General features: G+C 47.2%; 4 protein-coding genes across 5 annotated transcripts in view; 2 read left to right on the top strand and 2 right to left on the bottom strand.

Annotated features, from left to right (window-relative positions):
- LOC110291410 (glutathione S-transferase Mu 7) overlaps nt 1–3,956 on the top strand; it is a 5,438-nt gene extending 1,482 nt beyond the window's left edge. Inside the window, exons 5-8 of the mRNA XM_021158551.2 lie at nt 1–37; nt 1,155–1,250; nt 1,319–1,429; nt 3,322–3,956. The exon at nt 1–37 is cut by the window's left edge and continues 64 nt beyond it. Of these exons, the coding sequence (XP_021014210.1) occupies nt 1–37; nt 1,155–1,250; nt 1,319–1,429; nt 3,322–3,411 (334 nt within the window). The 3' untranslated portion in view covers nt 3,412–3,956. The remainder of the gene's footprint in view (nt 38–1,154; nt 1,251–1,318; nt 1,430–3,321) is intronic.
- A 13,792-nt stretch (nt 3,957–17,748) lies between these two features.
- Nucleotides 17,749–22,795, top strand: LOC110291409 (glutathione S-transferase Mu 2-like). Of its 2 annotated transcripts, none has more exons than XM_029475589.1 (8): nt 17,749–17,833; nt 18,085–18,195; nt 18,622–18,686; nt 18,973–19,054; nt 19,153–19,253; nt 20,083–20,178; nt 20,261–20,371; nt 22,186–22,795. In XM_029475589.1, exons 2-8 carry the CDS (start codon nt 18,186–18,188, stop codon nt 22,273–22,275), a joined length of 555 nt encoding a protein of 184 aa, XP_029331449.1. In that variant the 5' UTR covers nt 17,749–17,833; nt 18,085–18,185; the 3' UTR covers nt 22,276–22,795. The 2 variants fall into 2 exon arrangements, with proteins under 2 accessions (XP_029331449.1, XP_021014208.1); XM_021158549.2 differs by having other exon boundaries at nt 17,779–17,833; nt 18,120–18,195.
- A 6,247-nt stretch (nt 22,796–29,042) lies between these two features.
- Nucleotides 29,043–31,910, bottom strand: Gstm3 (glutathione S-transferase mu 3). Its single transcript, XM_021157282.2, has 8 exons — nt 31,724–31,910; nt 31,375–31,450; nt 31,050–31,114; nt 30,373–30,454; nt 30,180–30,280; nt 29,672–29,767; nt 29,454–29,564; nt 29,043–29,279 (listed from the first exon to the last, which is right to left on the bottom strand). The coding sequence occupies exons 1-8, from the start codon at nt 31,766–31,768 to the stop codon at nt 29,181–29,183; spliced, it is 675 nt and encodes a 224-aa protein (XP_021012941.1). The 5' UTR covers nt 31,769–31,910; the 3' UTR covers nt 29,043–29,180.
- Nucleotides 31,911–35,717: 3,807 nt separating this feature from the next.
- Eps8l3 (EPS8 like 3) lies at nt 35,718–51,147 on the bottom strand. The gene is made up of 19 exons (XM_021157281.1): nt 51,017–51,147; nt 49,012–49,066; nt 48,808–48,872; nt 47,308–47,466; nt 46,895–47,044; nt 45,853–45,908; nt 45,231–45,388; nt 45,023–45,141; nt 44,739–44,859; nt 44,592–44,653; nt 44,304–44,378; nt 43,860–44,008; nt 38,129–38,210; nt 37,880–37,914; nt 37,540–37,732; nt 37,229–37,357; nt 36,853–36,926; nt 36,253–36,385; nt 35,718–36,036 (listed from the first exon to the last, which is right to left on the bottom strand). The coding sequence occupies exons 2-19, from the start codon at nt 49,040–49,042 to the stop codon at nt 36,025–36,027; spliced, it is 1,803 nt and encodes a 600-aa protein (XP_021012940.1). The 5' UTR covers nt 49,043–49,066; nt 51,017–51,147; the 3' UTR covers nt 35,718–36,024.
- Between the last annotated feature and the right edge of the window lie 18,197 nt (nt 51,148–69,344).

Raw genomic sequence — 69,344 nt, 5'->3', positions numbered from 1 at the left:
CATGGTGCTGGCGAGGCTTTGCTACAACGCTGACTTTGTGAGTCCTGCTCTGGGCTGGATGAGGTGGGGGAACCAGAGCTTGTATCTTTGCCTTCTCATGTGCTCTGTGTGCTTAGCATCTAAACGTCTTAGCGCTGCTCACCTACAGATGATGCTCTGAACTGCTGGCGGAGTCATGGTGACACAGTGTGGAGACTGAGACAGAAGGACTAAGGTTAAGGTCTTCCTGGTTACACTGTCTCAAAATCAAAAGCACTAAAACAAAACCAAACCCTCCATGCACGTACACACACACACACACACACACACCCTGCCAACAGAGTGACCCTTAAACTCAGAGTCTTGTCAAATGGCACTTACAGTGAACTTCAGCAACTAGAACAAACACTCCACAGTCCAGCGTCGGTAGCTGGGTAGTAAAGACTGTGTTTAGAATCTCTCAGCTCTGAATCTCTCACCCATTTCTGGCCTGTGTTACGTCTTCTACTCGGTTATGTCTTACATCATCATTGCTTCTATAGTACACATTCCAACAATGAGAAAAAGTGGAGTAAGCTGGAAATGGATGGGAGCCATCACCTGGGGACTCTTCCCAACCAGATACCCAGAGCCATGCCTGGGATACTCACAGTAATAAGGAAGGGTTCCCAAAAGGCAGTCACAGCTGGCTAATAAGCCTCTTCTTGCCTCAATCTCCTTTCACCCCGTCACACTTCATCTTTCTGAAACTGCCCTGGAGTCCTACCGTTCTCTTTCCTGTCACTTTACTGTGCAGAACATCCAATTTCTCTTCCAGAGTGCTTTAGTTATTTGCTTCTCTGACTCACATAACATCTGAATGCGAGAGCCGGCTCACACAGTCCTGAATGTGACTCACAAGAGTTGTTCTGAGCACCTGTGGTGAGTCTCAGGGACAGCGTGCCCCTGTGTGGCTCCTCATCACCTCTGATATTGGATCTGGTGCCTGTAGGACTCTAATCAATAGACATAATGAATTAATAATAGTGACATCATAAATTAAAGCAGAATTAACCCAGGCCTAGTCTCGGGAAGGTGGCTACACCTCTGCCCAGATAGGGTCTTTGTTGTCCTGTTTGGGCAGCCTCTGCCCGGAATCTTGTGACTGAGGGTGATCACAGTGTGTTCTACTCTAGGAGAAGCTGAAGCCAGGGTACCTGGAGCAACTCCCTGGAATGATGAGGCTTTACTCTGAGTTCCTGGGCAAGCGGCCATGGTTCGCAGGGGACAAGGTAAAGGGAGGGCTGGGGAGGAGAGGCTGCCATCCTTCCCGGTTTACCTGACCCTCGGCTTCCTACAGATCACCTTTGTGGATTTCATTGCTTACGATGTGCTTGAGAGGAACCAAGTGTTTGAGGCCAAGTGCCTGGACGCGTTCCCAAACCTGAAGGACTTCATAGCGCGCTTTGAGGTGACGGACACTCTAAATCCTCGTTCTTCTTTGAGGTCCTCCCTTCCCCACTTTGCTTGCAAGGCTCCTAGCCCTGGAGCTGAGCTTAAAATCAGCAAAAGCCAGTAACATGTACTGAGTGCTTGCTTTCTGGCTCAGCATACATTATCTATTGGGTAAAATTTATCATTACAACCAACTTGTAGGACAGATTGAATTATGAGTCCCATTGGACAGATAAGGGAACAGACTATAGAGGCTAAGTCCCTTACTAGCAGAGGTTGTGCCTAGCTCCCTGGGGGTGTCTGGCCTCTAAGGCCAGCAGGGAGTAGACATTTCCTATTTTGTGTCAAAAGGAAGAGCTTTTGGTCCTTGTGCTGCCTAGGTTACTCAGTCCAGAATGCTAGGGAAAGGCAGAACATGGCAGGAGTGTGTAAGCCGCAGTTCAGACGTTCAGAGAGGGAGGCATGGTGGGATTTGTGTGAAATAGCCACGTGTAGACAATACTGGGTCTTCAGAAAGTTTCACTCGGGTCCATCCGGATCTGAGCACATGCCAAACCCCAGAGATGTTTTTGGTGCTAGATTTGAGAGTGTATGTGAGCCCTATTCAGGATTTTATCTTAAAGAGTTGTATGGCATAGGGCCTTTTGCCCTTTTCTTTTCCCCATGTCTCCATGAAGCCATTTCTACAATGTATTTATATACTTATTTTGACTCCTGTTCACTGGCCCCCTCCTCTGTATGAGGCTCAGTATCAGGCCCAGTGAGACATGGAAAGAACTCCATTCAGAGACCAAGTATAGCAGAGTGCAGTGAACATAACAGGCACAGAGTCACCCGGTGCTGCTAGTCACAGCTTGGCCCTCACTGCATAGCTAGTCATGGGTCCCCCAGAGTCTACTTAGCACCTACAGAATATGCTTTCAGAGATTTGGGAATGGCAGGCATTAGAACAACAGGCTTATAGTCTGGAATCTTGTCCCTATATCAAGTGATACATCTTCTCAGCTGGTTTACCAACTCTGGGTCTGGTCCTGACCCAGTGGCCTTGAAAGGGTACCAGAGCTGCTGTGGTCATGATAGGGAAGGATGGAAGAGCTGAGGGCTGCAGCCTGAGGCCTGCTGCACCTGGTTTCTTGATTGCAGTTAGCTCTAGGTCTCTGAATCCTGCAGAAATTATCTGAGCAGGTTCTCCTGGTAAGATGGAACAAACACTTCCAGTGTCTCTTTGCATGACCCCATGGAGCAGGGCTGGATATGAGGCATCTTTGGGACTCAGTGAGATTGGCCTGAGGCTCCACAGAGAGCAGGTTGGACCTCTACTTGCAGGAGAACACTTAGAGCTGGCTCAGCATCCTTAGCTGGCCCTCCTCCCCTTGTGCATTTGATCCTGGGTTTGCTGGGTCCCTGGCTCAGGTCTGGGCTCTCTGTCCTGCTGAACTGGCCTATCATGGACATCTTTGTCCTGCTACAGAAGGTTTCTGTGTAAACCAGCAAGGATGTTCCCTGTGAGAAAGGATCGTGTCTGTGAAGGCAAGGAGTGGCAGGGTTTCCTGTGGGAAGACAGGAAAGACCTGGGTAGAGAGGGAACAGAATGGGAGCTATAGAGCCAGCTTGACTCAGGTCCTGTCTCATGGACTAGCTGTGCCAGCAGGAGGAAGCCACATAACCTCTTTGCTGACATGTAGGCACAATGAGACTGATCTTGGAGGATGGAGTGGGTTTTCTGAGCGGAGGTCATAATCTATAATGGGCACAATCCCGATGCACAGGCATCTTCGCATAGGCCACCGAGGATTCCCCTTTCTAGAACTCAAATATTAGAGTCTACAGGGAAAGCTGTTTCTGGAGTGGGGCTGCTTATCCCAGTGGGGCCCCTGGCCTGACCTCCTGCTCTGTCCTCACACGCAGGGCCTGAAGAAGATCTCCGACTACATGAAGACCAGTCGCTTCCTCCCAAGACCCATGTTCACAAAGATGGCAACTTGGGGCAGCAATTAGGACCTTGACAGGGTGGGCTGTAGGATAAAGATACCAGATCTCCTGAGTTTGCCAGGAGCCCTGGGGTGCAGGCAGGATCCCTGCAGCCCCACAGCCAACTTTTCCTTCTTCTTTCCTTCTATCCTGTTCCAGATCCCAAGCCTCACCGACACTCTTTTTTGGTCATCCAATCCCTGCCCAACACAGTCTCTTAAAATCCCTAACAGTTCCTTTTCATTAGCAAAGTAGCCTTCTAAAGCTAAAGTCCCCCTGCCCCACCACCACCACTTAGAGACTCATGTGTTCAGATACGTGGTTCCCAGCTCATGGCTATTTTGGGCAGCTGTGCACTCTCCGGGAGGTGGGGTCCATATGGTGACTGTAGATTGCTAGGAGTGTTGACCATTGCAGCCAAAACACTCTTCTGCTTGCTCTGTTTTGAGCTAGGTGTGCTGTGACTTCAGCACTTGTCATTGCATCTGTGACCCTCTCCTACGACTCTTTCTCCCTGCTCTTGTGAGCTGTTCTTCCTGTACCATGAACCAGAATAAATCATTCTCCGCTTACATTGTTTTTCTTTGGTCGTTTATTACACCAACAGACAGCTGGTAAGGAGCTCGACTCCAATGGATTCAAAACTCCTTGTAGATAGATGATCTTCAGTATTGAAGGCTGTTGCTTTGGCCCTTCTGAAGTTTCTAGGTCAAAAGCCAGTAGGGAGACCTGCTTTGTGGTACCTCACACCCTTTTATGTACTTTGTTGGTGTATATAACCTTGTCTATTCAGACACCTCCTTCACCAGTTCTGCATTTGCTTCATGTATTCCTGAAGCAATTTAAAACAACACCGGCGAGCAAGCTCTAGGAGGTTCACTTTCTCAGTGATTCCCATTCATGGTTCCAGAAAGAGCTGGTTTATGGGTAGGCATTCAGGCCCATGCTTGGATGGGAGAACATGGCTACTCAACAAAGACCTCTTATTCAAAAGTAATATAACCAGTAAGATACCTTACAAAATGAGTCAACAGGTATTAAACAGCTATTTCCTAAAAGTGAATATCCAAGTAGCCTATTAGCCTGTAAAATGACAACAAGCACCATTAACTAGCAGAGTTAGTGTAAACACAGTAGTAGCCTAATGTAGGCCAAGTAGAATGGCTAAGATGCAACAGGCTGACAATGGCTGGTAATTTGTGAAGTAATGGAACTTGTGTAATGCTGGGAGTATAACCTCTTTGGGACATTGACAATGTCAACTAGTGTTGAGCAAGTAGTGACCTCTTACCTAGGACTGTCTCCCAACCAGAATGAAAGCTTTTGTCTCCCAAAAGCCATGAAAGACCGAGGTAAGAATGTGGGAAACTGCTTACTCTGCAATTTCATCAGCAGAAAATTAGTAAATCAGGTGTAGTTTATTCGTATAAAGCCATTATCATGTAATGAAGTAGCATAAGTTAAGATAAATGTAGTGATGATCTACACCACAGCATGTAGACATAATGTTGACTAATGTTGACAATGACATCACGTTGATCCAGATACGTGGAATGTGCATTCTTTATCATTGTCTATAGATGGGAAGTGTGATTGGGACAAATGCATGTTGACTTTGGCAGGGTCATTTGCTGACAGGAGCTTATGCAGTGCCGAGAATGTTCCTTATCTAGATCTAGATGGTAATCACACAAAGGATACAGATACGAAACTCACACAGACATACACTTAATAGCTACACATTTATTGCATGTGAGTTCCACCCATCAGTGGAAATATATAACCTTACTATTCACGTTTATTGTATGCTTCTTTCCATAGATGTTAATGACAAAAGGGCATGTATTTTAGTTTCTTCTTGTTCACTAGTGTTTTAAGTGTTTACCACCTGGGAAATGTCCTGAACATAGTAGGGGTTCAATAAATGCCTATTTAGTGACATTACTTCAGATTCTCTTGACTTTAAATAATGTCTGCTTTAATCAGGTAAGTCTTATGTTCACATATGCTCTTCCTGGGATCAGTGTGGTTTGGGATGGCAATGTCAGCAAGGGAATGAAGAAATGACAGACACACATACAGTGAAGCTGGGATTGGGTAGGGTTCTAACAACATTGTAACCTGGATCTTCAGTGTGATTATTAGAAAGAGTATAGGGGCTGGGGGTGAGCTAATCTAGGTAGGTCTCTGTAGTCAAGCAATCTCAGGCTGTGAACATCCTGGAGGAGGGAGCTGCAGTCACTGAACAATTGTTTAAGACTCACATTGAGACTCCCAAGAAAAGCTTTGCCGTTCCTCTTGGGACTGGGCCATATGAGTAATGGTTCTGCCAATAGTCCCATGAGGTCCTATAGTCCTCTATGTGGCTGTGCCCATGTCAAAATACACATTCACACAAGACTGCTCACTCAGCATTTCCTCTGCTCCTTAGAGGTTCTGCTCATTATTTCTTTAGCACGTTACTTAAAACATATTGGAGCTGGCTGTGTGGCTCGTTGGTAGAGTATTTGCCTAACATATGTAGAACTCTGGCTTGGATCTCTTGTATAAGAAAAAAAAAAAAGATAACACAAGACCATAAGTGTATGTGTTATGTGTTTTTGTGTGTGTGTGTTTCTGTGTGTGCATGATGTGTGTGTGCACACAAGTGTGTTTAGGTGCAGTTGTCTGTGTGTGAACACGTGGAGGTTAGAGGTAGACACTAGGTGCCTTTCTCTATTGTTCTCCACCTTAAGTTTTGAAATTGAATCATTAACTGAATCTACCGTGGCTTGTGAGTGAACTTCTAGGATCCTCTGTCTCCCAGACATGGGACTACAGGTGCCCAGCCAAGCCTAGCTTATATTAGGATCTGAACTCAGGACCTCATGTGAAACACTTTATCCAGTAAACCACTCTATCTCCCTGTGGTGTATATATATTTATTTAAAGTGGGACATACCATCATTCTGCTCCCATGTACATATATGAGACTTAGCCACCATCTATTATTCCTTCCTGTAAATAAAGTACAACTTTCCTAATCCTTTCTACACTACTGGCCACCTCTAAGCTTTTAGCGTTCATTACACCACTATGGTTACCTTTAAATATATTGTCTTCCTTTTTTTTTCTTTTTTGTTACTGTATTTTCAATGATCCCCAAAAGATACAGTCTGGGGCCCAGGGAATGACCAGCTGTGTGGTGTTATAAGATATTAAGTGCCTGTTCTATGAATACATTTATGGTGTCACCAGGAAGACATGTGGCCCCTTTCATGTGTCACCAAGACACTTGGAGTCCATTGTTCCACTTCACAGTACTTTTGAAGTTTATAATTATAATGATTCTTTGATGTTCCTCCTCTTTGTTCTTGACTAATTGTTACTGCTCGTTCTTGTTTCCACTTGGTGGATCAAGGCCTAGGACTTACTTTCTCTGGGTAAAACTGTTTATCCAACATTTCCCCAGGGCTTAGTCGATTTAAACGCCAAACATTAAACACACACACACACACACACAGAGACAGAGAGAGAGAGAGAGACAGAGAGAGAGAGAGAGACAGAGACAGAGACAGAGACAGAGAGACAGAGAGAGAGAGAGAGAGAGAGAGAGAGAGATCACTTCATTTTATGTCAATCGTTGAACAGACACTGATCATCTTGATTTAAATATCCGATTTCAAATCCATCACGTATTGAACACTTGTTTTATTATTTTACTGGGCTAAGGGAAACTGAGTGGTCATAGCTGGCATTCTGCAGACTAGCCACAGGGGTCAGATAGCCTGGGAAGTGCAAGTGGCTTGGCAGTGAACTGGCCAAGTTTCTCAGGTGAAATAAACTTCTCATATCATATTAATTTCTAGTACAATTCTTGTACTTGGTAAAAAATCATATTCCAAGGCACCGTTAATGTGTTGACTGAAGGAATGAATTAAGAGCTGCCAGGATCCAGCACTTAACAACAACCATGTTCTACAACTGGAGTGCAAAGCCTTTGATGCTTCTATAGTCTCTTCAACGATCTCTTCAAGGTGTCACACTCTGTACAGAGTCATCTTATTTGGAACTGGATCAAAAACTCCATTCCACTGGCTATTTTAATGGTCTGGACTTCAACCAGTATCAGAAATCCCAGGCCACCCTAGGGGTTAAAGGCACAGGACAACAGTCAACAATTCACTACCACAGCTACAGGAGAAATTTTCATCCAGTACAAAGTCCCTTTCCTGGCTGATGGTGTATGATGAGTGAAGAAAGAAGAACATTGGACACTATGTCCTCTATTGAGAGTGTGCCATGACCAGGCTGTTCAGCTAAAGGACCATATGGAGCCCCACAGACTCCCTCTCAGGCTTCTGGGGACTGAGGTGAACTGGTGTTATATAGACCAGAACCTACTCCTTGTGTGTCTATGAAATCAGTTGTTCCTTGGAATGCTGGTCCCATAAGGACAGAGCAAGCTAACAATGGAATCTTTAGGAATAGAATCTAATGGTTTAGCAAGGGAGAGGGCAGGGGAAGGGGAAAAACCTGTCAGAACCATGTTTGTCATGATTGGACCTGCTAGAGCACTGGACACAGACAATGCATCAATAGCAGACACCTTGACAGACACTGCTTAGATGATATCTTCCTGACCAGCCATTTCTCATTTCAGCCATTAATCTCATTTCAGGATCCCAAAGATGGACCAGAAGAAGTTTCTAGGTCTCTGTCCTTGTTTTTAATGTGGCTGCATTGAATTAATCCTTTTCTGCTCTTAACTATTCATCTGGTATGTCGGTCGACCCCTCAAGGATGGGTGGATGACTTTGGCTTTTGTGGGGTACAGACTGTGGCCCGGGTTTTTATAAGAGGTGCTGTAGAGAGAACATGTGCTCTTGGTCTGACGGTGCCATGAAACCTTCCAATGATTTGAAACATGCTCCTCGTGGATGCCCTTTGACCCTACTGTAAGTTTCTCTGTTAGCTTCTCTGTTGGTAAAATTCAGTAAATGTTACCTTTTCTACACCACCTCTAGATACACTGTGGTCTCTCAAAGCCCTATCCAGTGGCTGGGACTATGGGCCAACTGGTAATTAGCAACTGCTTTCCGAAGGTATTCTCTAATGAAAATGGTCTCCGCAGCTCATGCGTAGAATGAAGAGGCATCTATGTTCCTGCTCACCCTTGCTCATGCGCCAGGCCCGGGATGAATTTCACCTCACTGTTACTGGTGGTGACTCATGTGTTCTTGTTTTATCAAGGGGACCTGTGACCTTTCATGCAATTCAAAAGGGCAGAGGTCATCCAAAAAGGATTTAGCTCATATGGATTTGTGCTCATTAAAAACCCATGGTTTAATTTGTAGAATCAAACAGAGCAGACTCTTGGCATTAATTGCCAAGTAATTGATCCTGGCAGCAGGTTCCTCCCCACCCACCCCACCCCAATGTTCTGGGTTTCCAAAAGAAAGACACACTCACACAGCCTTTATATTTTGATATGACTTAATCAGCTCAATGACTGGAACGCTTCCTAACTGCCACGTGGCTAATTCACTTCCCTCCCCCTCCCCCGATATTCCCGAGTTACTACATACTAAAACCTATATTCCATCTTGGCTGCCCTGGACCCAGATGTGCAGCCCTCTTGGGCGGAGTTCCCCAAGCTCCTACAGGGCGGCTAAACTCTCTGTCCCTCTCAGGCGTGGCATCTCTCCTCTCCTTCCCACCCCTACCCCCACGCCCATCCCCAGCATGGCGGATCTCCTTCCTTCCTTCTTGGTACCTTGCCCTCATCCAGGAATACTAAAGTCCCTCTTCTGTCTGTCCTGCCCTACCCAGCCATTGGTCGTCAGCAAATTTATTTATTTATCAATTTATTTATCAATCAGAACCAAGTGGGAGCAGGGTCCCTCAATTGCCTTACATGAGGATGTGCAGATTCTCAACCAAACAATTTTGGAGAACCAAATTAACACAATATAAGCAGCATTAGGCCAGACCCACTACACATAACCTTTTCACTCTTCTCCCAGAGCATCAGCAGCGATGTCTGCAGCCATGCACATCTTATAGGAACTGCGAAGTTTGTGTTCATCATCCACTTCAGTCCGTTTCTGACAGCCAGTGTCTGGAAGGAGATGCTCAGCATCATCTTGGGTCAGATGACCTCCTAGAAGGTGCCAAGAACAAGATTGGCACTTAATTTCCAATTCCCCCAAGAACTGACATAACCTGAATCTCAAAAGGTAGATCTGACTACCTAATTGTATAGTTGATAATTCGTTCATTTGCATCAGTGCACAGATTTCTAGCTAAGGTGGTGCCTTGCTCAACTTTGTGTTATTGTAAAGCAATGCCTAAGATAATTAACTCAAAAAGATAAATTTTTAGTTCATAGTCATGGAGGTTCCAGTCCTTAACTGATTGGCCCCGTCATTTGGACCTGTTATGAGGAATACATCACACCAAGAATATATGGCAGAGAAAACCACTCAGTTTACACCAGGGAGCAAAGGAGGAAGAATGTGGGGTGCCACGTATCTTTCAAAGGTGTGCCTCCAAAGTCCCAAGGACCACCTGTAAAGTATCATCTCTCCAAGCTTCTATTACCATGCTATAATGCCAGGCCAACCACCTAGAGATTGTACCGCCAACAATGGGCGGCCCTTCTGTGCCAACCACAATCAAGGTTATGCCCCACAACTATGTCCGCAGGCCAACCTGATGGAGGCAATTCCTCAGCTAAGATTCTCTCCCTGCAGGTGGGTCAAACTGACAAGATTAGCATCATGACCTCTTTGGAAGGACATTTCTTATCCAGACCATAATAATCTCCCTCGGGCTCTACCTCTCACAGGTTTATCACCTCCCAATAGGACTTTCTGAGCGCCAAGCCTTTACTATGCAGACCTTGGGATATTCGGCATCCAAACTGCAACAAATGGAAATAAGAGTTCTCTGGCCAGGCATGGTGATGTACTTCCAGCACCGGGGAAGTGGAATCAGGAGACACAGGAACTCAGGGCCACCCTCTGCAGCATCACTGGTTCAAGGCCAGCTTGCGGGGTTGTGAGATCCCATTTCAACAAAACAAAAACTTTCTCTGCTTTGAATTTAGAGTGGTTCTTTAGTTTTGATCTGGAATGTTTTCCAAAGGCCCACATGTTAAGGGGATGGACCTTAGCTTGGTGTGACTGGGAACTGGTAGAAAAGTTAAGAGGTAGAATATAGTGGGAGCTTTTAGGGAATAGGAATACGGCCTTGAAAGGAATTGTGGGACTCTGATCTCTCTTCCTCTCTCAGTGTATCTCTCTGTGTGTAACTCTCTCTGTCTGTCTGTCTCTCTCTGTGTCTGTCTCTCTCTCTGACTCTGTCTCTGTCTCTCTCATTTTTAGCCATAAGGTGAAGGAGCTTCCTCGGGTACATGCTCCCAATGTGATGAACTGTCTTGCTGCAGGCTCCAAGGCAGTGGGCTGTGAACCATGCACTAAGACATCCCAAATGCAACCAAAATGCTCTTTTCATCTTTTTGGTTTTTTGTTTGTTTACTTATTTAATGTACATGCATGCTTTATCTGCATATGCATCTGTATGCCAGAAGAGGGCACCAGAACCTAGTAGAGATGTTTGTGAGCCACCACATGGTTACTGGGGATTGGACTCAGTACCTTTGAAAGAGCAGCAGACAGTGCTCTTAACCACTGAGCCATCTCTCCAGTCCCCCCCTTTCCTCTTTTTAAGTTGATTACCTCAGGTGTTTTGCTAAAGCACTGGAAGACAGACTACTACAAATGAACAAAGGGTTTGTCTTTTAAAATGTGTTGACAACTCTGTATGTGTATGTGTGTGTGTGTGTATATATATGTATGTGTATGTGTGTGTGCATGCACGAGCACAAGCATGCAGGTTGAACCCAGAACTCACACATGTAGGTATGTTCCGTATCATTTAGCTATATCCCCAGACCCTAAATTGTTTCTCACGTGAGTTTATAATTCGTTTCAGCTGGTGGGGGGGAGAATAAAGCAAAGTTGTTGTCATGCTCTACAAATGAAGCAGAATTTTAAACCAGAGGCATGCTTAAATAAGCAATGTAAACTATAACCATTATTTATGTGTGAGAGCCTAACAAATAATAATGAGAGGGTGTCGGAAATCTGTCTGGTAGTGTACATGTCTAGCATGTGCACAGCTCCTGCGTTTAAAACATTTTTTTAAAAAAGATTTATTTTAAAGGATCAAAAAAAAAAAAAATCAAGCTCTCCAACAAGGAAATAACGTTCTCTGTCAAAATTCAGAGGACTTCCAATACAAGGCAAAAGAAGAAAGGATTTCCTATCACTCACAGGAGTTGTTACCTACACTTATTGCCTAGCGGTCTTTTCAGGCCCCATTCTGATTGGCCCTCTGTACACAAAGGCTCAATATACTATGTGTTCCCCTCAGAGAAGGAACATCAACAGCAGCAAGACAAGCAGGAATTCAAAAGCTATCCATGGAAGAAGAAAACATCATGCCCCCAAATTCAAGAGCCGCACAATCAAAATAGTCGAAACAGCGCCCCCCTCTGGAGCCCACAGGGACTCATTAAGAAAGGAGTTTAAGATGCATTTTTTTATGAGGCAGAAACACTATCCCATATTAAGAGGCATCTTACGACGTGGGTTTTTTTGTTTTGTTTTTTTGTTTTTTTGTTTTTTTGGTTTTTGTTTTTGTTTTTTTTTTTTTTTTTTTTTTTTTGGTTTTTCGAGACAGGGTTTCTCTGTATAGCCTTTGTAGACCAGGCTGACCTCGAACTCAGAAATCTGCCTGCCTCGGCCTCCCGAGTGCTGGGATTAAAGGCGTGTGCCACCACGCCCGGCTACAACGTGTTTTTTAAAAAACATTTTAAAATCATGGTAAGATTTGTCTGAGAAAACCAGCCAGAGATCCTATCTGGCCACTTCTCAGTACAAAGGGCAGGGGCCAGCAGAGACAGCTCTTTGTATCAACCCTGTGCAATGTTTTGCTGATAAAATTTCATTACACTTGAAACATTTGCGGCCAGGAGAAATCATTAAACACAAAGGAAAACTGCCAATGTGGAACAGAATCCAAGATAAAGCTGGGAGAAACCAGGCTGCAGACAGGATTGTGTGTGCAGAAGCTGATTAGGAAGTCAGAGCTATTCTTAAACTAGGTACCTCGGAGTGTCAAAGCTAGGATCCAAATTCACTCTTGGGAACTGACTGAAACAATAAAAGACGCTTGTCGACACAGGAGATTAAAGGTGTTTGCCTGTATGAATGAGACCTCCAGTTCCCTACAGAAATCCAGTAGCTTCCAGCCACAGACAGTCCTGCTCATCTGAGACACTGGACGAGTGATGGTGGGAAGGGAGTTTGCCAGAACTGGCCAGGGAGTAGTGAGTGAGGAAACTCCTTTAGCCTAGACTCCTCAAGGCTGGCAGGCCACAGAATGTTGCTTAATAACTCAGGTCTCCCACATCTCAGGGGCTGCCAAGCCCTCGTGTGCTCTCAGAAAGCAGAATTTGGAGAAGGCGTTCTCTTCGCTCATAAAACCAAACTCTCAAACTCTTATGATGGAACTCAGGAGGGGAACCTCACCTTTTTGCTGTCGTTGTTTTGTTGGGGTTTTTTGTTTGTTTGTTTTTATTTTGTTTTCTTCTTGGGATCCACAGTAAACTTTTGTCTTAAAAAGAAAAGAAGAGAAAAGAAAAGAAATGCTGTTGTTATAACAGAAACCATAAACTGGCCAGTCTGCAGGCCAGTGCACACAGCAAACTTAGAAAGACCGCTACAGTTTATCTTTCCTGTAGCTGCACTGATTCTGAGAGGCAACACAGAAAGACCTGAAGGCAGCCTCATCTTTTGCTTGAGGCCCAGGATCTCAGCTGGAGCAGCCCCCTATGATGAGGTTAGGGGTGGGCAGAACCCTGCTTCAGTCAGCAAGGGCGAACCACACATTGGGTATCAAGTGGTTAGAGGATGATTCTCATTTGGGATTGCTGGTTGGATCTAGGAGCCCAAGAGAAAACCACAAACATTTCATAATCTATGTAGACATGGGAATCTTCACAAGACTGAAGTCTAAAGCAACGAGTAAAGTCTGATGCTTTTGTACCTTTCTACAGTGAACAGCAACTCTGTGAAGGAGTGGCCAGACAAATGAATCTCTAGACTAAGGTACTAAATTCTATGTTTGTTTGTTTTTTAAGTGAGTAAGTACACTGTGGCTGTCTTCAGACACAGCAGAAGAGGGCATCAGATTCCATTACAGATGGTTATGAGCCACCATGTGGTTGCTGGGAATTGAACTCAGGACCTCTGGAAGAATAGTCAGAGCTCTTATCCACTGAGCCATCTCTCCAGTCCTAAATTCTATGTTTTTAGAGTGATATACAGCTGGGCAGTGGTGGCACACATCTTTAATCCCAGCACTTGGGAAGCAGAGGCAGGCGGATTTCTGAGTTCAAGGCTAGCCTGGTCTACAGAATGAGTTCCAGGACAGCCAGGGCTATATAGAGAGACCCTATCTCGGGGAAAGAGAGAGAGAGAGAGAGAGACAGACAGACAGAGAGACAGAGACAGAGAGACTAAGGGTGTAACTTAAAAGTCACTTCACAGTTTATCTATTCAAGTTAGACTCTTAACTAGCTGCAGTTATTCTGTGGCCTTGGTATGTGAACGACATCTCCAAAAGAGTCCCCAGGGCTTGCTGCATATGGCCATGGGCAGGCCAGACAACCTTTCCTAAAGTTATGTGTTTAGCTTGGTGGACTAATATTTTCTCCATTTAGAATGTTTTTAGAAAACCAGCTATCCCATTAAAAAGCATATTGGCAAAAGTTTCCTGTTTTGTGGCCGGGGAGGTGATCCAGCCATTAAGAGCACTGGTTGTTCTTCTAGAAGAGCTGGTTTCAGGTCCCGGCATCCACTTAGTGGCTCATACCCATCTGCAACTTCAGTTCCAGAGGATTTGCTGACCTCTTCTGGCCTCTGAGGGCACTGTACACACGTGGTGCACAGACACACATGCAGGCAAAATGCCAATACACATAAAATAGAAATAAATAACAGCAAAAAGAATTCTAAGCTTCCCCATTTTTCTTCTTAGAAATGTTTTTTGTTTTCTGTAATTTCAGATCCTGTTGCTTTTCTGCTTTCTGAAAACCTTTATTTTTGCCATATTTTTAATATCTGAAGCATATGGGAAATTTTGTTTACCGAATTCTAGTTTGCCAGCACTGTACGAATGAGATTTTATTTTCTTCTCTTTAGATTCCGGATTTTCTAAGTTTGGATGAAGGAGTTTCCATAGGAGGCACCCCATGTTGTCAGCATTTATATCTAACCATTTGTATGTTAAAAATCTTACATTCCGACCTGATCTTATTTGAAATTTCTATGAATTAGCCTTGAGAATATTAGAATGTTAGCTACAGATCTAGAAGGAGCTAGGACACACAGTCCCAAGGGCACTCTCTAGGCCCTGGCCACATTTTACCCAGAACATTTTGCTGGTCCTGCAGAGTCCCTTTGAACAATTAGAACTGTCCACACTGTGCAGTTGGGACCAAGCACTCAGAGATCCAGAGGGTCTGGCAACTCTGGGGTGAGTCCTTGTGAGGTCACTACTCACCACTGTTTCAGACCTCTTCTCTGGTTCCTGGGGACACTGCAGGAGAACAGCTCTGCTCAAGGAAGGGGAGAATTGGGTCAGCAGGCTCTCAGAGCAGTGGCCATCATGGCTCCTCCTCTCCTGATGCCCCTGCCTTCCTCTCCAGTCTTTGGAGAATATAGAAACAGGACCATGTGGCCACTATTTCCTGAATCACTAGTCTACAGAAGGGCCGTGCTATGCAGAGGGTCCAGTCTGTAGGAAGATGTCAAATACTTTTTAAAAATATAGTCAGGAAGGGTCAGGTGGACATACACTAAAGTTCTAGTACTTGTTCAATATATTTTAAATTTGTTTTAAGAATGAGTGTTTTGCCTGTGGAGGTCAGAAGAGTGTTGCAGATCCTCTGGAACTGTAATTATCGACGGTTGGGAGCCTCCAGATGGACACTGAGAGTAAAACTCCCCATCCTCTGCAAGAGCAGCAAATACTCTTAACTACTGAGCCATCTCTCCAGACCCCATCCCATACTCTTAAGGTTATTATTTTAATTTGCATGAGTTTTTCTTAAAAATTACTTTCGCAATTATAGTCAGAAATTATATATCTTCCTGTTCATAGTTATGAAGACAATGATATGCCCTGTCTTACGTATTGCTTTGACAGAGCACTATAACTAAAAGCAACTCCAGGAAGAAAGGGTTTATTTCAGCTTACAGTTCTACATCACAGTCCGTCACTGAGAGAAGTCAGGGCAGGAATTTAAACAGGGCAGAGGCTGTGGAGGAATGCCGCTTACTAGTGTGCTCTTTATGGCTGGCTCACTGTGCTTTCTTATAGCACCCAAGACCAGGGGCCTCCCACACCATTAATTAATCATTAATCATCAAACAATCATTAATCATTAATGGTCTATGAGCCAATCTTATGGGGGCCCCCACAGCTGCAAATTCCCTCCTCTCAGATGACTCTAGCTTTTGTGGGGTGACATAAAGTTATCCAGCACGTATCCTTTTTATTTTTAAGATTTTTTAAAAAATATTTTATGTATGTGTGTACGCTGTAGCTGTACAGATGGTTGTGAACTTCATGGGGTTGTTGGGAATTGAATTTTAGGACCTCTGCTCACTCTGGTCAACCGGAGGGTGTCAGATCTCATTACGGATGGTTGTGAGCCACCATGTGGTTGCTGGGATTTGAACTCAGAACCTTCGGAAGAGCAGTCAGTGCTCTTACCTGCTGAGCCATCTCGCCAGCCCTCCAGCACGTATCCTTAACAATGATTCAGAGACCCATGCATGTGTGTGTACATGCACTTGTGCCTTGTGGCAGACTCTGGTCTGGGAAAAGCCCCGTGAGAATTTAATTTGGGGCATTAGGCTCCTTCTGTAGCTAAAGTGCAGTTTAGTGACTTGAGTTGAGAGGACTGGCCATGAATAAACACATAAGTAGCATTTGCCACAGCAAGTGGCATTCTGCTAGTGAATTCTGCTAGCCCCATGACATGGTTTCTGAGCTCTGGGCTTCATAAGGATTCAGAACATGTGGTTCCTCTGCCCTTGGTGCTGAGATAGCTTCAACCTGTTCCAGGCACACTTATACCGTACCCTCAAGTCCTAAGGGGTGTTAATTCTCCAAATACACTTTCTGTAGAGCCGCAGCCTTGCCCTTCCATGGGCAAGGGCTAGGCCATCTGTTTTTCACTGTTAATGTCGTCTTGTCATCTCCTTTAATCGCACACCTGTTGATTTTGAAATAATCTTGCCTTCAAGGAAGTAGGCTGGTAGGTGAGAGTGTTCTTGATAGGACATTGACCTTTTGGAGGTTGAGCACTCGGAAGGCAGAGGCAGGCGGATTTCTGAGTTCTAGGCCAGCCTGGTCTACAGAGTGAGTTCCAGGACAGCTAGAGCTATACAGAAAAACCAAATAACAAAAAAAAAAAAAAAAAAAAAAAAAAAAAAGACCCATTTTAAATGGCTTTGGATTCCCTGTGTCCTGTGCAGAGTTCTCCAAGGACTTGCTCTGGACAGCATCCTCTTGTCCCTTGAAAGCAGGAAAGGAGTCTGTCCACTTGAAACTCATACTTCCACACCCTAGCATACTCCAGCTGTGAGCTCTGTGCATCTGGCCTCTCCCTTTGGTGGTCAGGGTCAAGCAGTGGCAGCCTACTGCCCTCTGTGGCTGTGGGGGTCTCTTAGTTTCACAGTGCCCTCAGCATCCAGAGATGCAAACACAGCCAAGATTACAAACACCAAAACCTCTTGATATTTTGCCCGCCCTTTGTCCTTGGGTTGGTCCATTTTATTGTTTCTGTAAAGGAGATAACACCATTCCTTACTTGTTTGCTTTTCAAATTGGCTAGGGTCCTGCCCTTCCAGCAATAAGACTAAACTCTTCGTTTGGGGTGTCCTGTTTTGGACTAGCAGCAGGCTGAGTGATAAGAGGAGGGAAAGAAGGAGAGATCATTGCATTTCCTACATCTGACCTCTCCAAGGGTACTGACAGCTTGGGGCTTAGGGAGAGAAGGAGGCAGAGGTGGCTGGAACAGGCAGGGGCAGGGCCTGCTGAGCCACCCAAGGTTACTTTGGATTTGACCTTGCCTCGTTCCCAGGAGGAGTGGTTTAGGATTGGAAGGTGAGAGAAGACTTAGGTGAGAGTTTAGCCTAGCAGGGGGTGGGTAGGAGGGGGCGGGTGGAGAAGAAAGAGGCGTTGCCAAGGAGGGTGGGACTCACTACCAGTTTCAGGGCTTCTTTCCCCGTGCAGCAGGATATAGTTACAGTTAATTTACTTAGCTCCGCGGAAGCCAGACAGCACCAGCACCATGCCTATGACTCTGGGTTACTGGGACATCCGTGGGGTGAGAGAGGGGTCTGACATCCAAGAACGATGAGGAAGCTGGGCGGGATATACTGAGTAGTTGGGAGCAGTCTAGGAAATGGATCCTCCTTGTAAGGCACCTGATAGTTTCTTTCTCTCTCTCTCTCTCTCACTCTCTCTCTCTGTCTCTCTCTCTCTCTGTCTGTCTCTGTCTCTGTCTCTCTGTCTCTGTCTCTCTCTCTGTCTCTGTGTGTGTGTGTGCGCGCGCGCGCGCGCGCGCCGTTAAAACAGGATCCAGTGAATCTCTGATCAGCCATGTCTCCTAGTTGGGTCAAGCCATTCGCCTGCTCCTGGAATATACAGATTCAAGCTATGAGGAGAAGAGATACGCCATGGGAGATGGTAATGACCCCCTCTTAGTCAGACTCTTCCCTGACTTATGATTGGTGGTCCTCAGGGGCCCCTGTGCCTGGCCCCTTGTTGCCCAGATCTGTGGAGCTCCTCTAGCTAAAAGTAGCTACACCTTCAGGAAACCTCTGTGGAGGCAGTTTAGTTTTCCAATGCAGGGTTCCAGCTTTCCCTCTATTCATAATTTAGCATCTGCCTAAACTTTTTGTAAGCTTTACAAATGGAGGACCCACAGTCCCAAGCACTCTTCTTTCCTGCAACCTTGGGATATGAGACTCAGCTTCAGATTCCATGCTGCTGGGGTGGGATAGGAGGGGGTTGGGGATAGGGGATGGAATGGTTTTCTGACTCCTTGGTCTGGTCTCTGTAGGAAGGTGGAAACTAGAGTGATTTCTTTTCACATTCTCTTGTCCACCACAGCTCCTGACTATGACCGAAGCCAATGGCTGAATGAGAAATTCAAGCTAGGCCTGGACTTTCCCAATGTAGGTGCAAGGGAAGGGGAGGTTTGGGGAAGGCATGGTGTTTCCACCTCACCTCCTGGTCTGGCTGAGGGTTTGGGATCAGTGTTTCTGCTCCCTTGTTCCATCCCTGCTGGCTGCACAATGTTCTGTGATGGGCTCTGTCCCAGCTCTCCCATTCAGTGCACACTGCCCATGGAGGGCTTCCCATGGCAGGCACACTGAGTGTTGGGCCTCGAGTCTGTCCTCACCCAGGGAAGGGATGCTGAGACCCCATATCCCATCTGACCTTCCCTGCTTGTCCATCCAGCTGCCATATTTAATTGATGGATCACACAAGATCACCCAGAGCAATGCCATCCTGCGCTACCTTGGCCGGAAGCACCACATGTGTGAGTGGGGCTGGCCGCAGGGTGGGGGATGGTGGTCATTTCCCTGGGCTAATCTGGGGTGGGCTGCTGAGGGTGAGTCTGGGCTGTGTGTGCCGCAGGTGGAGAGACAGAGGAGGAGAGGATTCGTATGGACGTTTTGGAGAACCAGGCCGTGGACACTCGGAGGCAGCTTGCAATGGTCTGCTACAGCCCTGAGTTTGTGAGTGCCCCAGAGGATGGGGAAGACAGGGTTTGGAGTTAGAGTCTTATGTTCGTGTCTATATTGGTCAAGTTTAGCATTTGACTCCTATAGCTTGGATTCCACAAGCTAGAGATACAGTTTTTAAACATTAGATTACATATTCAGAGTCCTTTTCACCTCCGACCTTTAACCCTTATAGGCCTTTTGTTCCAGATGTTTACGTCATCAATAAGCTCTTGGAATATGGAGACTAAAACCATGAATTAAAATAAAGAAGTGGGAGAGGGGGTTACACACCATGGCCTCAGACATCTGCCCAGCTATTTCTCCCGAGCAATGCCCCTAGTAGGAGCAGGAGCCTGGACCACTTCCCTGTAGGCAGCTCAAGTTTGGCCACCAGGTCCCTGTCCCTCCTTCCTTTCAACATCAAACATGCCTTCACTTTATAACAAGTACTCAACTATCCACTATTCCGCCCTCTATTAGGAGGGGCTTTGAGCATCTTGCTTCTTTGATTGCACCAGCCATCTGAGTCCAGAGTGAGCCAGCTACACAGGCACCTCTTCATTTGGCCTCAGGATCTGATTTGGGCAATAAGTGGAGTTCAAAGGCAGAGTTGTACTTGGTTGGCTTCTCACTCACCTTTAACAAGTGGGACCTGGTGTCTGTAGGAGTCTAATCAATAGTGATGAATTAACTTAAAATCTGGAGACTATTCAGGCCCAGCCTTAAGAAGGCATACACTCTTCCTCCACATTCCTGTTAAAGTCAAACTCTTTGCTAGGGAGCCTGTGTCTGGGGGAGCCTGTATCTGAGGGTAGGGATTGCTTTTCCCCCCCTACCTCAGGAGAAACGGAAGCCAGAGTACTTAGAGGGTCTCCCTGACAAGATGAAGCTCTACTCTGAGTTCCTGGGCAAGCAGCCATGGTTTGCAGGGGACAAGGTAAAGGGAGGGGGTGGGAAGGAGGGGTTGCCATTCTTCCCAGGCATCAAATTCCAGTGTACTCACCCTGGGCCTCCTGCAGATTACCTATGTGGACTTCCTTGTTTATGATGTCCTTGATAAGCACCGTATGTTTGAGCCCAAGTGCCTGGACGCCTTCCCAAACCTGATGGACTTCGTGGCCCGCTTTGAGGTGATGCCCTGCTCTCACTTCCTCTTGGATTACCTACTTCCTTTCCCCTTTCCCAGGATGATTTCTTAATCTTTAAATTAAGAGACTAATTATCATGTATTGAACACTGGCTTTCTGTGAGGACCTGCGCTCAGCACCTTACATTATAAGAGCAAATTTGTCACTACAGGATTCCTACAAGGTAGAGAGAGTTATGGGTGTGTCACTTGCTCAAGGGCTCAGCTTCCACTGATAGGGTCCTGTTCTGTGTAGGTGGCACTCGAATGGCTCTTTCTCTTTGTGCTGAAATGAAAAGCTGAAGTGTTTATTCAACAGGGATTCCCGTCTGGGACCCTTCTGAGAAGCAGAGCGTAGCAGAAGTGTGCAAGCAGCTAGCTGGCTTTAGCTATTAGGAAGGTGAGGGTTCATGTGAAGCATTACGGCCCAGTGAGTCTTTGCAGCTGACCTGCAGAACACTTTGTCTCTCACCTCCCCACTGTGGGAGCTTAGGGCTGGAGACCGTGCTTGGACTTAGACAAGCAGAGCCCTTGTTGGAGGGTTATCTTTTTTAGGGTGGATAAACCTTGCCTCCATCTCCTGTCTTCTAATGCCCCTGTTTCCATCTGTGAGATGAAATCATGCATCTATTTCAACATCTTTCATGTGAGGCACATTTGTCAGATCTCAGAGGACAGGCCCTGAACTCTCATCCTGGGACTAAGTATAGCACACAATGGTGGTCACAATAGATTGTGAGGTGCACCCAGTGTCACCTGGGGCCAGAGATCCAAGCCTGAAAGTCACCTCACAGCTGCTCATTTGGCATCCAGGCTCCTGGGTTTGACACTTCTAAAAATCTACTTTACTAGAAATTTTGTAATTTGAACCATTAACTTAATGTTTTGTTTCTAAGCCCAGAATCTGTTTTCCTTCCCCACTCCCTGTCAAGAGATATGCTTTCTCAGCTAGTTCTCCTTAGCTCTGCTTCTGGTCCAAGTTGAAGAGTTTTGGGGATTCTGCAAGGGCTGGTATCACTGTGGAGAAACGGAGGAGAGACACCTGGAAGTTATATCCTGAAGCCTGGGGTTCTGGCTTGGTGCAAACAGCTAGTCCTGGAGCTTAGAATCCCTCAGCAGTTAGTTAACCTGGGAATCGCATCTTGGTAAGAATTCACGCAGGCTGAGTGAATTCAGCATAGTTCCTATATTAGAGCTAGAGTTACGTTTGATTGAGGTATAGTAATATTGGACTTGGATAGCAGGTGGAGAAATTGAGACTTTCTGTTCTCTGGGAACAGATAGAACCCTGCCCTGACTCCCTCTAGCCTAGATGCTTCTACCCAGGATCTGCTAAGTCATTGGGTGGGATCTGGGCTCTTTTTCAAGCATGTTCTGAGAACTCCTCTTTTTTTTTTTTTTCCTGCTTGCTCCTTCCTCTATGTGCAAATATAGGCAGGCGTTTCCCTGTGAAAAAGAATGTGCCTGTGCTGACAGTGACAAGGCTGTGTGAATAGGAAGAAGTTGCTTAACCTCTCTGGTTTTCAGGTGTTCTCTTGGTAAATGATCAGTTAGGCCTTAGCTTGTAGAATCATTGAGTGTTTTGTTTTGTTTTGTTTTTCCAAACCTGTGGTATACTATCTAAAGGACACCAAGCCGTCACAATGGTGGTTTCTCCACCTAATGTTCTCCTTAAGGTGGAAAACTAGGAAAAGGAACCTGAAGCTGAGACTGACTGCTCTGCTCCAGGTCTTGGGCCCACGTGGAGTTCACAGGGTTGAGCTGCTCAGCCCAGTGGTGCTACAAGCCAAAGCTTTGCTGTCTCCTTTCCACTCACAGGCTCTGGAGAAGATCTCTGCCTACATGAAGTCCAGCCACTTCCTTACAGGCCCCATGTATTTGAAGATGGCCCACTGGGGTAATAAGTAGAGCACCTTACTACCAGGGCCAGGAGGAGATCTACCACTATGCTTGCTGGCCTTTGGTCTGGGGCCCATCTGGGTCCCTGAATCTCTGCATCAGTCTTCCCATTCAGTCCCATCTCCATTCTCCTCTGAAAGGCTTTAGTGACTCCCCTTTCTACCCAGCCTCTCTGTAAGGGAAGGGTCTGATACTAAGGTCTAGTTCCCTAATTGGTTCTTGATTTGTCAATAAAGAAGGCTGGGAGCCAATTGCTGGGCAGAAGATACAGGTGAGACTTCTGGGTCCCAAGAGGAAAAGGAGATGCAGGGAAAGATAGAGGGGCTTTTTCTGCCATACTTTGGAACAAGAAGGCAGCATCCATGTAAGGTCTTGGAGCAGCTAGGACCTTTGGCCTTTGCTACAGGTGGATGGCCAAAGATGTTGGCTGATACAAGCCACTAAGTTTAGGGTAGAGGGAGAGATGGAGATAATAAATTGGTAAAGGCATGTCTTTCCAGGCAGGAGTTATCTGTGCCCAGCAATTGTGTCTAGCAGGCAAGTTCTAAAGTAATAAAGCTGGCTGTGTATCTTTTTTATCTTTGGATTCAAGGGTCTCAGGCATGGGCTGGTTAACACAACCCCTCCCATAGCTAAGCTGTTTCATCATAACAGTAGTAACCTTAAGTCAAAAGTTAAACAAAACAAAGCTCCTCACTGATAAAATGACATGAGGACTAGAGAGATGGCTCAATGGTTAAGCACACTTGTAGATCTTACACAGTACCTGTGTTCAGTCTCCAGCACTCACATGGCTGCCCACAACTGCCTAGAACTTAAGTTTTAGAAGTTCTAATTATCTCGTTTGAATTCTGTGGGCACCAGGAAAGCACATGAAACACACACGTGTATGCACCCATGCACATAATATAAAAATAAATAAAACCTTAACAACAATAACAACAACAGCAACAAAATTTTAAAAAGAATAACTATACAAGCTCAGAAGCTCCTGATAAACCTGGTGCGAAAATCGTATCTTCGATATGAAATGTAAAAACCAAAACAATAATTACATTACACCCATATGCTAGAAATATAAAAAGATGCAGAACAAGGTGACAAAAATTCAAAATGCGGGATGAATGGAGGGAAAGTCCTAACTTTTAAAAGTTCTCTGCTTTCTCTTTGTGGTTTCTTTTCTTATCTGTATGGTCATATCATGTTGATATCATTTCAAAACAGGTATATTTTTTTAAAAGGTGGTTTTGTAAGGCTCATGTAGTTACAGACAAAAAAACTACACTAGAGAAACTCAAAAGAATAAGCAAAGAATCAAAGCATACCACTAAAGTAAATCGCTTAACCACAAAGGGTTTGGACCAAAAGGGGGAAATGTTTTTCTGCTCCCTCAAGAGGGTGCCCATACTCAGGTGATGTCAGGTGAAATCTTAATTGGTCAGATAAGGCGAGAGCCTGTGATTGGGCAGTGGAAGGAAAAGGCAGAGCTGAAAGTTTTAGAGAAAGAGGAAGAAGAGAGATGGAGAGACGGAGAGATGAGACATAGGATGGAGAGAAGATGGAGGGAAAAGATGAACCAGAACGTGGCCTGGACAAGCCGCAAGAAGCTAGGAATTTAATAGACGGGCAATAAAATACTATAGGGTTCACGTGCCCAGTCTAGGCGTGCAGCTTGTACTTACATCAGGTGAGCTTTGTGTTCTTTTCACGGGCATTTTGGGGTCGGAGATTTACCCTTATCAACCTGGCTGGTATATTACAAGTCTCTAGAGTTAGCATTTCACGGGGCTCAGGGGATCTGAGGGAGGGGTAGTTGGCTTTCTGCAGGCTAGCCACAGGGGGTTGATGGCCTTGAAGATCAGAATGGCTTGGCAGCAGCTGGGAACCAGAGCAAGATGACACTTGGGGCTGGCCATGGAGGTGGGTGAGATCGCCCTTGCCAGTGCCATGCCGGGTTTAGTGTGAAAAAAAATTTTTTTAAACTACATGCTACATTCATGAGCAAGTATATACCAACATTTTTGATAACATAGAATAAATCGATAAATATCTTGACATATATCTTACCAAAAATAGACCACAAAAATAGAACACTTCAGCAGAGCAGTAATAAGTAACATCATTGAAGCATCAGTAAGAGGTCTCTTGGTCAGGACTGGAAAGGTGGCTCAGAAGAGCACTGGCTGCTCTTCCAGAGGTCCTGGGTTTGTTCTCAGCACACTCACGGAAGCTCACAACTCCTGGGGTCCAGTGGGGGACGGATGCTTGACATCGTATTGCTCTCCACTCTATTTTCTTGAGACGGGATCTCTCTGAGACTGGCTGGCCAGCAACCCCAGGGATTCACTTGTCTCTATGCCCCACAATGCCTTGCTGGGAAGTGCTTTTACATGCTTCCTGAGGATTTGAACCCAAGTTCTTACACTTGCATGCAATTACTTTACCAACTGATCCACAGATTTCTAACATTACCCTTCAAAACAGAGCAGGCTTTTCTCAACCAAGTCACATTATGAGTTGGCTCCACAGTCTCCCAGGTAAAGTCTAAGTCTGCCAGAGTGGCCTTAGGGTTCATTACATTACCTACACCCCCAGAGTTCTCCTCTCACCTGAAACAGGATCTGGCAGGAAACCATGGAGGACTTTGATTTCACTTTTATAAAAGAGTGGTGGCACACACCTGCAATCCCAGCACTGAGAAGGGCAGCAGGGTCATCATGAATTTGAGGTGGTCATGTATGAGGCCTTATCTAAAACAACAGCAGCAACAACAAAGGAATATCTGTTAATATAATTGGTTCATTACACTTTAATAAAACATGGATACCTAATAATTCTAATTCACTTCAAACTTGTAACAATATGAAAATGATACTGTTTGTTCTATTCCTGTTTTATTGCAGAGACCCCCTTCTAATATAGCAGCTCTGTATTACCTGTATTAGCCGGTCTAACACAGCAGCATGTGTTTAATTAAGAGGCAAATACACACACACCTGCCTAATCCCTTTTTCTTGATTTAAGTCCTGCATACAAGTCACCTATAATTATTTCCACTGAAAATCTCATAAGTACACTATAAGCCTATCCCTGACTGTTTCAAAAGTACCTCATTCCATTTGTCCCAAGCAGGGAGTGAGCTAGGCTTTGGTATCAAATAACCTACTCCCTGGCCCGGCTCTTATCTGTCCTCGTGGGTCTCCCTGAAGCTGAGCTTCTGTCCCAACTCTAAACATTTCTGTCTGAATTACCTCCATTTGTTTTAGGAACAAGGTGTTTTTCTATCCTGTGTTCTGTCTCCAAGTAGAACAGAGAGCTTTGCAGTGCAGGAGTAGAAGGCCTATGTGGAAACTCTTTAAGTTTCTCTACGGGAAATGTGTAGAATTTCTACAGTGGTTAACGGGCCAAAGCCGTGCTGAGTGTGCATTTAGGATAGAGAGGTTTGTGGAGGGTTTTCATGGGGAAATGATGGCTTCCACAGGCTTCAGTAGAAGTCTTGGAGGAGAAAGTAAATGGGGGAGGGGAGAACAAAGGGGCTGCAGAAAAAGCCAAGGGCAAACGAGCAGGTCAGAAACATGAAAAAGCAAAAGAGCCGGGCGTGGTGGCAGCCTTTAATCCCAGCACTTGGGAGGCAGAGACAGGAGGATTTCTGAGTTCGAGGCTAGTCTGGTCTACAGAGTGAGTTCCAGAACAGCCAGGGCTACATAGAGAAACCCCGTCTTGAAAAACAAACAAAAACAAAAAACAAAACAAAACAAAAAAAAAGGAAAAAAGAAAAAGCAGAAGACATGGGATTAGATCTATAAGTCTGAATAATATTTATAATATCAATTGCCACATATTCTAGAAATACTAACAGTGCTCAGAACGAGACGGGGGAGCAGTTTGCTCATTAGAACAGACACAGGAGGCTACTGCTGGTGGGGCCTGGAAGATTCAGGGCAGGAACCCATGCTGTGAGTATCTAGAGTCCAACAGGAATTAGCCAGCCTTCCAGAGTAGGTGGAGAGGGCACGGGAAAAAAAACAGCTGTCGCAGCAGCAGAGGTCATTATGAAGGTTAGCCAGAGACCTCAGAAGCTACTAGATAGCTCAGCAGCAAAGTGCTGGGAGCTGATGGGCACATTAGAAAAAGCACTGGCTAAATTTCAACTCCTTCCTCCTCTCCTTCACCACCCAGCTCCGGCATTTTTTTTTATCAGCACAGTTATTTAAAGGCTCTGCCCTGCACTGGAGGACATAGGATGCATAATTTCTATACAGAGGCCAGGTGCTCTCATAAACCCTCTTAAGCTGCTTTCCAGGCAGTTCTAAGCTCGGGTATCAGTGTCCCTGCTCCGCCCACCAAATCAGGAAACAACTCCACCATGAATGGTCTTGTAATCATGTAAGCTATTTTCTCTGAGATTGGGAAATGCTTTAAGCCTGTACTCAAGCTGCAACAACAAAACCATCCATCTTCCTAACACTTTCGGGGAACTGCTCCACCAAATGGGAAGCATTGAGAACAAAGGCTTTACCTACAGATGTGACTCAAGAAAGCACACCACTATTTAACAGCATTCTCGCCCTCTGTCCTTATGAGACAATAGGCTATCTTCACCAGAAGCAACCAAAAGGTGGCCATTTGTCAGGACTACTTTCTTGAGCCATGTTAGATTAAGAGTTCAAGACTGACTGGGGACTGGAGAGCCACCTCTCTTCCTTGTCTTTCATTGCATTTTGGGCCATATAATTGGCCATCAACATAATGCCAAGAAAAAAAATAGAAGATGCAATTCTAGCACTTGGGAGGCAGAGGATGGTGGAGCTCTGTGAGTTTGAGGCTAGCCCGGTCTACAAGGTGAGCTCCAGGACAGCCAGGACCAAAAAACAAAAAACAAAAAAACAAAAAACCAGAAAACCAAACCAAAAACAAACAACTTCCCCCCAAAAAAACAAATCCAAACCAAAACAAAAAACCCACAAAACTAGGCATGTGCTCTTAAATATTTTACCTTACAGCTGCTTGCTGTGTTGTATGCTCTTTTCCACCACCTTTCTTAGAATTGCTACTCAGAAGCTACAAGATCAATTTCCTATTTCCTTGCTGTCTGCCCTGTGGCGAGCAGACTCTGAGATGGTTTCTATTCCCCCAACTTAGGCCCTTGTGCAATCCCCATCCCTTGAATGGCTGATTTACCTTCAATGATGTGTCAGGTTTCTGCCACTGAGACAAATACCTGGGATAAGTCAACTTTAAAGGTAGAAGGGTTATTTTTGCCTTACAGTTTCAGAGATCTCAATCTCTGGTCACTTGGCCCTATTACTTTGGGCATGTAGTGGCCCAGTACCTCATGATAGGAGCATGTGGCTGAGGAGAACTTTGAACCTTGTGGCATCCAGGAAATAAGGCAGAGGAAGGGAGGGAGACAGAGAAAGAGGAAGGAGCCAGAACCCCATGTTCCCCCATGGGCCCTTTCTCCTAAAGGTTCTATCATCTCCCCAAAACACCATCAGCTGGAGGAATCTTGAGCATATTGGCCACTGGAGGGCATTCAGTGTCCAAACTGTAACAGTTAGGACAGAGACAAGGGATGTAAGTGCCATGGTTGTGTTACAATAACATCTCTCTCATAAGACTCTTGATGGAAGTGTTTTGGCAAGGCCTTGTTTACAAGGAAGAGAAGATAGCCATCTACCTTGTTATCCATCAAGAAGCCGAGATCTCTGTCCAGCAAAATGGCAGACATTGAGTTGTACCAACAACCACTAGCTTGGAAACAGATCCTTATCCAACTGGGCCTTGAAAGGGGATCTTGATCCTCACTGCACGTTGATAATGCCTTCAGATGAAGCCATGTTTTGGTTCATACAGCTTATTCTGTGTGTGCCCTCAACTGTACACTGTGCATCCACCTGTACACCCATGTGCGTGTTCACATACACATGGAAGCTGGAGGACAACCTCAGAGGTCATGCCTCCCTCCATCCCCAATCTCTCCATCTGGACAGGGTGTCTTACTGGCCAGAAACTATTTGGCTAGATGTTGGGCAGTGCACCTCCAGGAACCTGCTTGTCCCTGCCTCCCTAACACTGGCATTCTGAGTGTGTGTCTCCACAATCACCATGCACTCACATAATTTCGTGCCTTTCCTGCCATGATATTCCCTAGCTTTTATTCAGCATCTATTTGTTCTTATATGAAACCACAATTTACCTTCTTGGGTATACGTGGTTTTAGTGCACTGACATAGGAAGAGTGGTTGGGCCACGGGATAGGATTTGAATTTTAAGAGTGAGATTACTTCCTCAGGGACCTATATTAGTCTTCAGGGACCTGTATCAGTCTTCAGGATCGCCAGCAGGTGTACCTTGCCTAGCATGAGGTAGAGGGCTCTCTAATTTTTAATTAGTAACCAACTGTTCCAACTTACTGACAAGCCGGCCAGTTTGAAATGCCACCTTTACCACATTAAGCTCTCTGCCCTGCTCAACGCGGGTGGTTGGTAAGCTCCAGTTCTGTTGATTGGTCAGCACTACGCATTTTCACTTGACTTTCTTCATGGCTTCACAGAGGTTCCACATCTGTTCAAAAGCACCTGCCACCCAAAATGGACAATACCTCTTCTTCCAGTGCCCGCTCAGGCTCGGGGAGGACTTCAAGCCCTGGAACTCGGCCGAAGAGTAAAGAGTAAAGAATGTCCATGCAGTTACACACGGATTCACAGCTCTTTCTCTCAACATCTCCTCATTCTTCTTTGGCCTTTACGCCAAGAAATCCATCTGGACACCAGTTAATGCAACTGCTGTTTATTAGATAGAGCAGAGGAGACAGAGTGCGGGGCCCTCAGGACAGGATGGAACAAGACTGACAGTGAGCTAAGATTGTGGGCCCCTCAGGGCAAGATGGCTCAGCAGCAGTGAGCTCTGGCTCAGCATATGCACTTGTTACCCCACTTGGCCATCTTGTTATTGATTGGCATCTTGAAGAAGCGGTCAGACTGCAGGAATGCAGCAATCTTCTCCAAAGCCTGAAGGAAAAGCATACCAGGTCTTATTAGGACCCTGACCCAGCCCAGCAGACTCATAGCAAACATGCTGTCTGACTTCACGGATTTCTGCTGCTGTTGGGCAAACACAATGGGGCCTACAGGCTATAGTGGAGCCTGTGCATAGTGCTTTGAGAAAGGGGTAGTGAACATCACCTCAAAACGGCACATGAAAGCCTTCAGGTTTGGGAACTCATCCAGACACTTGGGCTCAAACATACGGTTCTGGTCCAAGACATCATAGGTGAGAAAATCCACAAAGGTCAGCTAGAAAGAATGAGGACAATGAAGTGTCATGCCTACGGAACTCACCAATACCTGCAGAGATAGACAGACAGGCAGGCAGACAGCCTCTCCCTGTGCCTTCTCCCTACCTTTTCTCCTGCAAACCATGTGAATTTCCCCAAGAACAATGAGAATTGTTTCAGCTGTGCAGGTAGCTGTTCCAAGTACTGAGGCTTCAGGTTTTCCTAGGAGAGAAAAGCAATAGCTATTGTTGGGTCAACACATGGCTCAATGGGGGTGAATAGAGTTTGATTCCCAGGTCCCACATTAATGTAGAAGTCTTTGGACTTCTATACATACTGCCCCCCCCCCCAATAGCTGTAGTCAGGGTCTGGACCAGTGATGGACACACCATACCCTTCTCTAGGCAGCTTCTTTCTGCCTTTAATTGGAGAAGGCAGGATGGAGAGCTGAGGCTTTGGAAGGGAGGAGGAGCTAACAGCAGACTTACAGGACAAACCACACGAAAACTAGAGTCTGTTTCTAATCCTTCCAGTGTGGGTTGATAGAAAGATGGCCACCATAGAAGCGAGCAGAATAATCCTTAGCACTTTGGCCTGAAACCCAACAAAGGTGATTCCAGATGAGGAAACTAACGTGGTTAGAACTGTAGCAGAGGCGAACCAGCTGCATGCGGAAGTCCATGATCTGGTTCTCCATGATGTCCACTCGTATCTTTTCTTCTTCAGTGTCACCACCTGCAGCCAGATGGCAATAAATCACCCTCGGGATTACCAACCTCCAGGTGAACCAACTGCCTCCTCCCTCCTATCCCCGTCAGCCCACTCACACATGTTGTGCTTGCGTGCGATGTATCTCAGGATGGCGTTACTCTGGGTGATCTTGTTCTTCCCGTCCATGAGGTAGGGCAGCTAGAAGGGGAAAGTTAATGTGAACCTAGTCCTCCAGGTCCCCCACTCTTCTGGAAAAGAGGAGACTTGCAAGGTGTGTGAGAGTAGAAGCCAGGAGAAATAACAAAATAAATAATAGAAAGTAGCACTTGGTCCTCACCTGACTCTAGACAAGGGTGCTTAATCCTGTGTGTCACCGTGAATGTATGTGTGCCATATAGACTTTTCTCGGAATACTTTAAAAAGCAAAATGTAAATATTTTATACCTTAAAGTAAAACTGTAAGAGTAGGGTGATTATGGATACATTAAAAAAAAAAAAAAGTGTTTTAGCAACCAGGACACTTAAGGATACTAGGATACCATGAAAATACCTGGAATCTATCAGTGATAAAGTCACAGACCTGGCTATCAACTCATGTCTCTTATAGCCTGTCTTTGAGAGGAGAATATTAGTGTTTCTTAATGTTATTCTCAGTTCTGTTCAATGACCCTTGAATTCTATCCATTCTATAAACGTGAAGAGTCTCTGTCTAGATTCTCCCAAGCCAGAGATGAAGTGAAAACAGATACACTTGAAGGCCTTCCCTTCTGCCCACTCCTCCAAAACCACCTACGTTAGGAAAGTCCAGATCTAGCTTGAATTTCACGTCCAGCCACTGGCTTCTATCATAGTCAGGAGCTGTAAGAGAGAAGTGGGACCCAAGCCCCTTACCGACCTAGCTGAGAAATGACTTAAGACCTGTTATCTCAAGTTCCCAATCCCCAAAAGCTAACCCTTGAGTTTCTGCAAAGATGGGCTTGAACAGCAAGAGATAACTCTATGGGCCTCTTGGCAAAGTTCCCAGCTTCCTGGAGCAGGGGGTCCCACACCATCTCGGTGCGGTGCAACCCTCTGGGTAAAAGACAACTGTAGCTAGCGCACGCACAGACATTCATTACCTTCCCCACAGATGTACCGTTTCTCCTCATAGCTGGTATCAGTAAACTCCAAGAGCATTCGGATAGCATGGGCCAGCTAAAAGCAGGGGATCGAGAAAGACCCCGGTCAGCGCGCCTGCGCGGTGCCCACTTGCTTGCAACACCCTCTCTGTCAACGTTCCCAGCCCAAAGGGAAATTGTCCTTAGGCAGCCCCTTCGCTTATGCCCGGGAACTTCCAGTACCTTCTTCCTCTACCCACGGTCCTGGGGACCCCATAGGCAGACTGGAGATCGGCCCACCGGCCCCTGACCCCCGCCCGGCCGCCTGCACCTCTCTGTCCCAGAGGCTGGGCTGGCGAGGGCCACTCACCCCACGGATATCCCAGTAACCCAGAACCATAGACTTGGATGACATTTTGGGCGATCTTAGCCCCTTCGGGGATACGCGATGGACTGTGGGCGGCTAACTTTATACTGGACGCTGTGGGCCGGGCTGACGCGACCGAACTGTCTCCTCCTCTCTCGCTCTATGCTCCACCCGTCCTCCGCGTGGTCATTTGGCGGTGCGCAGGCGCAGTTGCTGCGGCTCCTGAAATCCTCCGGTGTGAACTCCCAGGGCTGTTGATGCTTCATCTACTCTTCTGGCAGTGGGGGCCTGGACCTTAGTTACCCGGGGAGCGTGAGTCATGTTGCACAGTTGAGCTGGCATTGCGGGATCCCGACCACAAGGGAACCGCAGTCTTTGGCTCCCTTGGTGGAACATGGGAAGGGCTGAGAAGGAAAGCATGATTAAAAAAAAAAAAAAAACCAACAAATCATTTAGACACATAAAACTGCGAGGTAGGAAACGATTCAGGTATAAGGTACTTTGGGGATAGAAACATTTTTTAAGCAAGATACAAATGGCTCTGTGAAGACTGAGGGAGGCTGGGGACACTGAACAGGCCCACTGTGAAAAAGGATAGGTCATGCACATTGGAAATGCCTCAAAGGACACTCCAAGAAAGAGGAGGGTAGAGCAAACACTGAAAGGTGACAAATAGCTATGCAAGACAAACAGCAGATGCTGTTGAGTTAGGCTGGTTTATGGGAGGAGTCAAAGCATTAAGGGTTTGGGCGCAGGTTGCAAAAAGTCTTAAATGACCAGACAGACAGAGGGTGTGTTTTCTCTCTGCTCTGTGGGGAGTGTATAGGATCTAGATCATAATGTTCACTAGCAAGACAGACATGATTGTTTTTAAATGGTTTGCTTCTAGTTTTTATTTTTTAAAGGAGGCAGTGAATCCATAATATACTTATGTAGCCCAATATATCCTGTTTCAGAATGTAGTATGAAAATTATTGAGATGTGTTCTATTTTTTGTTTTAGTACCTTACAATTAAAACACAACTCCATTAAGGGTAACCTCATCTTTTAAAAAAGATTTATTTATTCATTTTATATATGTGAGTACACTGTCGCGCTCTCTCTCTCTTCAGTCACACCAGAAGAGGGCATTGGATCCCACTATAGACTGTTGTGAGCCACCTTGTAGTTGCTGGGAATTGAACTCAGAAACTCTGGAAGAGCAGTTGATGCTCTTAACTGCTGAGTCATCTCTCCAGCCCCAGGTAACCTCATTCTTATGCTCAGGATCCACAAGTTAGTTGGAGAGTGATAAGCATATTGTGGAGTAAAACAGCAAAGAAGGGTACAGGAAGCAGGTGGAGGCAGTTCCCTGTCAGAAGGGGACTTCTTACTGTGTGTATAGTGGTCTAGGGAGATGCTCACTCTCCAGTGAATAGTTCCTGGAAGCAATCTACTGTGCTGGTGCAGGAGGCAGAGAACTCCCACAGAGAAATGACAACATACAGGGAGGCGGCGGCGCCTTGTAGGCAGCCCCGGAGTGAAAGCCACAGACAAGAGACAAGGTGTGTGGGCTCATACTGCTGTGGTGTGACACTTAGGAGCAGGGGGATGAGGAAGAACCATCGAGGGAGTCTGAGAGAGTGGCTGGTGTGGTGAAGGGGAGCCAAGGGAAGACATTGGGCGGACCAAGTAAAGGTTTACATCAAATGTAAAATGACAGGTCACGTGCAATGAAGTCTGAGAATGAACAGGTGGATTTAGCAACATGGGCGTTATCGTTCCTGTGAGATAATGTGAGATTTGGGGGTTGCTCCTGCAGTATGAGGAAGAACCAAGCTTCTGTGCTCACTCACAGTTCAAGAGACTGAAAGTGAGCCGACCCTTGGAAACTTTGTCCGAGCTGGGCAGGGAAAGGATGTGTAAGCTACTGTGGAGGAGTTGAGTTGGGGGAGCCCCGGGTTGCTCTGCTCACCCTCCTCCAGGCCTGGGGAGCCCCGAGTTGCTCTGCTCACCCTCTCCAGGTGTACTGAGTAGTTTTGTGCCAACTTGACACAGCTGGAGTTATCACAGAAAAAGGAGCTTCAGTTGAGGAAATGCCTCCATGAGATCCAACTGTAAGGCATTTTCTCAATTAGTGATCAAGGGGGAAAGGCCCCTTGTGGGTGGGACCATCCCTGGGCTGGTAGTCTTGGGTTCTATAAGAGGGCAGGCTGAGCAAGCCAGGGGAAGCAAGCCAGTAAGGAACTTCCCTCCATGGTCTCTGCATCAGCTCCTGCTCCCTAACCTGCTTGAGTTCCAGTCCTGACTTCTTTCAGTGATGAACAGCAATGTGGAAATGTAAGCTGAATAAACCCTTTCCTCCCCAACTTCTTCTTGGTCATGATGTTTGTGCAGGAATAGAAACCCTGACTAAGACACCAGGCCTCCCAGCACCCCAAGTCTGGGTGTGGGAAATTATGTCTCCCCATTAGTTTAACTGACTCAAACTTCAGACTTTGTAAAAGGACATTTTTCTAAAATACAGAAGAAATGGTACAGAGACACGTGACTGTATAATGCCTGGGTTGATTCCTCCCAAGAAAACAAAAGCCAGCAACAAATTAACTTGAGCCATGAGTCTAAAACTTCTAGAGCACACCAGCGTGATAGTCTAAGTATTCTACTTGTTTCACGATATATCCCAAATTCAGGCTAAATAACTTTGTGATCAGGTGTTCTGCCCAGTTTATAGAACAAGGAATTGGAGCTTGGAGAAGATTGATGGACCACTCAAGTTCCCTGGATGGTCCAGGATTCAGACTGAGGATGGCCTAAAACGTTAGTTTTGCTGGCTCCCTGTGCTTGGCTAACCTTAGAGCCTCTTACCTTACCATAGTCTTTTCTATGAAGGTAGGTGAACACTGGGGTAGAGCACGTGTTTTTTTCCTAATCCTATAGATTTCCCCAGGTTTTCAGCTCTAAGATGGGCCAAGGCCAATGGGATAGTGGCTCCTTCCATTCAAAGACCTTAACTTCTCTGAATTGGCTACCTTTCCCTAACAACTCTGAAGGCCTTTCCCTCCTTTTCTCACCCCTCCCCCCTTCCTTTGAGGTAAGTTTTGCTTTCATACTCAGTGTTACTGACTATGAGAGGACTTTGGAGGCCAGGAAGTTGAGAGTGAATGATAGAGTCCATCTGAAAATAAGGTATTTACCTCAGGATGCTGTTACAGTCCTGGACAATCTTAAGAACCTGTTAGGGGCTCTTGAATCCATGAGAACAGCAAACCTTAACAATAGGGTATCTCAATTGAAGCATAGCTTCTCCTTCCATGGAGAAGAATTCCTTCCATGAGCTTTGAGCCGGAAGTAAACTATATACACCAAAAGAGAGTACAGGCCATCGACAGCCCTAACTCTTCATTTAACCCTAGGACAGAGATCCAAGGAGTGGATCAACATGCCTGAGTTTACACAGTGGACCTGAGGACCTTCACCTCCCAGTGCAATGCTCCTGTGTACTGCCACTGAAGAGACAGGTGGGAGGGAGCTCAAGGTTGACTTGCCTAACAACCATTGCTTGAAAGACAAAGCTCCCAAGGAGAGCACAAGATCCCTCACTCGAGACTCCTCTGCATCACCAACCAGTGTGAACAAAGCCTGCAGCTGTCAGCAGAGTATTCTTTGTCTCGGTGGTGACACGCTGTGCCTACAGTTGAACTAGGAACTTTGGATTAGGGTGTGAGTCGTGACCCCATAGGACAGTGGTGGTGCATGTAGCCTCATTTTAGAGTTTATTTAGAGAGGAGAAAGAGTGTACCATAGTCTCCCAAAGGCTCTAGGTTACAGTGAATTCTCTTTAGTTCAGATTTAGTTTAGTTTAGCTTGGTTTGGTTAGCTGTGGTTCCGTTCTGTTTTGTTCAGTTCAGTTTGGTTCAGTTGTAGAGTTGTTGCTCTTTCATGCTTTGTATCCCAACTTCCTGCTCTCTCTTGGCTTTGGTTCCCATCAGGTCCAGAATAAATGGCAAGGAGAGGGTCATAGAACAAGCTAAAAGATGCTTTTTATTGGCAGGATTGGGACTAAAGAGATCAGGAGTAAGACTAGGAATAAGCATGCCAACTTAGGGTGTGGGGTAAAATAAATAGTAACTGGTGAGGGTCTCCAACCCAATGAGGGTACCATTTGCCTCAGTGTCTGGACCTGTTCATCTTCTTTGCTTTGTGATCCAGGATATGTGGCTTGCCACTAACTGAAAGAGGACTTCCAAGGGCTCTAACTGGGTACCAAATACTCCATCTTGCATATGAGAGGTCCTTGGTCTTAGAGGTGTTCAAGCTGGTCTCTAATGAGTCATCTGAAGGGAGAAAATAATTCAGAGGGGGCTGGTTCCTAGCGAGGGACTCCCCAGAGTTTATACCACCAATGCGATTAGAACTTCAAGACACACCTGAACGGATGGAGCTGAGTCCCCAGAGGAATAGCCCATGCCTAGTGTCCCCAGCTCTCCCTTTCTCACCCCAGGAGAATTAAATTTCTCTGAATAGGAGTCAGGATCCCAGGGCTTCCTCACCCCCAGCATCCTTCTGACAGCGTCCAGCCGGGCCTGGATCCTTGGAGCCTCCTGTGGACACAGCATCTGCAGCTCCCCAGGTCTCATGTGAAGTAGCTGGCTTCCCACTAGGGACCCGAGGGTCCTTACAGTGCTGTAAATAACAATGGTAGAATCCACCAGAAGTAGGGTGGGCAGATACTAGGTCTTAGTATTTGTGTAGAGAAGGAAAGTTGGGGTTACAGGAATTAGGTATCTGCAGGTACAGGGATACACCTAGTGGTTTGGTCTCAGTGAACCACAGAACTCCTAGATTTGAGGGCAGAAACACTTTAAAAAAGACTGGTCTGGAAGGGAAGGGTGGCTAAGGTGGGCAGCCCAAGTTCCTTCAGAATTTGCTATCCTTGACTCTTTCTCTTTCACTACATATGGTCTCTGCACTGGGTGTCCTATCCTAGGCTCAGACAAGCAGCTTTCATTCAGCAGAGAAAGCCTAAGATGGAGTCATCAAGTACAGTGGAAGCTAGGTCGCACTCTCTAAGTCTGAGAGGGAATGGAACTTGTGGTTCTTCCATTTACAGGGCTCACTGCCCCTCATCCCCCAGGGGACTGGTCACTCACACAGTGGAGAAGTTCTCTGCTTGTAGCCAGGCCGTGACCTCCTCAGGCTTTGAGCTCAGGCGAAGCATTGGGGCCTGGAATCAAGGAGCACTAGAAATCAGAGGTCATCCCATTTTACAAACATACACAGCCTCCTGTATTGGGTTCCTTCTACTGAGATCCCATCAGGACGCTTATCTCACCTTCTGGTTTCCTAGTTCGGCAGGGACGCTGCCCTAATCTTTGTTCAGACCCTATAATGAACTTGGCATCAAGGAAGCATGCAATGATATTGATTAAACTGAACTAAGATTGTCTCTGTTTGTCACCTAATCCTCCCTACTACCACCTCTGACTTAGGACTCAGGGCTTCTGGGTACCCCAGCGTGGGAAGTACCCTAAAGGATGGTTGTCGGTGGCCTCTCGGGGCTCCAGCTGGCAGGGGCTCCAGGATATTGCTGGGAATGTAACCAGTCAGTCCTGCTTCATTCTTCACCAGCCACCATCGCTTGCTCTGATCCAGAACCTGCCGAGAATCACTGCATCAGCCCCCAGAGCCTCCATCCTCCCATCCCCCCTGCCCCCAAGACCGTGCCTTTCCCCGCCCGACCTTTCCCACTTTCCTTCTCTATCTGTAAGCCACCCACTCCAGGCTAACTGTACTTCCTACCCATTGCCTCTTTTTCTGGCTTCAAGCATGGGCCTCACCTCCAGAATCTCCCCCTGTGCCACAGTCAGTTCTTGGGCATTCCTTGCTTCAAACTCGTACAGGACTTGCATTTTCAGGGCTGCTCTGCCAGGGCTGGGGCTGGAGAGTGGGAGGTTTGAGTCCTCGTATTCAGGGTTATGGTTGTATGGCTCATCCTGAGGGAAATGTAAGCTGCTCCTCATCCTAGAACCTCTGACATGAGAGACAGATTCAGGATGGATGGAGAATGGGAATTGTGTCCCCCGGCCAATGGCCTCTGGGATTCACAGGTGCAAAGGTTCTGTCCTGACCCTCCCTCCCCGGAACCTCGAGAATCCACTAAGCATGTGACTGACATACCGGAGGGAAACCGAATCCTGGTTTCTTATGGGTATCTGTAAGCAAGAAAACCAGAATGAGTTAGAATGGGAGGCAGCCAGCACAGTGGCAGGGAGGGGCTAACTAACCAGCCCAGTACAGGCCTGCAACAGCTGCCTTTTGTCCATGGTTCACCTCCCCAACAGGTACCCATATAACCCACCTCGTAGTTGTGATTTTGATCTGGACTGGAAATGCTTTGCGTAGATCTCAGAGCTAAGCAACCCTTACCATGGAGCGGGGCTGTGGAATCTGCCAGCCATCGTAGAATGTGGGTTGGTAGGGTGGCGGTTCGCTGCCTGTCCAGTCAGCCCTGAGGGGAGAGCAAAGTTGAGTCTAGGGCCACTGTGTAGCAGCCTGTGGGATGTGGAAAGGGAGAAGATGAGAAGACCTAGCCTCAGGGATGTGTGGCTAACGGGATGTGGTGCTTGTGTATACAGATGAAAAGCTACAGGAGACCCACAAAGGAGCAAATGGATCCACAGGACCATGTCTAACAGTGCAAGCATCAGTGGGCAGCCTCATCTTGATTCCTAAGTACAGCTATGTTGCCTCCCTAGAATTAAAGTAATGTAATCTGGAGTATTGGGGCTGGAAGACCCCTTTGGAGACTTGCAAAAACTGACCCTATCCCTTCTTATTTGTTTATTTATTTATATTGAAAATAGATTTTTTTCATACAATATATTCTGATTATGGCTTCTTCTCCCCCAGCTTCTCCCAGATATTTCCCTATCCCCACCCACCCAAATTCATGCTCTTCCTTCCTTCCTTCCTTCCTTCCTTCCTTCCTTCCTTCCTTCCTTCCTTCCTTCCTTCCTTCCTTCCTCCCTCTCACTAGAATACAAACAGGCATCTAAAAAAGCAAAATAAAATAAAATTAGATAAAACAAAAACAAACAATAATAGGACATAAACAAATAGGAGGAAAAGAGCCAAAGAGAAGGTGCTGGAAAAGCACATAGATGCAGTGACACACATTGCCACGCACACTCCAGTGAAGTCTGCTTGACAGGCTGAGAAGCCTGGGAGCACTCACGAGGCATAGAGCTTCAAAAGGAACTCACCTGTTGGAGCTTTGGCGTTCTCATTAACCCGTATACTCACGCCCTATCCCCGAGTTAGTCTGGTGTATGGATCCACGTGCTCTCTTTTAGTATTATCTTATCATAAGTGCCTTTTAAGATTGAATTCTGACATAGCTAAGCCTCCCACCAGTGTTCCACTGTTCCAGAAGCCAACAAGCTTGGAATCTGGCAAGAATGCAGTAAGGAAGTTACCTATTCAGTAACTAAGCATTACAAAAGGCGGAGCCAGCAGCTCAGGGCTGGTCTGCAGAATATTTACTAAGGGCAGTAGCCAGTCTCACCCAAACAAGGGAATACCATGAAAGAGCTAGGGAATCCCACTGAGACAGGGATCTTCTCTACAGCCAGGTATAGCAGGCTTCATTACATATTAGAAGCAAGTTGGTGAATTCTTCTGACAAATGGAGATTCTACACAGATACTTAAAAGAACAGCCAAGATATAAGAATTTACTAAGGCCTAGGAAATAGGGGGGTTGTGGTATTGCATTATTCATGAGAAGGTCTGCTAGAGCAGAACCCCCTGGTGCTAGCCTTCACAAGGCTCAAAGGAGTAGCACAAATTCTGACTAGGGTGTGAAATCCTTAGCTGTCATTAGCTAACCCTAGGCAGGACTGCTTTATCATTACTATAAACATTTACCTGGTTCCTGTAAGTCCCTTTGAAGTCATTCCTTTGTTTTGTGTCAGGTAACTTCAATGTACTTTGCCTGCTGTGACTTCCTACCCCTTTTATTTTCTGTACTATTTAAGACTGGTGTTCACTTTGTGACAATACATTCAGATTTCTACACAATCTCCTGTGTGCATCTGTCTGTCATTTCTGCTGACTCTTTGCCCACCTGCAACTAGAGACCCATTCCACGCAGACAAAGGGACCCAGAGGGTCTGTGGCAACAGATGTGCACATAGATGCAGTGACACACATGTGCACATAGATACAGTGACACACATGTGCACATAGATGCAGTGACACACATGTGCATATAGATGCAGTGACACACATGTACACACATACAGAAATCCCATAAAACCAGAAAACTAGAAACCATAATACATACACAAAGACTTGTAAGGAAGAGGAGGAGAAAGGAGGAAGGAGAAGAGGAGGAGAAAAAAGAGGAGGAGGAGGAGAGGAAGCAGCAGCAGCAGGTAGTAGCTGCTGCTGCTACCTACAAAGCTTCATGTGACAAAAGACAAAAATCTCTCAAAAACACTATTCACTTGGTTCTGTGCTGGCCATCTATTTCTGTGTGCAAGGCCCAGCCTTCATAGTAGTTTGTATACCCTATGAGACTCTGTTGGAGAAAACTAATTCTTCATTTGTGAGTAGTTATCAATTGGATAGCTTCCAGGTTCCAGATAGAGGCCCAAGCCCACTTCTCTCAGCACTGGGACTCCAGCTGGCCCAGACCTCTACAGGCTCTGTGCGTGCTGCCACAGTCTCTGTGTCCCACTCTTTTTAAAAAGTGTTTGTTTGTTTGCTTGTTTGTTTGTTTTGTTTTTTGAGACAGGGTCCACTGAGTTGTCCGAGCTTTCCCTGAACTCACTGTGTAACCTTGGCTAGCCTTGAATTTGCAATCCTCCTGCCTTAGCCTCTGGGATAGCTGAAAGTGCAGGCCTGTGCTACCCCGCCTGATCCATTCAGTTTTTTCCTAACCTGTTGGTGGTGATCCAGCAGCTCTCTTTCCATAACACTAAACACACAAAGAGCTTCATTGTAGAAGACACATCCCTGTGAGGCTGTTCTGGCTAATGCCAGGATGGGGCTGGTACTTGGCTCTCACTATCCCTTGCACATGGCTCAGGACTGTGCCATGTTTGGACTCCACACTTCCTGCCTGAGAATGCATATTCACCTCTGGAAATCCTTCTCCCTGCCTCACTGGGGCAGCAGAAATTTACATTTACTATAGCCGCTCACTTTATGGTACATGGCTCCTATATATCTGTTTATTATTATATTGTACTTCCTGGCTGGGGCAACCAGGGGCTGTCTTTCTACCACTATGGCTGTGTCATTGGTACTGGCGAATACATGTTTATTTAGTAGGAATGAACCCTTCTTCATTGGTGCCTTCTCTGTGTCCTATAATATGCTCAGGTCTTCTGTTGACCAGGTAATGAATGACCTCTTTTAAGCTATGGTCCTAACTGTCGCTTTACCAAGCCTCCTGGGAATGTGATTGTATGTTGTGCCTGTGCTTTCTTACCTCTGATTGCAACCTCTACTTCAGCCATACTAAAACGGGGACCATTGGGAATGCTGATAATCAGGCTGGAGATGGTTTGTAGTTCAGTGGTGGAGTGCTTGCCTACCATGCTCAAGGCCCTAGGTTTGGTCTCCAGCCCCAGGGGTGAGATGATCCTGTAACTCGTGATTGCCGAGTCCAGTGGCTGCTGTGTTCCTTATCTTTCTGGATTATTACACCGTTTGGTGCTACTTATAACTTTGTGTCATTTATCTAAAAATCAAAACACTGAAATTAATTTGACAGAAACTCAGTTCTTCTAGGGACTTTAAGTGTCTTCTATTTTCTGTTCTTCTTTTACGTTGAGCTGTTCACTTCTAGTTATTTAAAAAAAAATAGGGCCCCTTTAAGAGCATATTTGACTTAATGGATTAGTTATCAAAATTTTGCCACTTTATTAATACTGGGATTGTTTTGCTTCTTCACTGGTATTGTTAAAATTATATCTGCCAAGCAAGTTTTCCAGTGTTGCAAATATGTGCACGTGTGGCAGGGTATGTGTGATTCTTGGTGTGGGGTGTGCACACATGAATGTGTGTGCTTGTGTGTGTAAATATGGAGGCCAGAGGTGATCTCTACCTTACTTTTTGAGATAGTCTCTCACTTAACCCCGGCACACTTCTCTTTAGGTAGGCTGGCTGAGCCACTCCAGGGACCCTCCTTTCTCTACAGTGATCCTGACTCTGGGGTCACAAGACGAGGTATGTGCTTGGCTTTTCTGAGTCCTGGGGACTCATACTCATGTCCTCACACTTGCATAGCAGACACATTATGGACCACTTCTCAAAACTGTAAAGTAATAGCTAACATTGCTATTCAGTGCTAAGGTGGCAGAATGAAAACATTTGAGGCCTTGCGGGCTGAGTCCTCCACAGATCCTGCTCTTCTATCTTGAGAGTACTAGGCAGACATCAGAGCTGTCACCAGAGGCTATGTAAGCCCAGGGCAGCCATAGGATCCAGGGTCTAAGACTGTTACGAGAGGTCCAGACTTTTTATAAGTTTCTTCATTTACTGACTAGACAAAGCCCATAAAATAGATCATTTGGGTATAAACAATCCAATGTCCATTGATAAAGGATAAACAAAAGGCTGCGTGCTCATACAAAGCAATATCTGTCGATCACAGAAGCAAGGAAATTCTGACTTATGTTTTATATATATATATATATATACACACACACACACACACATATATATATATATATATATATGAACTTTGAGGACATACGGATAAAACAGCTGGTTACAAACAGATGGTCCCTGCCTTATTTCACTCACATAAGGTCCCTAGACTAGGCTAACATACATGGACATACAGCAAAGGTAGCTAGGGGGTCGGGAGAGCAAGATGGGGAGTTATCCTTTATGGGACTAGTCTTTCCTCTTGGGATGAGAGCATTCTGGTTCTGGGAAATGGTGTCGATGCACAGTATCAGTATAAGCTTAGTGCCACTGAATTATATGCTGAAATTGCTACATTTTGTTTTGTATATTCTACCATTAAAATAAGTAGCTTGCATCGGAACTACTTCATGTCTTTAAGTGAACTGGACAAAAAAAAAAAAAGTCACACGGCCTGAACTAAAAAGAACTACTCATTAGGCAAACACGCAGTTGGTCGTTTCCTTTCTCAGCCCAAGGCTCTCAACTGCTGTCTGCCTGCTGATGGCTCTGGGGTTTTGATGGGCTTTTCTATTTTAGTTTGAATCTCTCTGCTTTGCGGGTTCTCTTTTAACTCTGTGATTTCTTTCTGCTGTCTCCCTGCTTATCCTTCTCCCTGGTGTTTTGTTTTGTTTTGTTTTGTTTTGTTTTGTTTTGTTTTGTTTTGTTTTTCAAGATAGGGTTTCTCTGTGTAACATAGCCCTGGCTGTCCTGACTCCCTTTGTAGACCAGGCTGGCCTCAAACTCACAGAGAAACCCCCTGCCTCTGCCTCCTGAATGCTGGGATTAAAGACATGAGCCACCACACCCAGCTGCCTTCTGCTTTCTTCATGTAGCCATTGCCCAGAGCCCTGTTCTCTGCTATCTTGAGTTAGAACAAACTGTGCTTAGGGAAGCAAAGACAGGTCTCCCACTGGATTATGCACAAGCCTTTCACTGTGTCCTACCAGACACTCTGATACTGTCCTATCACATAGGTGGGACCTCTCAGCTGGGGGCCCAGATGTGTACCATCTGTAGGCAGTGCCTGTGGTGACATTTTAGCCTAGGTGAGTTCCTTCCCCAATGTCCAGGCTCTCTAACTGCTCCCATGTCCACCCACGACAGCCGCAGCTGCATGGCTTTTGTCCTGACGGTTGCTGGATCAACTTTCTGATGTCACCTCTGTGGCATCTCCTTAGATCAGTTGTTCTGAAATTCTGAGCTGGACTTAGACCAAGTTTTCACTATGTCCCTGGTGAGAGTGAGCATGCACCTTAGTAGAAGGTTGGCCTTGCTGGCTTTTGTCTCCTGAGGAAACGTGTTTCTTCAGTGGGTATAGGCAGTGTTTAGTGGAAAGTTGGCCACTCCCTCTGGAGTCCCCCACATCCTCTGGATGTGGTTCTGGTTTATGATAGTGTCACACTGGGTTATGCATCATGTCCTACTTTGGGTCTTCCATGCCCCTTGCCTTCACTTACCAGCTGGTGGTCCAGGCTGTGCCTAGTGACTTCCAGAGTTTGTCCTCGGGTGGGCTTAGACAGGACTGCAGCAGGTCTATTGCTTTGGGGGTGAGGAGGGGGGAAATCACTTTGGCTGGAAGGCCAGCCTCAGGGCACTGAGATAGGATCTGGAGGAGATGGAAATAGAAGCAATCAGTGTAGTCTTAGAAGGGAATAGGAAAGGTTCAAGGGTCCCCAGCTCTGTTTCCTCACTTCCTCCATGACCTGGCATCCTTGACTCTATTGCCAACCTATCAGGTCTGTTGAGGGTTTTGTCTTGAGTGGCATCCAATATCGAAGGTGCTTATTGAGTAAAGGGCTGGTTCCACAGCTCCCTCTGCCCTGCTGCTCCCCCAGCCCCTTCCTCTGCTGCCCCTGGTCTTCAGCTTGTCCCCTTTGCCACCCTGTTAGCCCTCCACTCACAAATTTCAGGGTTTGGAAGATGAGGCCCACGAACTCAGGTGCGCTCGTTTCCTGCATCCGCAAAGCCAGCTTCCCCTGAAGACACAGGACAGTGTTGATTACCATCCTTCACCACCTTCACCAGAACCCTAGCACCCGATAAGTGTTCTGTGCCTTGGCTTAGAGCCTGGTACCCTTCAAAAGTCCCAAGAGAAGGAGAAGCTGGAGAAAGGAAAGGCTTGGGTAGCTGACATCAGAAAGAAGAGGGAGTTGGGGGCAAAGGTCCCAGAACTGGCCAGAGCTACTAACCAAGAGGTTGAAGCTCAACTTGATCTTCTGGAAGCAGTCAATGTACTCTGCTTGTGTTATCCCTGTGGAAGAAAGAATAAAGGTGGAGTCTAGGGCTCCCCCCATGATGAATGACCCTGCATCTCTCCTCTGGCCTGAAGCACTTACCATTTTTAGACTTTTTCTTTTTTCTCCCAAGTTTTGTCTTCTTATGACTGTCTCTTGCCTGGACCTCCTTCAGCTTTCCAGCAAACAGCTCAATGTCTCTTAGGACGTGGTTCAGCACCTCCTAGACCCCCAACAACCCATGGCCTTGACTAGACGGTTATAAAAACCCTGAAGCTCCCAACCCTGGTCCTGCTACAATCCCACCGTATGTCCCAGCCTTAGTCCCCAGCTCTGCCCTGTCTACCTTAGGAGTCTGGAAGCCTCAGCAAGCCTCCTTCAGTTACCTCATCCCTCTCTGGGTCCTCGGGAGAGGGAGCACGCCTCGGAGGAGGAGGCAGAGTGAAGCCATTGGGTTCTCGGGCACTTGGGTAGTGTGTCAGGGACCTTGAGGATGGCGAGATGCCTGTGGTGGGTGGGGAGGGACCATGAGCCTAGAGCTTCTTTGACTTGATCCAAACCTTCTCTGATACCTGCCTTCAGACACAAACTTACTGCGTTCTGAGGTCATGTTATGTGGCTGTTCTGGAGGAAACCTATGCTCTGGAGAGAACCTCTGCTCCAGAGGGGGTGCCTGTTGTATAGGGAGTGGCCTTTCCAGAAGAGGCCCCTTCCATCTGTCCTGGCTTGGATGATGGACTCCAAATCGAGGTCTGTTGAGGACATAGTAAAAGATATAAGATATAACTTTGATTATATATATATATATATATATATAGATAGATAGATAGATAGATAGAGAGAGAAAGAGAGAGAGAGAGAGAGAGAGAGAGAGGCAGAAACCTAAGCCCATACTTCTGCCCCATGGACCTATGGACCTCACCATCTTTTTCCAAGAACCCTACTCTATCTCTGTAGCCTCCACTTGAGCCTCCCTGACTCCATCACGTTTCATCTGCCCAGTCCCTGGGCTTTCCTGGGTTTTAGAACGCCTCTGGAGATAGTATCCAATACACCCAACACCTTCCCCATACCCTTCATTGGCCTAAGCCTTTATTAGTTCTAGGCATGTGTTTATTGGGTCCCAGGATCATGGGTTCTCCTAATTTGTAGCCAGGATGTGGCCTTTATGCATGAGCTGGGAGACCCTGTATGTCACAGGGCAGAAGCAGCCTACCTTTCTTCTAGCTCTTCTTCCAGGGCCTTCTGCAGGCTTGTCCTCAGCTGCTCTGCCTGGAGGAAGCAGCAGGTATTACATGTGCGTGTGCGTGTGATGATCACTGTGGGGCCGTGATAGGCAGCCTATTTTGGTTGAATGAGCCTTGCTCCAGCGACCCAGTAGAAAACTCAACAAGGGACGGAACACTGAACCATGTTCCCAGAGTCAGGTGTCTGACACCAAAGAGCCCCCAACTCCATAATTCTGTGACTATAAGTCACGCAGACAATGTCCCAAGCTTTTGGCATTCTGGTAAACTCCACCTCCACAGTTACCTGACTATAGCCAGGTATGCTCCCCCCCACACAGTTACCTGATAGCCCAGCCCACTATAAAAGAGACTGCTTGGCCTCTCCTGGCTCTTTTTAAGCTCTCACCTTTCTTACTCTCTAGCCCTCCTTCTCTCTCTCATCCCCCCCCCCATTCCCCACATGGACGGCCTCTCTCCCTCTTTCTACCTTCTCTTTTTTTCCCTGCCTTTCTATACAATAAAGCTCTAAAACCACAGACTGTCTCTGCTCATCAAGGCCCACTGTGCTTGAACAATGGTGTAGGCTTTCCCCTAACAAGCTGTGTCTAACCTCTTGCTGGAAGGTCTTCCTGTGCTCCAGCCATGGACCTGACCAGGGACTCTTGCCTCCCCCTCCTCCCCAATGTAGGAACCATCCAGTGTCCCCTCTCCCCCCTGCCCTCTCCTCCCTTTGCGCCCCTGGGGCCATTTGTTCTCAGTTCTTCCGAGGTATCCAGCGTGGGATGCCCGAGACTGAGAACCTGGTACCTAAGACTGCCCCTTGTCCACCACCCGCCGAGCTGGTGTCCAGTGGCTTCCCACAGCCAAGCACCCACCCTGGACCGCATGGAAAGTGTACGGCAGTCCTCCTGCCCAGAGCACTGAAACTCTGGCGGGACGCGGATTTTCTCCCACTCCCCTCTTCCCCCCACACCCACTGCCCAACAGATCACCAAACTCTACCCCTGGCCACCATATCCAGTCACTCACCCCCACTTCCTGGCATTGGAACAGCAAAGTGCTGATGCCTGGCAAGCCAGACTCCTGCACAGTGACAGATAAGATGGAGTTATAGGAGCAGGTGTTAAGGGCTACTTCTATGGCCTTGATGTTGTCCAGGCGGTAAGAATCCAGTTCCTCCTAAGGCAGATGGAAAGGCCAAGAGTGAGGCCACTGAGAGCCACTGAGACCCTGAAGGGGTCATCCCTGTCCACAGTGGGATAGTAGAGTTTCTATCCCGATGCTTGGGCTTCTGCCCCCACTTCCCGCCTTGCCTCTACCTGGTTTGAGATGTGTATTGGGTGTGAAGAGGCACTTGAGAGGAAGACAGGGAGCCTCATCTTTGCTCTTTAGCACCCTAGCTAACACTAGGGCCCATGACTGGGTGTACGGAGAAGGCTAACCTTAGTCTCGATGTCCAGCAGATGGAGCCAGCCATCTCTGACCTGCAGGAACAGGTCTTGGCTCCACACTCGGCCCTGGGCATCCATCTCCTGAAGCTTCTGTAGGGCATCCTTTGGCTCCCGGACTCTCTGTGTCCCCAGCTTACATGTCATCAGATGCTAAGGGGAGAGGAAGAGATGGGTCTTGGAGGTTTGGAGAGAGGATCCCAGATGGTTAGCAGGTGGGGGAAAAGGCAGGGAGGGAAAAGGGTGTGTCCTTGGTTCCCCCTGTGGGGAGGTCATGCTTCTCAATACAGCAAGAGATTATAGAAGTTGGCCTCTCGAAGCCAACATTTGGCTGTGAGAAGAGAAGAGGGTGGCTAAGGGGAAAGCTGCCCAACAATGGGTTCAGCAAGGACTTGGAGGGAACCTAAGAGTGCTTTAGCTCTTTCTGTGCAAGGCCCTGGGGCTCTCAGGAAGATGAGGCCTCCTCTTTCTGACTCTTGCACAGAAAGAGCTAAAGCACTCTTAGGTTCCCTCCAAGTCCTTGCTGAACCCATTGTTGGGCAGCTTTCCCCTTAGCCACCCTCTTCTCACAGCCAAATGTTGGCTTCTTGAATCATCTTCCATTTACCCCAGGCTCCCCCCAGGCTCCTGTTGGAGACAATCAGTCTAACTCCTGCCCCTGGACTGTCAATCCTCACTCCTGGCCAGCTGCCTTCTGTGGCCACACTGCCCCTAACAGCAGAGCCCAATAGCCTGTTGCTCTGAGCATGTCCCCTCTTGCTCTTGCCTGATGGCTCTCAATGAAGCCAGTTCCCAGCTCCACTCTACAGAGAAGCTGAATAGTGGCTAGGGAGCCCCTTCTCCACTACACTGTGAGTTTCCTACTTGTCTCTTAACACCCGAGGCTACTAGGGTGGGGGTGGGTTCTGTCTACTTCCTACCCTCCCCCTTGCACTGTGGCCCCTACCATGTCCTAGTTGAACACGTTCTTCTGACCACATCCTTGTAGTTTTAAAGCCAATTAAAATGACCAGATCTCCAAGTACCAGCTGTCCACTTTAGTGGGGCCAAAGACTCCATCCCAGTAGCTTGACCTTGTCTGGGAGCACAGGATGCCTCTCCCCTCTGTGACACTGGCCTTTATAGCTGCAACCCTCATACATTTTCCCTAGCAGCCCTGTGCAATCCTGAACCAAGTGCAGGAGGTAGGTTGGAAACCAAGGGAGATCAAAAGGATAGCTTTCTGTGGCTCTTGACTATTTACACTGTCGCTTCCATCTAGGGACCCAGCACCCATCCTACAACCTCTAACTGGGCCTGCTCTGCCCACCCTGGAACTATCCTATACTCCCCTTGGCTTGGCAGACATTTAGGCCTCAAGATAAGTAAGTCTGACTCCATAGAGTTCAGTCAAGTTGAGCTGTTGTGTCAGGGTCAGGCATCTATTTTGGTAAGGCAAGTGTACACACAGGAACCCTAGCTTTATTCAGAAACTGCCTGGGCCCCAGTACTCACCTCCACCCTGTGCTGTAGGAGGGTAGGTTCTGATGCCATACTCTGGGAATATTCCTTCCGGTGCACTGTGGGTACAAAATCAAGGGCAGGGGCCAGCAGAAGGGAGGTGAGGCTCGGACAATTGTAGGGACAGTAGAGAAGATGGGGTTTGGAGAGCTCGGCCCAGAGTGGGGATGAGCAGGGCAGGGAAGGCAGGAAGCTTACAGTAGATGGCTCTGCTGCTGGGCCGGGACATGGCGACACTGCTGAGGGCAGCTTCCTAGAATCACAATGAACCAGAGACAGTCATTGGACTAAGGAACAGGAGGAATACAAGGCCTGGCTGCTGTTGCTCTGTCCTGGGGACTCTGTGACCCTAACCAAAGCCCTTGACTCCAGGAGACCTGTCTAGAGCCATCTGATGTCCTGCCCAAGAGGTCCTCATCTTGTTAGGTTTGGAGGCCAGTGGAGGAAGGACCTTCCTGGGAGCACTACATGGATGGCTTCCCATATTTGGATCTGGGCTCAGATGTGAAAGATAACATGAATGAGTTGCTTCTGTTGGGAGAGCAGAGGCCTCAGTTGCAGTAGCAAGCCTCTTGTTTTAATTCTGCAAATAGGGAGGACACTCCCAGCTAATGACCCTGCCTGGTAGAATGTATTTCAGTGTGGTGTGTGTGTGAGACAGAGAGAAAGAGAGAAAAGAGAGACTGTGTGTGAGTCTTCGTGTGTATGTGTGAGAAAGAGGCTGTGAGAGAGACTGTGTGTGTGTGTGCGCATGTGTGTGTCTCTATATGTTAGAAAGATTTAGAGATAGAAGACAGACAGACATTTATAACGGAGTGAGGTGTGCTCTGTGGAACTTGCTTGGGACCTACACTCATCTGATGTCTGACTACCACTCCTGCCTCATTTCTTCCTGGTGCTTCCAAATTTTCTCCCAGAGACTCTCCCCACCTGAACTCTAAATGCAGCTCACAGCCAACTATCTGGTAAAGCTGTCTTTAACCACCACCTGCTCAGAGTGTTTTTAGCATTGCCCAATCCTCTCTGACAACAGTAGTGGTCACCGCAGCTCTGACAGCACTCTGAGCCCACTGCCAAGCCTCTCCTGACCCTACCTCTTAAGTCTTCACCTCCGTCCATCCACTGGTACTTCTCCAGCACCAATTGGTGAGCACAGCTTTAAGGGGTTTGCCTCAGTGACCCAGCTAGTACTCAAAACAACCCCAGAGCTGAAGCTGTTATCCGAGAGGACAACAGGCCTAGAGTCACTCTGATTGTTTAATAGGGAAATGAACCAGAACTCTGTGGCTTACAAATGTGTCCCTGTCACTAGGTGGTGGGTCATGGGGGCAGGGGAAGGCTAGAACACACATCTTTTGAAATGGAGTGGAGTTAAACGTCCAGCATTTGTGTGTGCTGGGTGTGTGTATGCGTCAAGAGAATGTGTTATCCGTGGCCGTGGTTTTGAGTGCCTTTGTGCATCGATCTGTTTGGTGCACTAGGGTTCTCTGTAACCCTGGAATATCCCGACCAGAGTGTAAGGAAGCACTCACACCCATTTATTGGGACTGTTATGAAAATAACAGAGAGTGGATACGGTGACTCACAGATGGGAAAATTATTCTCCAAGTGAGCATCATGGGAACGCAGAGGAGGCGGCTAATCTCTGTTCCCTATGGGGAGAACCCCGTTCCTAGATAAGAGCAAATAGTGCTAGAAGCCTGACTCTCCCCTCTGCCTTTCCTCGCCTCCCTAGGCTGTGGCGTTCAATTCCTGCTTCTAAATGGAAGGAAAAAAAAAGAGCCCTTTTCTGATCAGCCCTGTCCTAGTCTTTCACAGCAGAATGGTCCCTGTAAATCACCAGGTGTTCCTGTGGGCTGGTAGAGATAATTCAACAGCTACTACTAAAGACACTACACCCCAGGTCTGGGGTTGCTGTTTGACCTGCCTGGGCCCTTTTAGTGTCAGGCATTGGCCTTTGCTCTCCCTTGTGTAGGTGTATAGAGCAAGGAAGGAGTATTTACAAGGCTGACCTAGGGGAAAGCCTTCTAGAGCTCCTTGCCTTTTCTGGTCTCTAGCAGGTATCTAAAAGTTCCTGAGGCTAATCCTTGCTCGTGAATCTAAGAAGACACTGCAAGATGCCCCAACTCTAGGAAGCCACCGGGATGTCCATGTTGGGCCCAGGATCATCAATCCTTGCTATTTGCTGGAAGTAGGCTCTTACCTGGTTGTCAGTGCCACCTGGTGTTTGGTCCCCCAAGGAGTCTGATGCTTGAGCCAGTGGTCCACTGCTGTTGGAGGGAGCTCTGTTTGGCTTCTCTGCCAGCACCTCAGGCAGAGACCTACTGGTGATCAGGTGGCCTGAGAGCCAGGAAGCAGGCTTTGAGGAAGCCACACCTGTGGTCTTTGGACTCTAGAGGGTGGGGAGGCCTTTCAGGCCACCAACCGCACAGCACGGTAGTGGACCTGAGGAAGTGTCTGTGCTGTCGGGTGCCAGAGCTTTACCCGAGACCCCCTGCTCCCCAGCTTCTTCCTTGTTGGCCTCTGGCCTCAGTTGTGGCCCCTCATCTCCCTACCTTTTACATATCTCCTGGGGGGGGGGGAGGGCTGGGTTAGCATTAGGCACTGGGGCCACAAACAAAAAAAGGCACATATGGTCTCCTGAGCCTAGTTTCTGAGTTAGGGACAGGCCGCTGATGGACCATAGGCTCAAGAAAAGCTTTGGGTTGGAATGTATGTTTTATGCTTCTGCCCTGCATCCATGAGTGTGGGACTGTGTGTGCCCAAGTCTTGCCCATGAATAGGACATGGCCTGCCAGAGAAGTTGGGGTAGGCCTAGAGTCACTTGGGCATGACAAAGAGGGCTATTTCATCCTGGCCACATCTACCTGTCCCCTCTCCCCTCTGGTCACACTTATTCTTTACTCTATCTTCTTCACCTTGCCCCATGCCCCCCAGGCCCTAATAGATGCCTTCAAACTAAGGCCTCCCTTTGCTATTCAAGAACCTGCCTAGTTCCTGCAAGTTGCTTTGTTTAAAAACCTCCTGTGGTACCTGGAGCAGGCCAGACTTTTTACCTCCTGGAAACTCCCAGCTGGATGTAGGAGCTCAGACATAGACAGCAAAGGAATTAAGGCAGAAGTAGAAAGAAGCAGAGAGGGGTAGGGATGCTCATGTGGGAGCTAAGCCTCTTGGGACAGAGTTACAGGCCCTTCTGGGGTTAGGATCTGTGGAGAAGACTCCCACAGATCATATAACTGTAGCCTGCAGTCAGGACTGTGTCCTTGGCTTCCTCAGGACCGAGTGAGAGATAATGTCCTGCTTCCCCCAGTCATCCAGCGTAGTCCTCATGGCCTAGAGTCCAGGGCTTGGACCTAGGAGGGACTTCTCCCAACTGAATTGCTGTGAGCCCCCAGGAAGGTCCTTTGGGCATCCAATTTCTGGGGCCTAGAGGTCAAACTGCCTGTTGGGTCAGCACCTCGCCACCATTCTGTGTGAACTAGCCCTCTAGACCTCCCTGGGCCTTATGTTGGTTTGTACCACTTTCAGGTTTGAATAGCCTTAATTTGTTTATTTATTCTTAAAGGCCAATCATATTCCTCTCTCAGGCTTGGCTTGGGTGACTAACCAGGACTTCATTCTTCCCAGCTCAGACCAGGCCCTGTCCTTCCTAAGGGTCTCTCAAGTCAATGTAAGCACAGCAGAGATTACCATAGGATACCTGGAAACAGGGTAGGGCAGGGACTCAACACATAAGAGAGACCTAGCTGACATCTTTGGGCAGAGAAGGATGAGTAACGCCAGAAACCATCAGGATTGTGAACGCCATGGTCCTTTGGGTGTCCACCGGGCAGGAGCCTTGTAGCCTAGGAAGTTTCGAGGCTGGGACTGGAGCTTTTTGGTGCTAGGTATTATGGAAATCGGCTAAACCAGGGCATTAGGAGGCATACAGAGGCCAGGCTACTCACCCCAGGAATGGGGAAGGGCGCTTCTTTGGGAAGACAGTTTGGGTCCCAAGCAATCCTGACTATGGAATGAGGAGGTGGGGCTTGAGTGGGAAGGAAGTAGAACCTGAGAGAATGTCCCTGGAATTATGAGGCTACAGAGACTGGGGGAACATCCATCATCAATTTATTTATTTATTCCTCAGCTTCCTGCCAGGCACCATGCCAGGTGCTAGAACACACACTTGTGAGTCACAGCCACTTCAAAATACAAGGATGGGATGTTCATCACCTCCCTCCAAACATCCCAGGCTCCTCTGCCGTGGTCCCACCTCTGTGTGTCCCAGCGGGGAGCTGTAGTCCTTACTCCTCCTTCAGCCCCTACATCAGCCAGCCCCATCACCTCATGGGCGGGCTCCTCCTCTCCCACTCTGTGGCCATCTCCTTCAGGCCCCCAGATTGTCTGCCTCTGGCTACAACAGTCCAATAACTTGGCATCTTGCCTCCACCCTTTTCTTATTCATCCTTCCCCCTTGGCTGTGAGTGGATGGGGACCTCCCTTGAGTGGGGATTTGGTTATTCATTTTTGAACCCAAACCACTTCAGCACCCCTTACAGCAGCTGAGGCCCTCTGAAGTCCAGGCTCCTGCTGTAAATACGCCTTATCTTCCACCACCCAATGCTAGTTGCACTTTACCCTCCACTTGGAGGACATCTTGTAATTCTATTTGAGTCATGCTTTACACCTGACTAGGTGCTGTCTGTGCCCGGAATACCGATCGGAACACATGCTGTACTTCGAATCTTCGGGTGACTCTTGCCTTCTAAGAAATCTCTTTCTCCCTGCCTAGGGATATGATGATTCTGGCCTTTGGCTGCTGCATGTGTCATTTTATGAGTGCCTGCATCACACTCAGGGCTGTGACCCCATCTCTGTGTCTCTATGACGACTGAGATGAGAAGAGGAGTTGTAAACAAATGTTGCTTGGTGGTATGGAGGGCACAGGTAGCCGTGCTCTGTCTGTCTGGGTGCATCAGAAAGACACTTGGAGGAGGAACTGATGGTGTCAACCCTTCAGGCCAGAAATGAAGTGGGGAGGGGATGTTGGGTAGAGGCTATAACAATTCTTTTGGGTAAGGAGGGGAAATGCATGGTGAGAAGCTTCGAGTAACCATATCCCAAACTTATCCACCCCCTCCCACCCATGAGTATGTGTGTGTATGTGTGTGTGTGCACACACATACACACACACACACACACACACACACACACACAGAGTGCAGTAGCAGATAACAGGGCATGTATATATATGTCTTCAGCACTTATTAGTAGACTCTTGAGATTTTGACAGAAGTGAATGATGAATGATGACTTGACTTTTGCTGTAGCCCTGGAAGGCCTTGCCATTTGTGGGTGGGTGTTCGTTATACAAAGAGTCTGCCGATGGGGACTTCAGCATACACATAGGTCTCAGAAGGATGGAACAAAGAGCTCCTCTGAACCATCTTAGCTTTACCCAGGAAGGAAGCCCGAGTCCCTGAGAAGTCCCAGAACAGGCTCTGTCGAGAGGTGTCCAACTCCAGGGACTGTGGAGGAAGGAGCTCTCTGTTATGGGGGTGGGGTGGGGTGGGGGTGCAGTCGGTATGTAGGGGAGAACAATTCTCTGAGCAAACAAAGGAGTGGATCAGAGAGATGAAGGTCCCTGAGAGCTTACAATTTTGAGGTAGAAAAGGAAAATTCACATGATGATCATAACCCAGGGTCCTAATCAGCGAGGGAGGGCAACACGGGAGGGGATACAGATGAGAGTGTGAGGGTATGAAGGTTCGGAAGAAGTTGGGGTGCATGTCCTCAGAGAAGATCCCTGGGAAGAGGGAGCTGGGCTTCATGAGACCGAGCAGTGGGCAAGAGTCAGAAAAGGGGATCAGCCGGGCAAAGTTCATGTGGCTAGGAAGGGATCCAGATAGACTGTGTATGGGAGCGGCAGCCTGAGGTGATAGGCAGCAGCCGGAACACGTGGCCATGGCGTTGTAGGAGTCTGGCTTCCAATCAGGATTGTGGGAGGACACTGAAGTTTGAAGCGGAGGAGCGGCATGTTCCGATTTGTGTTTTATAGTCTTTACCTTTGTCTAGGCTGGGGATGTGTGGGAGGGTGGACCGAAGAGAGCCCTGAACCGCTGGGACCTGTACGGTAAGTGGGGAGTGAAGACGGAGCCCCGGCTGAAGATGCTTGAGAGACAAAAGTGCTATTGTAGACTGGAAGAGGGAGGGAGCATTCGAGGAGCTGGGCTCTGGACTTGAAACACTGTGTGTTTATGGCGTTTGGTGCAGAAGTTTGGAGGATGGTTCAGGCTCACCTCAGTGCTACTCACCCCTTTACGGATTGCTCGGCTCTCCAAATGCTCTCCAAGGACAGCAGAGGCAAGATTGAGCTGGGAACTCAGCAGGGGAGATATTACAATATACCCCCCCCACACCCACACCCATACACCCACACACAAAACACCAGGTAACAGTAGACACTGATGATGCAAGTTCAATCCCTAGAATCCAGAGGGTGAAAGGAAGGAGTTGATTTCCTCAACTTGTACTCTGGCCTCTACTGTGTCCACATGTACATGCACGCACATACACACGACCAAACCAAACAAAAACAAAACAAAAATGTGTAAAAGTGTAATAAAAATTTAGAGACTGTTCCAAATAAACATATGAACACAAAACAAAACAAAGCCCAGAAAATATGTAATAAGAAAAAATCCCTAGTTTCTGTTAGAGGCCATGCTGCTGAGAGCTGTATTGTATTGCCTCACAGTAGTGTTGCTGTGTATAGTGCCCCTGCCCTGTTAGCTGTGAGGATGGCATTTGCCTTGTTAGTTTCAGGGACTTAAGGCAACTTCTGTCAAAAAGCATTGGCTGCAGCTGGAGATGGCACAGCGGTTAAGAGCATTGGATGCTCTTCCAGAGGACCGGGGTTCGATACCTGGCACCCATCTGACCACCTACAGCCATCTGTGTGACTCCAGACTAAGGAGATTCTGATGCCCGCTGAAGGCGCTGTGCTTCTACAGACATTATTACATGCAAGGAAACACCCACCCACGTAAACAAATAAATCTTTTAAAAGAAGCATTGACCATATACTCAGGGTGACAGATGTTGATAAGAGAATGAAGAAGAGGTAAAAGGTGTGGCATCTCTATCTTCAGCTCACCTCTGACTCATTTATTACCTGTCTTATTATATAAGACTACTGGTGTCTTCAGTTTCTATTGCTATGATAAAACACCATGACCAAAAAGGAAGTTGGGGAGGAGAGGGTTATTGGCTAACACTTCCATATTTATTCTTCATCGAAGGAAGTCAGGACAGGAACTCGAAACAGGGCAGTAACTTGGCGACAGGAGGTAATGCAGAGGCCACGGAGGGTCGCTGCTGACTGGTTTGCTCCTCATGGCTTGCTCAGTCTGCTTTCTTATAGAACCCAGGATCACCAGCCCAGGGGTGCCTGCACCCACAATGCGCTGGGCTCTTCCACAGTAATCACTAATTAAGAAAATGCTGTGCAGGCTTGCCTACAGCCTGATCTTAAGGAGGCATTTTCTCAGTTGAGGCTCCCTCCTCTGTGGTGACTCTGGCTTGTGTCAAATTGACTGAGACTAGCCAGTACCGTTGAGGTTATTGATTCTGCTCAACTTTGCCCAAAGCCGTGTTCATCCTTAGGGAATGTTGGTCCAGATCTATATAACTCAAGGTCTTTCTGAAATGTTCCTTTTTTGCCCCCCTTTGATTGATATGTATATCTCTATATCTATCTCATTATAACTTGTTCCCCCCCCCCCCCCCCCGCATCTCTCCCTGCTACCTCCCCTCTCTCCCAGATCCACTTCCCCCTACTCACCCCACCCCTGCTGCCCTTTAGAAAAGAGCAGGCCTCCTGGGGACTACAACCAAACAGAGTGGCGTAACAAGTTACAATAAGACCAGGCACACACCATCACATCAAGGCTGGACGCGGCTACCCAGTAGGAGGAGAAGGGTCCCACAAACAGGCAAAAGAGTCAGACACAGCCTCCCATTCCCACTGTTAGGAATTCCACAAGAATAGCAAGCCATGACATATATATATATATATATATATATATATATATATATATATATATACATACATATATATGTATATGTGTGTGTATATATATATATATGCAGAGGACACCTAGGTCAAACCCTTCTATAGTCCCCACAAGTCCTGGTCAGTTGATTTTGTGGGCTGTGTGGTTATTTTTTTTAGATTTTATTTTATGTATATGAGTACACTGGAGATGTACAGATGGTTGTAAGCAATCATGTAGTTGCTGAGAATTAAACTCAGGACCTCTGCTTGCTTCAGCCCTGCTCCCTCCATTATATATAAGTACACTTTAGCTGTCTTCAGACACACCAGAAGAGGGCATCACGTCTCATTATGAATGGTTGTAAGCTGCTGGGATTTGAACTCAGGACCTTCGGAAGAGCAGTCAGTGCTCTTTAACCGCTGAGCCATCTCACCAGCCCAGTGGTCTGTGTTCTTGTGGTGCCCCTGACCCCTCTGGCTCCTCCAGTCTCCTTCCCTGCTAGACTCCTGAGCACTGCCTAACGTTTGGCTGAGTGACTCTGCATCTGAGGCTAAGGATGTCAGCATAAGATTTACAGGGCACCAAGCAGCCCACAGCCTCACATCCCTCTCCACGCCCTGGTGTAGCATCCACAAGTGTCTGCTCATCTGTCTTTTCCTAACCCAAATCTCTTCTCTCCACATTATGTAAGAGCAAAAGGAACTTGCAGCAGGCTAAGTGAAGTTGGGCTTCAGATGTAGAGCATCATCTTGCTTTTGCCAGTGTAGGAATACATCTTTTTCCTTGCTCCTGACTGTATGTCCTTTCTGGAGAATGGGTAAATAGAGTTGGGTTCAGAAATAAGTTCTTGGGAGCCACTGTTTAGGGCCAGGAAATAGGGTCAGGATCTCAGAGGCACCCCAGTTCCTAGTCCACTCTAGGTCCCTAAGTCAGAAGCCATCACTGAGAACTCGCTCTCACCATGTGGGTCATGGGGCGGCATGTCTGGGACTCCCCTCCTTGTCCCAACAAACAACTCCCAAGGGGGGCTCTCCTGCTTAGCTCTCGCCTGCATAGGGGATGCTTGAGTTCAGCATTCCCTGGACTCCCTCACCCTGAAGGCCCTGGAGTTTAGTTGTCCTCAGAAGCCTGGACCTTGGACTGTGATTCAAGGCAGACATCTCAGGAGGCCTAGCAGAGGAGGTTGGTTAAAGGCCACTTCTGGGAAGGAAATGTTCTTGGTGATCCCTGGGTGGGAAAATGTCCATGAGGTGAAAAAGGGATTTCCATAAAAGGGCTAGCACTCAGTTTTGAAAATCTAAATAGAAAAAAAAAAAAAAGCCACATGAATCTGAGTTTTATTCGGTGTCTGTTCTAAGACATGGACCCATCTCAATGCTCCGCATCAGCCCTTTGAAATAGATTCAGAGTTTCGTCTCAGTTTACAAATGGAGGAGGTGCTGACGTGTCCCAGTCCCACCCAGTGAACAGCTGGAGCACACTAAGACCCTAAGCAACAGGCTTGCTTGGGGACGAGTCCCTGGGAGAGGTACCAAGATTACCAAGATCTGTGAGAGGGGGTGTTTGGTTTATGCTTTTCTGTATTTTCACCCTTTTCCAAAGGTATTTTTAGAAAATGCTTTCCTCCCATCCCACCCCACACAAAACAAATCAATTGTGTGTGTGTGTGTGTGTGTATGTGTGTGTCTGTGGACAGTCTCCACAGAGAAGCCTAGGTTTCCCAGGTTCTTTGGTTCCTTCGCAGTTCCAATCTCATTTTTATGCAGAACAGTATGTGCTCTGCAGCCCCAGCTGCTGCTGAAGCCCTCGTAAGAGAAACTGGCGCTCTAGAGCCACACTCGGTTGGAGCCTCCCGACTCCCACCCCACCCCACCCTACCCCTACCCTGACTGGCTGCAGCCATGTGACCTTGGAGCTTCAATTCTTTGAGTTTGAGGTTCATTGTGGTTGAAAGGGCTGATGTAGGTCACATTCTGGAGCAGAAGAAGGGGCTTCACAAATCTTCCCCAAAGCTGACCTCAGAAGTTCTGCCTGCTGCTCCCAGCTCTCCCTGTAGAAGCCTGTGGAGCCCACTCACCCTCTGAGCCTCTCCTCCAGGCAATCTCTCCCCAGCTCCCTCAGCAAGCCAGCAAACAGGCAGGCTGCAATGCCCTGGAGCAGTTTTCACCGTTGTCCTCCCTGGGAGGCCTGGGTAAAGAGGCAAACTGCAGCTCCCCCTCATGAAGAGTCTGCCTCCGATATGAGGAAGGAATTTTGGGTCTAGATTTTACCACTCCCCAGGGGTTCTGATGAGAAGGTAGTGTCTCACCTCAAACTTTTCCTCAGAATTAACCAGAGCCTGGTTACAGCCTGATGAGCTGAGCTCTGAAAAGTGCTCTGACCACTCAGTCTCCTGGATGTGTCTCCTGGGGTATTCTGGCACCACAGACATATGGTTGCCTGCTCTGTGGTATTATGTTCTGAAATGCAACGATGGTAGAGCGAGGAGCCCTGGCTGCCCAACTTGATCCTTAGTGGCTTCTGCATCCAACTGGTGCCTGCAGACCGCCTTGCAGGGGCTCTTAGAATAGGTATGATAAGCATGGCTTGTGGCTGTTCCTTCATAGCCTGCTGTTATAGGCCTCAGAAAAGAACCCAGAACCCAGGCCATTGAAAGCCCTGCTCCATGAGCCCTGTGCAGGGTTCCCAGACGAGGCCTGATGGAAGATAATGGCCGTGGAACACACGTCTCTTAGGGTGTGCCTGGATCCAGAGCCCTGCAGGTCTCTGGGGTTTGTCACTCTTGAGGCTGACAATCCTAGGGCTTGAATGGGCAGCTGTGTGGAGCACCCTGAGTGGTGCCCAGCTTCTGGCAGAGTCATGGCCTTGGGGACTCAAAGCAGATTGTGCTGGCCCATCAGTTTTTACTAAATGTGGCCATCTGGGCTGGAAAGCATCTTAGGGCGAGCACTGCTCTTCTCTTTCTGACTCCCTACAGCACTCTCTCAGATAGGGGTGCTCACAGATAGCAAAGGTGGGCTCCTTTGAACTCTCAGAGCCTGTGTCCTCATCTACAAAATGCTGACAGGCACAGCTACTATTTACAGAATATGTGACCTGGCTAGGCTCTGCATTTAAACTTGTCACACACCTACACAGCGCTGGTCCTTTAAGGTACTTTAGACCCTAGGCAAGCCCTAACTCATAGAACCCTGGTTTGTAGAGATGTGCGAGCTCCCTCTGCTGGCTGGTAGGTGAATTGTAGCGAAGGAAGGGGAGGTGAAGGTAGAAAGAACCACTGGCTGTCAGCAGGAGGTGCGTGCTCACCCTGTTACTGTACAGAAGAGGAAACTAAGACCAAGGCCAGCCATCTCACTGAACAGCCTCTTTCAAGACTGCCTGTGTGGATCTGGGGTTTAGGAGCTCCCATATGCAGAGAGGGGAGCCATGCGGTTCAGTTTGAGCCTTCCTAAGCCCCACGCAGAGCCTGTCCTACCCATCCCCTCTGGCACTGCCAGGTAAAGCTGCAGGAACCAGTATCGTGGGGCACAGGTACAGGGTGGCTGCTAAGCTGTCCCTTCCTCCTGCTAGCAAGCTGGACTTTGCGGGAAGATCTGAGGGCTTGGTGGGGTCAGCAATGCTGGACTGTGGAGTCTGTCTGGAGAGCATCACTCCTTGGAAGCTGGTGTCTCTCAGCCTGTGTGCTGTTCAGGTACGGGTAGGAACTGCATCATTTTCTAAGGCCTGCTGGGATATGCTCCTGTGATTGGTAATGACACTGTTGTGTCTAGGACCAAGAGGACTTCAGTGGGGAATGCTAGCAGGCTCAGAAACTTTGTAAATTCCCCCTGTGTATCACTCATGGCAGCTACTCTTTCCTGAATGCCCCTTGGCTTGGAGCTGTGATGTATTTGACAGACATTGTATTTTATTGTCAATGCCTGCTATAAGTATATAGAAGGTATATTAGGTGTATATCTTGAATCTGAGTCTTGAAGAATTAAAACAGCCGTTCTCGACCCCCCTTGGAGGTCAAAGGACCCCTTCGCAGGGGTCGCCTAAGACCTCTGGAAACCAGGCACTTACATTACGATTCATAACTATAGCAAACTTACAGGCATGAAGCGGCCATGAAAAGATCTTTATGGTCAGGGGTCACCACAACACGAGGAACCCTATTAAAGGGTCACAGCGTTAGGAAGGCTGAGAACCACCAGATGGAAACAATGGCCTGGGACCTAGAGGAGGTGGGATATGATGTGTGCGCCTCCTTCCCTAACCTCACCACCAGGCATTTGTTTTAGCATTCTTGCCCCTAGATAATTAGCCACAGAACTCGTGAGAAGAATGGGACTTCTCCTCCTCCCTCCCCCCTTGTTTTTACCCACTGTCCCTGAGGGAATGGTTCCACCAAAGACAAGAGCTAACTAGTCCTCTGACAGCCAGGCCAGATGGGACCCTCTCTTAGTCACCTCTGGCCAGTGTCCCTAAGATATTTGCAAGCCTAGCATGCTGTAGGCTGAGGTTGCCCTCTCCTCAGTTCCTTTCCCATCTCCCCATCCCATCTCCCCATGCCAGTCCCCAGCTGCCCAATCTGCTCACCACACTCAGCCACAAGTCACATATTTTCTTCACCCAAACCTGCAGAGTTTGACCACAGTTTTGCTCCCCAACACCTCTCTTTCCTCATGTCACTACAATCTTCTGGCCTCCCAAGCCCTTCTCCTTCCTGAGGCTCTCTAGTCTGACTCTCCCCACAGCTTCCCACAGAGCTTTGCCCAATAGAACCCTCTAAAATGAGATGCGTGTATCTCAATCCCCTGCTGTGGTGGTGTGGATAGGAATGGCCCCACAGGCTCATATATTTGAATGCTTGGCCATTAGGGAGTGGCACTGTTAGGGGGTGTGTCCTTGTTGGGGTAGGTGTGTCACTGGGGGAGGCTTTGGAGTTCAAGCTCCAACCATGACTGCCTACTTGCCACCATGCTTCCCGACACAATGACAATGAATTAAACTTCTGAACTGTAACTTGGCCCCAATTAAATGCTTTCTTTTTTAAGAGTTGCCTTGGTCATGGTGTCTCTCCACAGCAATAGAATTTTGACTAAGACAGAAGTTGATACCAGGGACTAGGTATTGTTGTGAAAGACCTGGCCATGTTTCTTGGCAGAATGTGGACTTTGGGCCTTTGGGACAGTTGGATGCTTTAAGTGGGGCTTCATGGGCCGTGCTAGTAAGAGCATGGAAGACTGGTGAATTATGATGCTCCGGCTCAAGGAGATTCAGAGGAGAAAAATATTAGTAAGTGGTCTATAGATCAGTCTTGTGATATTTTGGTGAAGAATGCGACTGTATTCTGCCCTTGTCCAAAATAAAACAAAACAAAACAAAACAAAACAAAACAAAACAAAACAAAACAAAACAAAACCTGCCAGAGGTTCAGTTGAAGAGTTTTGGATCAACAGTGTTGGCAGAGAAAATTTCAAAACAGCCTAGTATTGACCAAGAGTTGCTTAGTTATTAGTGGCCAGTCTTATGCAGATCTATCTACAATGAAAAGGAGCAAGCTGAACAAGAAAAGATACAAAATGTTTGAGGAGAAGGGGGGTGGGCACCAGGGAGTGTGCTGAAGCTAAGTGTTCAAGGAGATAAACAGATTAAAGAAAAGCTGATGCAAATGTAATGAAGGGAGCGGTGACCCCAGGGGAAGACTCCACCCAGCTTAAGCTTCCAGTTTGGGAAAAGAAATTTAAAAAAAAAGTTTAGGGCCAGGTGTTGTGGCACATACCTTTAATCCCAGCACTTAGGAGGCGGGGGTGGGGGTGGGGGTCTGGAGAGAGTGTTCCAGGACAGCCAAGCTCAGTGAGTGAAGGAAACCACCCAAATCAGGAAGCTGATGGAAATATATTTGAACAAGGAGGCCATGTTCCAGTCCCAGCAAGCAGCAGAACTTGGCAGCTTCAGCTCCGCGGTTCTGGACTCTCCCTCCGAGACTGAGCCTCTGAGTTCAGATGTGTACCAGGGATGTCCCTGCATGGAGACCCAGAGAAGCCTCTGCGTAAAGCTGTGATGGTGAAGCCTGGATACATACCTTGGAGACGCAAAGATGTTGGAGATGCCAGAGCTGTGGATACCTGCCAAGCATTGCTGCTAACAGGGAATGGAACCAGCCTAAGCCAGAGAAGTGTGTTTCAGTCAACAAAGCTGAAAGGGTTTGGAGATCTGAAGAGCGAGCGCTTTGACATTAGACATGGAGATGCAGAGTTTAGAGTTTATCCAGCTGTTTTCCTTCTTGCTTTGGTCCAGGGTCTCCTCACTGTGCCCCCTTCCCTCCCTTTGGGAGTGGTAATGTATATTCTGTGTACTGTGCTTAATCTGCTCTAGCTTTGCCTTTATAGAAGATTACAGTTAAGAGATTGTCATGGGACTCAGAAGAGACTTTGGACTTTTAAACAGTATTGACTCTGTTCTAGACTGTGGTGACTGAGTGCATTTTTGCATTTTGATAGGGCTACAAGCCTTTGGGAGGTCGGGGAGTGGAATGCGGTGATTTGAATAGGAATGGTCCCTAAAAGGTATGGCCCTGTTGGAGGAAGCTTGTCACTAGGAGTGGGCTTTGAGCTTCCAAATGCTCAAGCCGGGCCTAGTCCCCCCCCCCACTCCCCTTCCCCCTCCCTCCCCCCTCCTCCTCCCTCCCCTTCTCTCTGTGTGTATGTGTCTGTATTTCTGTGTTTCTGACTCTCTCTGTGTGTGCATCTGTCTCTGTTGCTCTGTGTTTCTGTGTGCTTCTTTTTCTCTCCATCTCTGTCTCACTCTGTCTCTCTCCTCTCTGTGTCTGTATCTCTCTGTTTCTGACTCTCTCTCTCTCTGTGTGTATGTGTCTGTATTTCTGTGTTTCTGACTCTCTCTGTGTGTGCATCTGTCTCTGTTGCTCTGTGTTTCTGTGTGCCTCTCTCTCTCCTCTCTGTATCTGTATCTCTCTGTTTCTGACTCTCTTTCTGTGTGTATGTGTGTGTATCTGTCTGTCTCTGTGTCTCTGTGTCTCTGTGTGCCTTTCTCTCTGTCTGTCTCTCTCTGACTCTGTGTCTCTGTCTCTCTGTTGGCTGTTTGCAGATCTAGATATAGAACTTTCAGCTCCTCTCTAACACCTTGTCTGCCTACATGCCACCATGCTTCCTGACACAATGACAGTGAACTAAACCTCTGAACTGTAACTTAGTCCCAATTAAATGCTTTCTTTGATAAGAGTTGCCATGGTCACAGAGTCTCTCCACAGCACCAGAAACTTGACTAAGACATCTGCTTTAAAAATATTTTTTAAAGCTGGGCAGTGGTGGCACAACGCCTTTAGTCCTAGCACTGGGGAGGCAGAAGCAGGTGGCTCTTTGTCAGTTCAAGACTAGCCTGATCTACAGAGCTAGTTCCAGGACAGCCAGAGCTACACAAAGAAACCTTGTCTCAAATGCATATAGAGAGAAGGTGAGAAGGCTACATGCCTGAGGATTTACCCCTGACTCTCCCTGACAGCCAGTAACTATTCTTGCAAGGTCAAGAGGTCTGGGCATGATCAGAAACCTGCCTGACAGTCATGCCATCTCTTTTGGAAGGACTCTACCAGACTGCACAATGAAGCTACTCAGGGGCCAGTGGGGGTGGAGCTAGAAATGGAAAAAGCTGGAATATGTTTTCCTTTCACGACTAGACTAGGTCCTACAGGAACGTGCTCAACCCCGGAGCTTGTGTGTACACCCTCCGGTGCAACTGGCCTTCGGAATAGCTGAGAAGAGGCAAAACTTGAACTAGTCCTCACCATGGAGGACCATGGTGGACACTGTTGGCGGAGATCTAGCTCATACAGCCTAGGGTCAGGTTTTGTGGATCAGCATGTGAAGGGGGGGGCGATTGTTTGGAAAGGGACATTGGACCTAGATCCAATTTATCCAGGCCAGAGAGTTTAAACTCCATCCAAAAGGTCAAAATGAGAGCCGTAAGTGCTGGGGCTGGGTGGGTTAACTTACAGAAAGCAGCTTCCATCACCAGAGAAAGGGTAGTTCCCAGGAGTGGCCAGCAGAGGGCAGCTCTAACTCACATTTCCTTATCCCCAACCGTGTTCAACACATATCTAAGGTCCTATGAGAGGCCTGGCTGGTTTGAGAGTGAAGAAAAGGAACAGTTGGCAAAGGAAACAGGCCAGCTGTGCACAGCTGGAGAAGAGAGACGCTGGCCACTTATGGCCAGCTGAAGTGAGATCAGGTGATATACCACATATAGCCTGCTTCCTTCCCAGCTGTGCCTTTGGCATCCTTAGCCACACTTTCTCAGTAAGGGACCCTCAGAATCCCATCACTGTCTGAGTTTAGCTTCTGGGGACTGACTACCAGTCTCTTTGGAATTAAACCAAACAGAAGAATTCATGTAGCAGAGGATAAAGAAATGCAGGGCCCTTGATCTTTCCTTCCTTAAGAAGGTCGAGGGACTTGTCAGGACGAGGGGAAGGTGTTCTATCTATCCTGTGGGCATTTCGCAGGTGCTTAGCCAGCCAGTTCTGTGTTAGAGGCAGAAAGGCAGAATGCTAGGTAAGTATTCAACCAACACAGCTCCTGCCCAGACCCTCCAGTCCACAGACTGAACAGCTTTTGACCCAGCTGATAAGGGTGGAAGGTGATGTTGACTAGCCCTCCTCTGGGCAGGGAGGTAGAGGTTTTACAGAGGATCTGACATAGGAGGAGGGAAGCCTTGGAATGTGAATAGGGTTTTACCAGCCGAAGAACAACCCTGACAGGACCCACATGAGCAGAGGCACCAGGCTGACTCTGATGATTGAGTCAGTGAATAGGGTTAGAGGTGCTTTTAAATAACCTTTGGGCCTCTGGCCAATATGAGTTCTCCTTCTCAAACTACCTTGTGTTATCACCACCTCCACTTCACAGATGACCAGTCAGAGGGTCAGAGATGTAAAGTGTCCTAGTCAGGAACTCAGGAGCCTAGCAAGGAGCTGACTGATATCCCTGTTCTGGCTCACGTGACCCTCCATGACACTTCTACCAGTCTGAAGTCAGGGGTATATGTGATGCGCACGGAGAACAAAGATGGAGGTCTTTCTGTCCTGAGGGGGTCTCCATTTTTGGCTTCTCCCTCTCTGCTGGAGCCGTAAGATCTTCTGGCTAGAAACGCATCCTCTCACAGCCACCCATACACATATTTCTCTTCTCACTTTCCTTTACCTTTACTGAGGATTTCCTGTGTGAATTGTGCTCTCATGGGCCAGAGTTTGGGTCCCCCCCCCCATTCCACCCCAGGCTGTGTCAATAGAGGAATGTCCTCCATCAGATTGGCCTTGTAGGCAAGTCTGTGTGTGTGGGGGTGTTTTGTTAATTCATATTTAATATGTGAGAGGGAGGTTCCATCCCACTATGGGCAGTGGCATCCCCTAGGCAGGTGGTCCTGAGCTATATAAAAAGCAAGCTGAGCAAGCCATGAGCCACAGAGAACAAGCCAGTAATCAGTTCTCCTGAGTTCCTGCCTCTGTGGTTGCTTGAGTTCCTGTTCTCACTTCCTCTGCTGATGGATTGTAATCTGTACGCCCAAATAAACAAAACCTTTCCTTTCCAAGTTGCTTTAGATCAAAGCCTTCATCACAGCAAAAGAAAGCAAACTAACACGGCCTCCTTCCCCAGGAGCTGTGTCTGCCTGTTTGTTTGTTCGTCGGTCCATCTGTCCACCTGCCTTTCTGTCTGTCTAGAATGGAGGTGCTGAGAGGACACGGCCCTGGATGACCCCTTGTCTAGGCTTGTTCTTCTGGGGCTTCCCACTCCTCAGAACACCTTCTAGCCCCTCATCTGTGAGCCTAGCCCTTACATGCTAAGCCATCTCTCCATCTGGCCCTTCTGGGGTGTGATGTAGCACACACACACACACACACACACACACACACACACACACACCATCATTCAGGATCCCCACCTTGGTCTGTTCAGGCTGTAACAGGGAAGATTTGTTTCTCGAGATTTTGGAAACTGAGAAGTCAGCAATCAAGGCGTCAGCAAAGTTACTGTCTGGTGAGGCCTGCTCTCTGGTTCACACTCCTGCTGTGTCCGCACAGGGCAGAAGGTACTCTGTAGTTCCTTGGAGTCTCTTATAATGAGCCTGGTCACCTCACAGAAAACCCACTTCCTGATGCCACTGCCTTCAGGATTCAAGTTTTAGGATGAACATTTTAGGATCGTGAAAATAATCAAGCCAGAGCATTTTGTCCCCCCACTAAACTCCTAAATTTATGTCATTCTCATGTACAAAATATATTCATTTCTCTTTTTTTAAAGATTTATTTTATGCACATGAGTATTGTAGATGTACAGATGGTTGTGAACCTTCATATGGTTGTTGGAAAATTAATTTTAGGATCTCTGCTCGCCCTGGTTGGCCCCACTTGCTCAGTTTCTACTGGCTCCGGCCCAAAGATTTATTATTATAAATAAGTACACTGTAGCTGTCTTCAGACACACCAGAAGAGGGCATCAGATCTCATTATGTTGTGAGCCACCATGTGGTTTCTGGGTTTTGAACTCAGGACCTTAGGAAGAGCAGTCAGTGCTCTTAACCACTGAGCCATCTCACCAGCTCCATTCATTTCATCCTAATAGCCTGGAATATCTTAAGTAATGCCTGTAGCAACTTTAAAGTCTAAGTCCCAAGCTTTGCGCAATCAGATATGAGATTCAGTTATAATCATCTGGAGAGAGAGAGAGAGAGAGAGAGAGAGAGAGAGAGAATATAAAATTAGAATTATCTTCTGTGACCTGACTGTCCATAAACGCATCGGTCATTACTGCTCTGGGTGCCCTTCCTTCAAACTGGGCAGTGCCTATGCTGTGTTCCTAATGAGCTGTAGCTGCAGAGTTGTGGCTCTCCTAGGCTGGAGTTGCATCTTGACAGCTCACTGGTCTGAGATCTTGAGTGTTGCCCCCAACCCCATGGCTCCAGTAGACACTGCCCTGGTGAACAAAAATTATTGCAATCATGGTAAATAATGTAACAGCCAAGAAGCATGTGTAAAACTTAAGAGCATTCCACTCGGCCTTTATCCTGCCTCCTCCTCTCCATGCCTGAGAACTGTATATCCTAACATACATCTCTACATAAACAGTTGTGTGTGTGTGTATACACATACACGTTTTATATATACCCGTTCTTTGTAGTGACTTTGAAGTCTACTGTGGAGAAATGAATGAACCAGTTGGATTTTTTTTTGTTTGCTTGTTTTGATGGACGTTTAATCATTTATCAATTTTGTCACTGCAAACAGTGCCGAGATAACTATATTTTCGAATTAGTTGCCATCTGACTAATTGTGTATGGGTTCAAAATTTGAATATATGTTCTCAGATTCTCAGATTGCCTTTTAAAAGTACTGTGGCAGTTTCTAACACCACCAGAGTGCACATGAATACCGTGTCCTTATATTTGTGCCAAAACTGGTATTATCATATTTTAAAAAAATTTTTTTTTTGTTTTTTTTTTTTTGTTGTTGTTGTTTTTTTTTTTTTCAAGACAGGGTTTCTCTGTGTAGTCCTGGCTGTACTGGAACTCACTCTGTAGATCAGATTGGCCTCGAACTCAGAAATTCACCTGCTTCTGCCTCCCAAGTGCTGGGATTAAAGGCGTGCGCCACCACTGCCCGGCATATTTTTAAAATTTTGCTCATTCATTCTGGTAAGTAAAAATATGACATTTTAAACTTTCAAAGGGCTTTAAAAGGTTGAGCGTTCTCTTTATACAGGAGCTCCCCTTAGCCTAAGGAAGTATGTTCCAAGATCCTGTGGCTGCGTCAAACTACAGATAGTACCAAACTCTCTCTATATATGTATATATACACAGATGAATATCATTTCTATCATCTCTTGCCCCTGATTCTAAGGATTGAATTTAGAGTCTTGATCACACTGAGAGAGGTATGCCTACCAGTGAGCCCCATCTCCAGGCCCGCCTTTTCGGCCCTTACTATGCACAGTGGTCAAAGCTTTTGCTCTCTGAGATGCAGAGGCAAAACTTCACAGATTTCTCTTTCTTTGCAATACTGAGTATGAAAGATTCATTCTTACCACAGATCTTGGCAACCTCAGCTCACAGGCCTTTTCTTGAGGAATTTCATCTTTCAGTTAAAGGAACACTTTAAGGACTCTCTCTGCCATGCCCCAACTGCCAGCGCGTCTCTACTTGGGGGAATCTTCGTGGCCATTAATAATAAACTAAATTACTTAAACACAGCACACTGTGTGATATCACACTGTTGGTGCAATGACCAAGATGGGTACTTAGTGATTAGCAGGTAAGCAGCATACAGAACACAGACACGTTGGACAAACCCACTCTGGTCGGGAGGGCTTGGTTGGCGTAGGGCTCCGTCGAGTAACACAACAGTGTGCTACAATTTAAAGCTTCCAGATAGTGTTTCTTTCTGGAACTCTCCATTTAATACTCTTGGATTGTGGCTGGCCACTGGTAACTAAAACC

This window comes from Mus caroli, chromosome 3 (genome assembly GCF_900094665.2).
Source record: "Mus caroli chromosome 3, CAROLI_EIJ_v1.1, whole genome shotgun sequence".
NCBI lineage: Eukaryota > Metazoa > Chordata > Mammalia > Rodentia > Muridae > Mus > Mus caroli.
Note: the sequence above shows the minus strand (reverse complement) of the source record. Positions and strands in the feature narration are given on the sequence as shown.

Bases quoted from the DNA above. Each gene is read 5' to 3' on its own strand.
- LOC110291409 (XM_021158549.2), top strand. From the start codon at position 17,798: ATGCCTATGACTCTGGGTTACTGGGACATCCGTGGG. The intron at 20,179-20,260 runs GTAAAGGGAGGG...GGCCTCCTGCAG, and splicing joins CATGGTTTGCAGGGGACAAG to ATTACCTATGTGGACTTCCT. The intron at 20,372-22,185 runs GTGATGCCCTGC...TTCCACTCACAG, and splicing joins ACTTCGTGGCCCGCTTTGAG to GCTCTGGAGAAGATCTCTGC.
- Gstm3 (XM_021157282.2), bottom strand. From the start codon at position 31,768: ATGTCATCCAAGTCTATGGTTCTGGGTTACTGGGATATCCGTGGG. The intron at 30,281-30,372 runs GTGAGTGGGCTG...ATCTGGCTGCAG, and splicing joins CGCACGCAAGCACAACATGT to GTGGTGACACTGAAGAAGAA. The intron at 29,280-29,453 runs GTGATGTTCACT...CTTTTCCTTCAG, and splicing joins CTTTCATGTGCCGTTTTGAG to GCTTTGGAGAAGATTGCTGC.
- Eps8l3 (XM_021157281.1), bottom strand. From the start codon at position 49,042: ATGTCCCGGCCCAGCAGCAGAGCCATCTACT. The intron at 47,467-48,807 runs GTGAGTACTGGG...CTCTCCCCTTAG, and splicing joins TCCTACAGCACAGGGTGGAG to CATCTGATGACATGTAAGCT. The intron at 45,389-45,852 runs GTAGGCTGCTTC...TGTCCTCAACAG, and splicing joins GAAGAAGAGCTAGAAGAAAG to ACCTCGATTTGGAGTCCATC.